General features: G+C 35.6%; 3 protein-coding genes across 15 annotated transcripts in view; 1 reads left to right on the plus strand and 2 right to left on the minus strand.

Moving 5' to 3' along the window:
* Nucleotides 1–3,572: 3,572 nt before the first annotated feature.
* TMEM67 (transmembrane protein 67) lies at nucleotides 3,573–47,306 on the minus strand. Its single transcript, XM_045560768.1, has 28 exons — nucleotides 47,027–47,306; nucleotides 45,301–45,389; nucleotides 42,898–42,991; nucleotides 42,248–42,347; nucleotides 40,752–40,821; nucleotides 40,581–40,655; nucleotides 34,981–35,043; nucleotides 33,350–33,504; nucleotides 33,127–33,235; nucleotides 32,473–32,559; nucleotides 32,080–32,145; nucleotides 29,775–29,931; nucleotides 28,769–28,892; nucleotides 27,383–27,488; nucleotides 23,884–23,940; nucleotides 22,703–22,801; nucleotides 20,675–20,773; nucleotides 19,913–19,999; nucleotides 18,634–18,733; nucleotides 18,401–18,540; nucleotides 16,224–16,364; nucleotides 13,840–13,920; nucleotides 13,226–13,342; nucleotides 9,473–9,589; nucleotides 9,258–9,362; nucleotides 8,541–8,643; nucleotides 5,070–5,212; nucleotides 3,573–4,109 (listed from the first exon to the last, which is right to left on the minus strand). The coding sequence occupies exons 1-28, from the start codon at nucleotides 47,247–47,249 to the stop codon at nucleotides 4,029–4,031; spliced, it is 2,988 nt and encodes a 995-aa protein (XP_045416724.1). The 5' UTR covers nucleotides 47,250–47,306; the 3' UTR covers nucleotides 3,573–4,028.
* A 6,207-nt stretch (nucleotides 47,307–53,513) lies between these two features.
* Nucleotides 53,514–61,491, plus strand: RBM12B (RNA binding motif protein 12B). 11 transcript variants are annotated; one of them, XM_045560773.1, is made up of 6 exons: nucleotides 53,524–53,652; nucleotides 53,836–53,903; nucleotides 54,128–54,875; nucleotides 55,651–55,718; nucleotides 57,214–57,262; nucleotides 57,862–61,491. In XM_045560773.1, the coding sequence occupies exon 6, from the start codon at nucleotides 57,890–57,892 to the stop codon at nucleotides 60,869–60,871; it is 2,982 nt and encodes a 993-aa protein (XP_045416729.1). In that variant the 5' UTR covers nucleotides 53,524–53,652; nucleotides 53,836–53,903; nucleotides 54,128–54,875; nucleotides 55,651–55,718; nucleotides 57,214–57,262; nucleotides 57,862–57,889; the 3' UTR covers nucleotides 60,872–61,491. The 11 variants fall into 11 exon arrangements, with proteins under 11 accessions (XP_045416733.1, XP_045416729.1, XP_045416727.1 ...); XM_045560771.1 differs by having other exon boundaries at nucleotides 53,524–53,903; XM_045560770.1 differs by having other exon boundaries at nucleotides 53,836–54,875.
* Nucleotides 61,492–64,780: 3,289 nt separating this feature from the next.
* CIBAR1 (CBY1 interacting BAR domain containing 1) overlaps nucleotides 64,781–72,089 on the minus strand; it is a 25,332-nt gene continuing 18,023 nt past the window's right edge. For all 3 annotated transcript variants that reach the window (XM_045560781.1, XM_045560782.1, XM_045560783.1), the window contains 2 exons: nucleotides 67,919–68,038; nucleotides 64,781–65,861 (listed from right to left, as the gene is read on the minus strand). In XM_045560781.1, coding sequence (XP_045416737.1) covers nucleotides 65,775–65,861; nucleotides 67,919–68,038 — 207 coding nt within the window. In that variant the 3' untranslated portion in view covers nucleotides 64,781–65,774. The remainder of the gene's footprint in view (nucleotides 65,862–67,918; nucleotides 68,039–72,089) is intronic.

The following is a 72,089-nucleotide window of genomic DNA, read 5'->3' on the forward strand; positions in this document are numbered from 1 at the left end:
AGCACCATTCATACAATAACTCACTTAATCTTCCTAATAACTCTATGAGGTAGGTACTATTAATCCCCTTCACAGATGAGTACAGTTAATTACGATGCACCCAAATCGCCCAGCTAGTTAAGTGTTCAACCAGGACGTGAACACAGGCCAGTCTGGCTCCACAGTCTGTACTCTCAACCACTACCATTGGTGCCTCTCTTACGGGCAGTGGGGCAGTGCATTTTCTTGCAGACGACATGCAGCCAGGCAACAGGGAGTGGGAGCACCAGTCTCCTGGCCTCGGGACTATCGATCATTCCAGAGCAACAGGACCCTGGAAGATCCCCTCTTGCTCCTCTGTCCATTCGCTCTCTCTTTGGGGTACTGAAATATTATTTGAGGGCAGGCTGGTAAACTTAGCATGGTTAAATGCTTCACACACATGATGGAGATACGGCTTGATGTAAAAACCTTTAATGATGTCACTCTGTTTTCCTTTTCAACCTCAACGCCCTCCCAAACCCTCAAATATACTGTTCTGTGTTCTTTTCTGTGATAATCGGGTGTGGCCACAAGGGCAAACACAAGAAAACAGTTAATTATACTCACAAGTCCTAGAAACAGGAGGCACAGCGCACCATGCACAGCCACACGGGAAAGCCCCAGTCAGGAGGCAGAAGGGGCAGGAGCAGGGGCAGGCCCTAGGCCTTCACTGGCATTTCGAGGAAAAGACAAGGCAGGGAAGGGTACACAGTTTGGGATTGGCTACTTTGAATAATTTCAGTGTGCTATAAACTATAGGGGTTGTCTCTAGCTGCCTGTTACTGGGCCCTGGGATGATTAAGGCAGAGGAATATTGCCTCCTGGCATGTAAGTGCCAGGGAGCAGAGGTATGGCTCAGGATTGCTTCATCTGCATATCAAAGGCATGCTCCTACCTTGTATGTCTGAGAACTGGCTATCCCCAGAAGGAGCAGTTGCTCACCAGCCAGGAAGGTTTTTTAAGATGCCAGAACACCATAATATACAGAAAATTTTAAAAATATAAACAGTACATGTACTCTTTATTCAAACTACCTGTAGTGCCCCAAACTGCTATGTGCTCCTTCGTCTCTGAGCATATACTATTCTTTGCTTTGTTTGCATGTCTTTTTGTTTATCTTTAAATCTTAGATCAAATACCATCTCTCTGAGGTCAAATCCCAAAAGACCCAGATGCAGAGTTAAGAGCTTTCCTTCTGTCAAACTCTGGTGACTGTAGCACTTTTCATATTGCTGTAATTATTGGTTAATATACCTGCCTGTTTCTTCCATTAATTTTAAGACCCTCCTGAGGGGTTGGGGCGTGGAAAGAGGTAGAAACATTGCTGGAATGAATGAATGAATGAATGAGCAACTGAAAGAAACCCTCCCTTCCAGAGACAACATTCCACTCTTCCTCTTTTTCTCCACACTGTATCATAAACTCTGTCTCCCACATGGGGTGACGAAAGCTCCTTCTTTTTCTCCCTGTACAACATATGTTTGTTACCTCTAGCTGGGCCCCTTCCTGGCTAGGCTAGGGTGGCTGAAGAAGGAAGGCTCAGAATTTTCGTTGGTCACTGACTGAGATCAGTAATCAGAGTTTTAATATAATGGAATTAATTTATTATCAAGATAGAAAATATATTTTGAGGCAGATATTTTAAACCAAAACTTACATAAATTCCAGTGTTCATAGTTCATTCAATGTTATAAGCATCTTTAAAAACTAATCCTTATGATACCTCAAGTGGTAAGCAAAGGGTATTATTTCCATTGTAGAGATTCAGAATGAAGCTCAAAGATGCCAAATGACTTCATTCAAGGTACCAAAGCTCATAAGTGAGATGGGCAAAATTCTCATTTGAATCCAAGGCATCTGTTACTAAATCTGAAGCATTTTCCATTAAGCCACACTGCTCCCTGTTCCTTGACTTAACATTTATTTCCCCTCAGCTTATATTGGTCAATATTTATAGACAACAAAAAGGATACATGCTTCATACCTGCAAGCACTGAGTTAATGATCATTTTGAAAGCTCCTCAATGTAGGTAACCAGCAGAGCCTTCTCAAAAGAAAGTTAGTTGGGACAGCGGTGCCAGAGAAGCAAGCATTTTATAAATCTCTCATAACAGAGGCACTGGTCTGCAGAGTATTTTAGGGATCTGTATATTTCTAAGGAGAATACAAAGTACACAACTGTTTATAAAGAACCTCTCTAGGTTTTGTTTCATTATGAAATGATAAAAAAAATCAAATGTTTCTAGGTAATCAGTAAAATTACAGATGTAAGATGCAAAGTACAGTGAGTTGGTACTACAGGAATAGAAAAAAGATAATGGATCCAGTGTAGAATTATGAACATGACCATAGAATTTAAATTGTGGCAATGTGAACAAAGGAGCCAACAGTGTATGAAAATCTGAACATATTTTTTATGTTTTATTATTAGATAACCAAAATAAAAATATTGTACAAAACTAATTTAGAATGAATTTTTAAATGCTTTCTCTGTTTTCATTTATCAGCAAGTGAGCCAGCTGATCTTGTATTTTGAAGTTTACCATTTAAAATCATTTGTACTAATATTAACTTCTTATATGTGGGGTGACGGTTGTCATTCTTTCATATACTTCTGAGTGGGTGATTTTAAAAATCCATGCCAGGACATTTATTTGTCTCTGCAGGTTGTATAGAGGTATTCCTGTACTGTGATCCTTCAGAAACTGGAGTTTCAAAGACTTGACTTATTAGCCTCCCTCTTTCTCCTCAGTAATCCTCCAGATTCAGGGGAATTATGAAAGACTCAACTTTGGCAATGGCTGGAATAGTACTATCTTCCCAAATCCTAGTTCATGAGACACATTAATCAAATAGAAAACAGAAATTTCAAATATTTTATTATATAGTTTCAATTGAGAAATATATATAGTATTTACATGGCATTGCATTTTAAGTATTTATGTATCATTAATATAGAAAGTAGTAAAAAATGTTGGTTTGCTTGAACTATGAGGGCCTTTCAAGCATATGGTATACAATGAAAAGGACTATTAAAGAATATGTTGATGAAAAAAATCATATCATGGAAAACTATTAGCAACATGGCTCAGAATTATATTTTAGATCCTAATTTTTTTCCATATTAAAAAAATACAAGCCTACTGACTTATGAAGCATAAGTTTGCTTTCAATAAATCACTTTGTCAACATAACACAATAAATTTACAGTTTATATTTTATTTAAAATCTTTAAATATAATTGAAGAGCAAAATTTTAGAGGAGTACTGTTAAAATAGTAATTAGGAATGTACAAAAAACTATATTGGGAAAAATGTCACATATAATACCTTAACAAATGTAAACCCCATTAGAGATGTAAACATATTTCATGAAAAGAGTATATTGACCTACTAATATAAGTATACAACAAAGGAATGAATAGGTACCATTCCATGAGTATTAATGAATTAATACTCTACCAGTGAATTAATACACTACCAAACAGGGTGAGCAATTATAATGAGGCAAACTGAGTGAGTACTAATAGAATATAAAATTTCTAAGTACATTTGAAAATATCTTTCAACATTTATTTAACCATAAATATGTAAAACATGAAAATACTGAACTGAAAACTAGTCTTGAACTTGGAATCAAATAATTTGTCAATATGAGAAAAGGCAGGCAGATCCCAGCTTATAAAATGATCCACAGAGACAAATTATGAGGACTGTTTTGATTATCATTTAAAGGTGTTATGTTGGAAACATTTAGATATTTTTTTGCTTCACTGTCAGTGCTAATTTATTATTTGGTGAATTAAATACCACACATAATGGGAAAATAACATTTTCTATTATGGAACATTATATATTTGCAAGTTATAAAAATAAATCTTTCTGCAGATAAAAAGAAAAAATAATAATTTGTATTACAAGTTTTTAAAAATATGGCAAACCCACCTGATACCATGACATTTTTTTTGCCATGATTATACTGAGTCTTTCAGAATCTATTCAATAAATTAAATCAGAAATCTTTGATCCACCAATGTCTTGGATGCCAAATTCTTTTGTCCTGCTGTATTACGGATAAATCGAAAAATCTGGAGAATTAAAACAATTCAGAATGAAAAGAAACATATATTTAAAAAATTAAATATGTATACCATTAAAATACCTAAATCAGCTAATTCTCTCAATTATTTATTTTCATATATCAGACATCTGAATTCCATGGTGATATAAAAAATTATTTCAAGACTATTATCATCTTCCATAATATCAAAGCTGTATAGGTTCCTATTCAGAGTTTATTTTTATGAATTAATAATACAAATACTTTCATGTTCACAGGAATACGCATTTAAATATTTACAAAGGCAACTTTCTTCTAATGCTAAAAGCTACGGAAACATCAAAAGAATCTACTTGTTAGGGACAGAATTTGTTCATAATTCTAGACCAATAAATCAAGGACTAATAAATTTCATCTTACTGACTCATATATACTTCCTTGACATAGTGGAGAATATTTAGGTGATATTAATAACACCAATTTAAGAAGAACAGATATGCCATTTCTTGAAATCTCCATTTCAGGTTCCACACTTATCCATGCAGTTGTTTTTTATCTACACAGGCAGGGGTGGTGTGAGTGTTTTAAGCTAAAGGAGCTTTTTGGTACTGAGCTCTGAGCTAGCTCTCCAGTGCTTGCTTTTCTGTTACATTAACATCTGGCGGTGAAGGTGAACAGGACTCTAATTACTGCTCACTTTTAGGATCTAGAAGATTGGCAGATAAGTGTCTTCCTACCAGATTCCCCTCATGTTTTCTCAAGCAACTTATGTCCTCCACTAGACCACAGTATTTCACTGACCCTAAAGGACAGAGTATAGAATGTGGTTGGTTGAAATGTTATTTTTTCTTTTGGTAGGGTTAGTTATATTCTAAACCTTTACAAATTCCTAGTGAAAGTAGATGTTGTTACTCTCTGCTGTGAAAATAAATATCTACTTTCTACATACTTATTTTAAAGGAAACCCAGAAAAATTTTAAAAATTTACCTCTTGCTGTAAGTATGTAAGGAAGGCTGCTAAAACAAAATTTTGGCAAGCCAAATCCACAACACAGAAGAATAGCAGATCAAAAATAAGAAGAGTGGCTTCATTTCCATAATACAGAACACTGCTGAAAGAATAACTTTCATCTATTAAAAAAATTATAACATATAAATTAGAAACTTAAAAATAGAACAAATCTATGATAAATTTCTGGTGATAAAATTTGTATATTTAAAAACAGCATATGAGAAACTATTACTCCTTATAATACTCCAGGGCTTACACAAAAATGAACAAAAAGTATTAAGATTTGCTAATCCAGAAGAGGTTAGTCAAAGAACTCATAAAATCTCAAAAAAAGCAGTTTTACCATTAGGATCAAGGGTTAGTAATTGGTAGTAGTATAAATTTATAGTTCATACCTTTTAAAGAACTATTAATCAATATCCTTTCTCTATTTCTTTACATAACTAAGGCTAAATTAATCTTAAAAAGACTCTCTAAGTTAAAAAAAACAAAAACAAAAACAACAAAAACCAGCAAGGCATAGAATAGTACATAGTGTTCTAGAATTTCTGTTTCAAATAGTCCTCTAAGGTTTTGCTCTAAAACCTCTGCTCACTTTACAAGTGGGTTTTATCCTTTTTTGGATGTGAATGCCCTTTTAAAAAGATTCTAATGAAAGCTATAGACCCTTTCACCAGGGGGAAAAAAAAGTACACACATACGAATCTTGCAAATAATTTCAGAGTGGTCCAGAAAGCCACTGAAGCCATCCATGGACCCTCAGTTAGGAACCTCTGTTTTATATAAGGGGGCATCTGGAGTGCTGGTAATAAGGTTCTCTCTTGACAAGGGGCATATTTAGTTTGTGAAAATCACTGACCTGTAAGTTATATCCTTACAAATTATGTACTTCTGTATGTATATACTTGTATATACAATTTAAAAAATAAACCTGTTTTACATGGTCTTCATGGGTGATCTTCCACTACCATTGCTCCAGCAATGACTTCATATGGTGACTCCCCAACTTATTGTGTGCCCTGACTTTCTCCTAAGATTTAGTCCTAGATGTCCCAAAGGTAACTCAAGATACAACATATTCAAAACTAAATTCATCCCCTCTCCCTCAAAACCTAGTCCTCCATCTGTATTCCGTGTCTCAGTAAAAGGTATTACCACCAACCACTTAGTCATACACACCAGAAGTCTGGATTATTTTTGACTACTCTTTCTCTCCTACTTCTTTTTTCCTTTAACATCTCTGGCAATCCTTTCTTATTTATCCCCATTGCTACTGCCTAAGCTTATAGTCTCATCATCTCCTGATGAAGATGAAGATAGATAAATGCAAGAACATAGAATTAGGAGGAAGATAGAAAAGGGAGGAAGATTGGAGTAGAAGGAAGAACAAAGGAAAAAAGAGGAAGAAGAAAGAGAGGATGATTGCATATTAGAAATAGTAACAATATCCCTTTACTGGGTGTCTATCCATAACAGGTACTGTACGAGGTTCTTTACACATGGTAATTCCACAAAACCTTTAGAGGGTGATACATAATTTTACAGAGAGGGCATTAAAGTTTAGAAAGGTTAAGCAACTTTCTCAACTTCACAAAACTAGTAAATGGTAGAGTGAAGTTTTTTAATCGAAGACCAGAAGACTTTGAAAGCTACAATCATGATGACTAAACTATATTGCTATAATCTTGCATCTCTTAAACTCAACCTGTACCCTACTATCACAGTAATTCTTCTAATTTACAAATCAGATCTGCTTAGCACTTTTCAATGATATCCAGTGGTTTCCAAATTGTTTTGATCATGTATCCCTATTAGAATAAAATGCTGAGCATGCAATGCCCGAATAGACACATTTTAGTAATTACTACTCTGTATAAATTTTTATTTATTTTTATTATTATTTATTTATTTATTTATTTATTTATTTATTTATTTATTTATTTATTTATTGAGACAGAGTCGCTCTGTTGCCTGGGCTAGAGTGCCATGGCATCAGCCTAGCTCACAGAAACCTCAAACTCCTGGGCTCAAGCAATCCTTCTGCCTCAGCCTCCTGAGTAGCTAGGACTACAGGCATGCACCACCATGCCCGGCTAATTTTTTCTATATATATTTTAAGCTGTCCAGATCATTTCTTTCTATTTTTAGTAGAGACGGGGTCTTGCTCTTGCTCAGGCTGGTCTCGAACTCCTGAGCTCAAGTGATCCTCCCGCCTCGGCCTCCCAGAGTGCTAGGATTACAGGTGTCAGCCACCGCGCCCGGCCTAAATTTTTAAAAATGTAGGTTAAGAATGATGATATAGCAAATATATAAATAGACACTTTATTATTTTCTTCTCACACCTTCATGGATCAACTTACATAATCTTGTGGGACAAAAATTAATTTTTAACTATTTTTTGGAAACAACTTGTCTATAGAATAAAGTAAAACTCCTTGGAGTGTAAGACAGGGCCCTTGAATTTTGTCTCTGCTCTCTTTATCTTTCAAGCACTCTCTCTCACTCTGTGTCCCACTTCATACTAGACTTCAATCATTAAGTTCATAAATGCATAGTACAATTTGTATACTGTTTTTTGAGTCCACTCATCCCTTTCTACATGGATATCTTGGCCTCTCTCTTTTCTCTTGAACTTCCTGTTTGACAAGTAGCTACTTATTTTTTAAAACCCAGTTCAAATTTCTTCATTTTCCTCTTCTAGCTTCACCCTGTGTCTGCCTAGATTACCTATCCTCCTTTCTGTCCTCAGCATAATCTGTAAGCCTGGCTTCCATTCTAGCACCACCTACTTACACATTCACATGTCTATCTATCTTCCACAGGCTACTAAACAAGATGCCTGAGGGAGGGACGACTGGTTTGTGTATCCTAGGATGGGCACAACATCTGGCATGCAAATGAATAAATCACATTTAGGCCAGGACATTGCTTATACCATTTCCATTCTTACCAACTCATACCAACTCATTCTTACCAACTCATATCAGTCAGACTACAAGTGATAATAATACTATCTTTTTATTGATAAGAAACCACTATTCCTGTCACAAATATCTGTAATTTTTAAGAACTAGGATAAAATAAAAAGTTAGATGTTAAATATTAACTGAAAATGTTATTCTTCTTTAAGTGTTTCATACGTTTGCCATAGAATGAACATTCCAATCCAATCTGAATTTTAGTATTTGTTTTACTATCTCTTCTACGTGTACTGTTGATTCTGAAATTTAGCTTTTTTTACTTTCTCGTAGAATCTTTTTTATATGCTTCCTGCTACATGAAATGCAACACAGAAAATTACCATAATTCCACGAGGTTAACTGCATTCAGTATGTTTCATTTGTTTTTATATAAAATTATTAAATCAAAGAAAAAATAACCACCAGCACTTTTTCCCCCCAAACTTGGAAACAGTAATCAAGTTTTGCAAAGGCATTTGAAATATACCATTGTAAAAGATGCTTTTTTCCATTGGTTCCATAAATTCCATTCCAAGAATTCTTTCAAGAAGCAACTTATCTTTTATAAAGTAGTCCATCTCTTTGTGAACCTAATATAAAAAGACAAAACTATTTCAAAAAATAGCAGTGAAACAAATGCTTTCCAATTAATGTAAAATTGGCAGGAGGGAAAATGAAAAATGAATAGAAGATAAAGAAAATATGTTCTACAAAAAGACTGAATTTACTATACTGGGATTTATAATAAAATTCTCTTTAGAAATGTTTTAAATTTTAAATAGTATTAAATAGTAGTATTTTGGGCTAGATATACTGAAAACCAATTTATAACAAGCTTTTCAGGAAGATAATCATAGCGTAACCTAAGGATTTCAATAATTAATAATACAGTATTATTTTGGTAACTGGCTAACAAAATTCCAGCATAGATATAGTTTAAGGGAATTATTATTACGTTAACACACATGTAAAATCTCATTTTACTTTTATATAACCTAACTCTATCCCTAAGCCATAGTTTGTTAATGGCTAAAAATATCTTTTTAAAACATACTATTCCTAAGTATTAAATTTGACAGACAAAAAAAGGGAGGGGGTCAAAGTCTACTGCCTTGATTGACTTAAAGAAATAATTGACATTTCCACTTAACTTTTTAAAAATTGCATTTGATTTTAGCTTAAATACAAATGTTGACATACATACATGATCGATGAAAGAGCCAAGAAATTTATTCATGGTATGATACGCTCTTATACTGTGCTCAAAAGTACTTGCTGATGAAGTCAATAGTCTAGCAGGGCCATTTTTCTAATGTGAAAGGGAGAAACAAATAAATGCAACGTATCTTATGTTCTTAGTATTTAAATAACATTAAATATTGGCAAAATATACCTGAACTACATGTATTTTATACAAACCCTCATCAGTGTCTCATGAATTCTGTCATAGTGTTGTCTCATTTGGCTAGAAATTGCAATCTGAAAAGTCTGACCATCCGTGTTGGGTACCAAACCTCTCTGGCTACACAAATTTTCCTGAAAAGTTAAAGAATTTAAATAAAGATCAAAATTATAAAAAATGTCCTATCTGAAAAAGAAAATACAGCATTTTTGTTTTAGTTGGTATCACACATTACAAGATTCAGAAACTAAGTGAAATTTACTGAAACTATATCTGAGACAGAGATTCTAATATTATCTATCCAATGTTCCCACTCCCCTTTAGATTTTACTAATTTCTTCATTTTAATTCATACTCCCTGTAGGTCATTATATCATCTCCTTTACTCTGCTCTACTTAAAAAAATAAAGTAAAAAAATATATATATCATACTAAGTTCATTACATATGGATATTCTTAGCTTTTTATTAACTTTATTGCTCTTTAATATATACCAGAAGGCCTTGTCTTGGAATTAACTAGTTTTATAATTGTAGGTAATCTTTTTTTGTCTTCTAAACATTTTTGAAATGTTTCCTTAATTAATTCCAATAAAAAGGTAGTGATACATGACTGAAGAGTTAACGTTATGGATCAAATACCTATTTTAGGTCTCCTTGACAAGACTTGATTCCTGACAACCACAACTATGTAAAAATTTTTGGATTTGATTGATGCCTCAAGGTTCAATTCAAGTTCTCCTGCCTCCATGAAGCCTGTTTGCCTACTCCAGAGCTTAATAAATATTCTCCTCCTTTGTCTAAACCAAGCCTGCAAACCCAATATGGCACTTGGCTCTCTACAGATTTAAAGGAGGATTACATGTAGTGAATGTCTCTATTTTTAAAAATTACTTTTTTCTTGATTAAAAAAGTCTACACACCTAGGCACAGTGGCTCATTCCTGTAATCCTAGCACTTTGGGAGCCTAGGGCAGGAGGACTGCTTGAAGTCAGGAGTTTGAGACCAACCTGAGCAAGAGCAAGACCTTGTCTCTACAAAAAAATAGAAAAAATTAGCTGGATGTGGTGGTGTGTGCCTATAGTCCCTGGTACTCATCAGGCTGAGGCAGGAGGATTGCTTGAGCCCAGGAGTCTGAGGTTGCTGTGAACTATGACACTACTGCACTCTAGTCAGGGTGACAGAGTGAGACTGTCTCAAAAATAAAAAAATTTAAAATTTAAAAAAGTACATGCCATTGCAGAGAATTTATAAAATACAGGGAAGTACTAAAAAGAAAAAGAATTGTCTATAATCTCAACATCCACAGATACAGATATTTTAAGGAATTTCATTTCTGGTCCTTTTCCCAAGGCATATACATATGGGTAGCATAAAATTGGGATCACATTGATTTCTTTTTCACTTAACATTATATTGTGAGCAATTCCTTACATCATTAAATATCCTATAAAACATGATTGTACATCTACTTAAGATTTCATTGGCAAATGTAAACCGATTTATATTTTCCAATTTTTATATATTTTTCCCTTACAAAAAACACCTGTGATGAAGATCCTGAATTTGATTAGCTGTTCTTATTGCTAATTTTTCCTGAACTTAAATTAATAAAATCAAATGAATCAAAGATCACGGACTCTTAGAAATCTCTTGGGGCCAAGTGTGGTGGCTCACACATGTAATCAATCCCAGCACTTTGGGAGGCTAGGGGTGGTGGTAAGGTGTTACTGCTTGAGCCCTGGAGTTCGAGACCAGCCTGGCAACATAGCAAGATCCTGTCTCTACAAAAAAACTATAAAAATTAGCCGGGCATGGTGGTGTGTGCCTTGGGAAGCTGAGGAAGGAGGATCACTTGGACTCTCTAGTTCAAGGCTGCAGTAAGCTATGACCGTGCCACCTCATTCCAGCCTGGGTAACACGGTGGGACCCTGTCTCAAAAAAAAAAAAAAAAAAAAAAATCTCTTGGTATATATTGCCCAAATGCTTTCCAGAAGGTTTGCAAAAGTTTATCTTGCCACCAATAGTTCTGTGGTTGCCCATTTCACTATGTCCTTGATGCTATTAAGTATCCACTTTTCTTTTAAAAAGATGGCTAATTTGAAGAGGAGAAAACCATTATTTTTATATTCAGTTTTTTGATTATGATTTAAAACATTTTTAGACATTTATTATCTCTTCTGTTTCATTGTTTATTTAAAAAAAAATCTACTGGTCATTTTTCCATGAGCTTTTAATTTAATGTTTTCTTATTGGTTTCTTATTAGTTTTCTTATGACTTTCAATATTGCTATCGATATCTTTGTCATATTTGTTATGAGCATTTTACCCTAATTTGCTAACTTTTATTTATGATCTTTTTAATGTACTAAATAAAAGTAAGATCAATTAATATTCCCTTTTTGATGCTTTCTATTCTTTATGCTTAGAATGTCATCCCCTAATCTGAAATATTCTTTTAGGTTCTCTTAGGGTTTCATTTTTTACATTTAATTTTTCGATCACAGGGTAATTTCTAATAGTTAACCAAGTAATACAGTTCAATGTATTAAATAGATTCTTCTCTGAGATGCCATCATCATGTATCAAATTCTTTCAAGTCACAAGTATAGCCCCTTAATCAGTAAATCTTCTTAGTTTTTCCTCTGAAGTGTATCTTGTTCTTTTTTAAATTTCATTATAAAAGTTTTCAAAGGTACATTGTAGAGAGAATAGTAAACTACTCATCACCTAGCTTCAACAATTACCAACATTTTACCAATTTTATTTCATTTATCCTCCCAACATTTTTTTCTTAGAGTATTTTAAAGCAAACCCCAGACTATGTCATTTCATCTGTAAATACTTTTATATGTATCTCTAATACTTTTAAAAAATAACTACCATGCCATTTTTATACCTAACAAAATTAATCATTCCTTAATGTAATTTAACATTTATTTAATAGTTTATTAAACCTCCCAGATTTTTCCCAAAGATCTTTTTTTATAGTTGGTTTGTCTGAATCAGGATCCAAAGTATTGAGTTTGTTTCTTAAATCTCCAAAAATGTAATAGTTCTTCCACCACCACCAACATCCCTCCTTTTCTTTTCATACCATGGATTTGTTTGGAGGCACTGAGTCATTTGTTCTGTGAGGCATCCTACATTCTAGATCTGGCTAATTACTTCTTATGGTACTATTTAATTTGTGCCTTTATCCTGTGTATTGCTTGTAAACTGGTGGTTAGGTCAAAAGGCTTGATTATATTCAGGTTCAATTTTCTTAGGCAATAATATTTCATGGGTGATGTTATATACCTCCTCCTGCATCATATCATGAAGTGCATGATGTCAGTTTTCCTCATTTCTACTTATAGAAAGATTGAGCCAGTATGTCAAGATGTCAGCCTGATCCTTTATTATAAAATTCTCCATCAACATTCACTTAATTGTTTTAGCATCCATTGATGATGGCAGCCTACATTCATTAATTCATTGGTCATTACAAAATGGTGATTTTCTAACTTAGAATTCCTTCTACTTTCTTTTATAAGGAAGAACTTTCCCTCATGAATTATTTGGTTACTTCGAAATACAGTTCATATTGGAACTGCAAGATAAAATTAGATTCTTTCCCTTTACTAATGTTTAGGGTACTACTGAGTTGGGACCTTGGAAACTTTCAAGAGCAATCAATGAGGATTTTTAAAAAATATTGCAAATCCTAGATTAAGAAAAGAGAACCCATCTCTCAACTTAAAAACAAAAAGGTTTAAAATATATTCATACCGCTTCTCTTTTAAGATTCATATTCATTTCTTCCATATTAGTATCTGAATGGCCATGTACTGATCTACCATGAATGTAATATCCAAAACATCTGTGGGATAACAGAAACACTGATATCTATAAAAAGAGAAAAAAAAAGAACAATGAGCAACTCATCTTCAAACAATTTAAAAAATTAAATTTTTCTTAAAATTGCTTCCTTTCTCTCAAAATGATAAAGATTGACTTCTTGAGAAAGATATGAAGAGGATAATAAAGTAATTAAGAATAATATGGGTATTTTTTTAAAAGTAAATGGAAAGGAGATTGAAGATATTTTCCAAGAAAAGAAGAAATAGGGTTGATAAACAAAAAATTTTCAGGGGCCCTGGGCTGAATTAACTTTTTAGCAGCATAAGAAATTCATAATTAAGAAACTGCAAATAAAGAAGAAAAACTAAGGGAGTAAGTATTAACTTGTAGCCCATTATAATTATCTCTGGAATTAACAACTGGTGGAAAATTAGACTAAAAATCCAATCATACCAAATCACTTTAAAAGCCTCTCTTAATGTACTCGTGACCTTTAAAAAGGGAAAAGTAACAGTTACAAGATAAAGTTGGGAAGTACTTACATTACTCATAGTGCATAAATCAACAAACTGTCGAATTTTATCTTCTATAAATCTCTCATAAAAGACAGCAAAGAACACGATCTGAAACATTAAGCCAAGTTTATGCTTATTAGCTTTTAGGATTTTAATTTTCTTTTATAGCCATAGTGTAGTATCTTAAGAAAAAAGAAGTTCCAACTGAGAACACAGTGGCCTCTAATGGTTCCTAAGGAATAAAATCCTACTTGTCATTCCTGATTCTTCTGTCAAAGGAAGGAGGATTTTTCAATTGTGGTAAGAGTCACTAAGGAAGCCTATTTTGAATTTTGAAAATTTTCATGTGTCATTAAAACAAGATAAGACAAAAATGTGGGAAGAAATAAAAAATATTTAAAAAATTTAGTAGTCAGAATGTATGTTTGGTTTTGCAATTTTGTTCATCTCCTAAATTCCAAGTCATTAGAAAACTTTCTGCTTTTCAAATTAATTTCTTCTGACAGAATAACACATAAAAGGAATATATCTAGTATTCTATTTCAACTATAGACAATGTGTTCAACATTCAAATGGAATGGTTTCAAGTGTTTTCTTAGACAGATTTAATAACAATACTAGAAAGGGAAATTTATAAATAAAAAAATTCACATTGTAGACCTTTTTAGGTATGTTTGAGAGAAAGATAACATTACCTAACCCCGCTGTCTAAAGATGTCCCTAGTGTCCTCCATTCCTAACCCCCACCCCCCTCACTTCCCTTCTCTCTCTCATGTCCCTGCTTCTTCATAGCACATTTCACAATCTGTAACTTGTTCTTGTTACATCATATCCAGTAGCTCAGCACAGTACCCAGTACATAAATTATACTAAAATGTGTGAATGAATAAAGAAATGAATCTACATCAGCTGATTATTAAAAACACTTTCCTACACTCTCTGTACACATACATTAAACCCCTTAAAAGGACATGAAAAACAGCAACATTCAAAGTTTAAAAGTTTAAAAAAATTCAAGGATATTACTGAAAAGCTGAAGAAGCTGGGTTTAGGGAAATAAAAGGAGCGAACAATAAAGACTGACTTATTAGAATTAAGAAGAGTTTAGACAAATTTATGAAACTATAACAGATTGTTAAAGGAACTCCCAAGGATATTTGAGGAATAGACACTAATAATCTTAGAATATCACCTTGCTTTCCTATCAGACTGATAGTACAGCGAGAAGCAAAGAATGAGGTTAGATGGTGGTGTCCAAGATTGCTAGGTGCTGTCCAAATGGTCCTTTCCCCTTTCTCCTTAGTAACAGATCCCTCCTTTGAGCAGGACACACTGTTGCCCAGCTGAAAGATTCCAGTGCAGCTAAGTGTGGCCATGTGACTAAGTTCCAGCCAAGGAGAGGCTGAATGGCACTTTGAAAAAGCTCTTACAGAGAAGGTGAGCTCATCTCCCCTGACTATCTCCTGCAACTCCATCAGCCATATGGACCATGAAGGGACCTTGGAGAGGGAAGTCCCATGTGGCAGAGCAGAAGGATAAGCTTCTAGGTCCTGATGGCAGCAGTGAGCCACCATTCCAGCTCTATACTGCTAACCTTTGCTCTTCTTTTTCATAGGAAAGAAAAGGAAAGTTCTTTTATTTCGGTCACTTCTTTTTTGTTATTGTTGTTGTTATTATATTCAACCAAATATGAAATAGCTTATCTGTCCCTGTACTTATAGATAAACTAAACATGGAGTATGTCCTATGACTATAAAGTTGCAGACTCTGAAAGACCCTTCCAAGTCTGCTATTGACAAGAACGTGAACTCTGAAATCAGGCTGCCTGGGTTCAAATTCCATTCTGTCAATTATGAGCTGCATGACTTCAGGCAATTATTTAACCTACCTGTGCCTCAGTTTCCTCATCTGTAAGATGAGGATACTAACAGAACCTATCTCTGAGGGCTATAGTAAAGATTAAGTAATTAATATGTACAAAGCAATCACAGTCACCCCTTGGTATGCAGTGGATTGGCTTCAGAACCCCTGAGTATACCAAAATCCATACACTCGAGTCCAGCAGTCAGCTCTATAGAACCCAAGTATATGAAAAATCAGTCCTCTGTATACTTGGGTTTTGCATCCAGCAAATACTGTATTTTTGATCCACGTTTGTTGAAAAAGATCTGCATATAAGTGGGGACTCTTGCAGTTCAAGCCCATGTTGTTCAAGGGTCAACTGCAGTTAATTAGCACAGTGCCTGAAGGGTAACATGATATATAAGAACTGGCTGTTAGTTATTATTATTGTTGTTCTTGTCACTTTCTTTCTGCTACAGGAATCAGGATATGGTCAATATCTGAGAGTAATCAGTACATAAGTAGAGTTCAAAGAGGCAATGCCACTTAAAAGTATAATCTCTTATTACCTGTATAATTCCAATGACTAGCCAAAGAGCAGCAGATACTGCATATCTCAAAATGCGGCTATCAGGCGCTATGTAGCTACGTGGGCTTCTAGAAAGACTAGAGGATAAGTCCATTAATGCTAAGTTCTTGAATCCCACAACCTGGAGTAAAAAAAAAATAATAATAATTTAAACACACAAGGATAAAGAAAATTCCTCTAAGGCAGATGTGGTGGCTCACACCTGCAATCCCAGCACTTTGGGAGGCTGTGGTGGGAGGATTGCTTGAGCCCAGGAGTTCAAGACCAGCCTGGGCAGCATAGCAAGACCTCATCTCTACAAAAAATTTAAAAATTAGCTATATGTGGTGGCACATGCCTATAGCCTCGGATACTTTGGAGACTGAGATAGGAGGATCACTTGAGCCCAGCAGTTCAAGACTGCAGTGAGCTACGATCATACCGCTACACTCCAGCTTGGGTGACAGAGTAAGGTTCTGTCTCTAAAAAAAAAAAAAAAGGGGTGGGAAAAGAAAACTCTAGACTGAAAATGGAGCCCTGCTCCCTACTCCTCACCTTGAAAAACTAAAATATCCAAGTTTGTACAAACAGTAGAAAATTCAGATAAAAATAATTATTATCCAGTATTTTAACTACAAAGTGTTGATTGATTGGTTGATTGATTGACAAGGTCTCACAGCTGACTACAACCTCAAACTCCTGGGCATGAGTGATCCTCCTCTCTCAGCCTCCTGAGAGAGGGAGTTGGGACTACAGGTGCAACTAATTGGTTTTCTTTTTTAATCTTTTTTTGTAGAGATGGGGTCTTGTCATGTTGCCCAGGCTGTCACAAAGTATTTATTACAAGCTATTTAGTTAGTGCATTTGGTATTCTTCTCAATATGATTAAGGGCCAAAGATAACCTTGTCATATACACTGACAAAGCTCAAAAAATTCTGTTAAAAAGAATAAAACTTTCTTCAGTAAACTACCAATAAGTTAGACTAACAACTAACATTTCATGAGCATTTAACATGTGCCAGGTACTATACTAAATATTTTTAATATACAGTATATTTCAAAATGTCTTCTGGAGGACACATTCTTTGATAATAGGAAGCCATGGTTAAATACATTTGGTCTGTCTGTTAAACTCACTTCCATCCTCCCACCCTTGTAGCATAAAGGCTCTGAGTTTTACGGTAAATGATTCTATATAATTTTATTGAATCCAGTGTTTCCAAACTTACTTGACTGCAAACTTTCTTTTCATGTAATACCTTTTAAAGCTTATGAAACTCGTAAAAAACACTTCCACAAAAAAATAAGTATGTGAGGTATGTTACTTAGCTTGATTTGGCCATTCCACAATGTATACATAATAAGAGTTAATAATTTATAGCCAACCTTAATTATACACATAATTCCTGGGAAAACCTATCACCCATATAAACAGTTTCCATGTTCAGTCTTATATTCAGTACTGAATACTTCCTGTCATAATTCCAACCAAATCCATGAAATAACTGTAAATGTCATAAGCGTGTTGTGTTTTGTTCAGTCCATAGTAGATGTTCAATAATAGTTTGTTGAAAAATATCAACCTTATAATGGTGGTTCTAATGCAGGGGAGAATATGGATCATGGGGGAATGGGCTTTTTCAAAATACAGATACCTAGGCTCACCTTCAATCTGCTAAATTAAACATAATCTCTAAGGGTGAGGCCAAGTATGGGTATTTTACAAAACCTCCAGGGGATTCTGGAGGGGATTCTAATACAAACCAGAGGTTTAAAAGCTACTCCTTACACCTAGAGTGGTCAAGTTCACAGAGACAGAAAGTAGAATGGTGGTTACCAGGGGTTGAGGGTAGGAGGTAATGGGTACAGAATTGTTTAATGGCTACAGAGTTTCAGTTTTGCAAGATGAAGAGTTCTGGAGATGGATGGTGGTCCATTACATGACAATGTGAATGTTCGTAACACTATTGAACTGTACATTTAAAAATAGTTAAGATGGTAAACTTTATGTATTTCATCATAATTTTTAAAAAGCCATCCCTTTTTAATGGCTTGAAAATATTTCAACCTTTAGAAAACTCTTCCACTTTCATGAAAACTTAGTTGGAATTACATTAATTTAACATTTATGAGGTACCCATAAATTGCATACAATTATATCAAAAAACAGTTTATACCTCCAAAAAGAAGAGGACAGTAAGTACTTGAAAGAGTGAATTAATTTTTCTCACAGTCTGAATTTCATTCCATTCATTTGCTACAAAATATGTTCTCCATATGCTTACAGGAACAGTGGCACTCCGTACACCACCCTCACCTGATCAAGGAGACAAAATGAGTAAAAGAGTTTCACCTTCTTTGCTCTTCTGCAAGGGTAGCAAAAGAATTTTGGTGCAAATGTTTATTTTACCTTCAACAGCTTTAAGAACCTTTCCTTTAGGTCGCTCCCAATCAATAAAGAATATATCTATGGTAGTCTGAGATACGAGTTTATGCAAAAATTGCAGTGCCTGAGAATGACATATAATAAAACACCTGAAAAGTATCAGCATAAAGCCTGCTTATGGAACCAATATTGATTCTTTAAGAAACATACTATAATCACAAGAACATATAATTTTTACAAGTGAATTCACATGAAGTTATAATATCTTTAAGAGATCATTAGAAGCACATCAAATAATGTAGAATCACCAAATTCACAGAATTTTCAGATACATATTAACTTATGTTCCCTTTCTCATTCTTACTTTCAAATAGTGATACAAAAAAAGGAAATAGCCTAGTTCCTCCTCATATAGGGGCCTTGCATAATTGACTCTCTTTCCCGAGGTTTCTAGAAGTATACTTAGCTTTGTAGATCATCTGACTTCTTTGTAAATAAAGATATTTTTCAGCTATGATTTGCTTGTCCTAATTAAAGTCTTAGAATGCTCTTACTGCCTTTTTTCCTATCTCTGGTATTGAGATTTCTGATTTTTAAAAAAATGTGTTGTTGAAACACAGCTTTCTCATTTATAGAAGCAAATGTTTAAACTGAGGCATTCTTTCTAGTAGATACATTATTGATCAAACAAAGGATAAAAATCTAAGTATGGGATGCTATCGCACCTCAAGGAGCTCCTAGTTCAGTGGGAAAAGCAGATACCTAATTAATCACAGTACAATGGGATGCAACTACCAAAGAGGCCTGTAAAGAGCTTCTGGTACATTGATGGAGGACACTGAAGGTAGGGAGGGGTGACCATGGGAAGAAAGGAGGAAAGGAATATGGAGACAGGGGAAAAAAACTAAGATTTCAGCACTTTATACAGAATGGTATTTTTCATCCTTGATTAACAGAGACAAAATTCATACCTAAAGGCATTTTGTCCCATTGTGAATATACCATCAGACTTTAAGGAACAAAATTATACACTGAAATATTTATTAAATTAGCCATAACTTACATTAATCCAAACATATTTATGGCTTCTTTGAAAAATTATTTAAGGTAGATTTTCAGAATAAGCTATCTGCTATAAATAAAGGTAGATTTCCTATGTAAAATAAAATAAAATAATTCATGTCTCCTTTCAAAACTAAGGTAATTTTTACACCAGAATGTTTTAGAAAATATTTTAATGTTAAGGACTTACTAATTTATTAGCAGGCCTTTTAAATTCGGTAACCTGTCTTTTGAAACTTACCTTCAGAGCAAAAGCACATCCCACATAAGTAACAAAACGTTCTTCTTGAACTGTCATTGGTAGCAAAACAGAGACAGATGTCTGTGCCTATAATAAAAATTATTTGGTTAAATATGATCACACAAGGGTTTTTTGGGATTTTTTGTTTCGTTTTTCTTTTTTAGAGATGGGGTCTCACCATGTTGCCCAGGCTGGACTCAAACCTGGGTTCAAGCAATCCTTTGGCCTCAGCCTCCCACGTAGAACAAGGTTTTCACTAAGCACAATTTAGAAAGCATAAAAGAGGAAGATAGTGATGCACTCAATAAGCTCAGTGTACTCAGGGAATGGTTGAGGTTAGCACCTGGCTCAATACTTCCTTTTTTTTTTTAAGAGATGGGGTCTCACTCTGTCACCCAGGCTGGAGTACAGTGGCACGATCATAGCTCATTGTCAACTTGAATGTCTGGGTTTAGGCAATCTTACTATCTCAGCCTCCCAAGAAGCTGGGACTACAGGCATGTGCCACCACATCCATCTAATCTTTTTATATTTTGTAGAGATGAGGTCTCGCTATGTAGCCCAGGCTGATATCAAACTCTTGGCCTCAAGCAGTCCTCCCACTTCAGCCTCCCAAAGTGCTGGGATTACAGGCATGGGTCACTGTGCCCAGCTCAATACTCTTGAACAGAAATGCTCCCAAATAAAAACAGTTCCTTTATAAAGAGAGATTACCAGTTATATAGGTATTGGTATTTAGGGTAAATTCAGAAACTCACTCACTTTGAAGAAAATAAGCCAATAAAGACCTGTTCCCACTGTGATGATAAAGAAAACATTGGCGAGATCACCAGCATAGTATACCAAGAATTTCATAACTGTCTGCAATTTAAAAAAAATAATTATTGCTGTTAAAGACTCAATGACCACTTTAGTAACACTATCACTTTTATATATCATCCACCCAGTTTCTCAAGCCTGAAGTCTTGTTTCATGTATCCATGTATCATCCAGTTATAAAGACCAACTGAGTCTCCCTCCCAGATACTTTTTGGATCCTTATCTTTCAGTCCATTTCCAGTAGCCCATGTCATTTTCAATCCTTCTCATCTTTCACTGCCTAAGAAAGTTGAATTTCGTAATTTTCTCTTAGTTGGAAACCCTTCACTCTAATCTCTCCTCCACACTACCATGAGAGTTGGTTTTCTAAAGTGTAAATTGGACTGTGTCACTCCACTTCTTAAAAATGTACAAATCCTCACTAACATATAAGTTCCTGACCCACAAGGTCCTTTACAACATAGACCAAAATTAACTTTTTAGCCTCATCTGCCAGTTCCAGCCACTTACTCAATGATTAACCACTCCACACTTCCATCTCAAATACTTCGTGGAATAAAATGGGCATTGTTTTTATCAAATATTCTTGCTTTTCTCTCTCTAGCAAACTCTCATGAGGCTCTGAGGGCACAGACCATGTCTATCTTTCCTCACTACCACACCCCCAGTGTCTGGTAGAGTGCCAGCCACTTAGACGGCAGGGCCTCAGTGACTACTGTGGAATGAACAGATAACCCAGCGTAAAGGACACTTCTCTGGGAAGCCTTTCTTGACTATCCCAAATAGTAAGTCAAGGCCCCCTGCTCTGATTCCTGAGCACATTGACTTTGGAATCAGGAAGATACCCTGTTTAAACAAGTTACTACGTAGCCTTTCTTATGTTCTTCATCAGCAAAATGAAATACTTATTACAGAGCTGTTGTAAAAATTAAATGAGTAGAAAATTTAACCCCTGTTTCAATTTCATCATGTGTAAAACGGGAATAATAATAATAAGACCTAACTTTATGGAGCTTTTGTAAGAATTAAATGAATCATATATGTGTAAAGCTTTAAAACGTGCCTGGCACACGGTAAGTATGCAACAAATGTTAGATAAAAAATAAAAACATTTTAGGTTGAAACTAAACTCTAAGCACAGATCTTTGTTTTTTGCTAATGCTGTATGTACCTGATATTGAACTACAGATGATCAATAAAAGACTCTGAAAGTAAAAAAAATAAGTAAAAATTAAAATTAAAAAAAATTTTTAAAGCTTAAATGAAAGACAAAATTATAAAGTTAATAGAATTAAAATGTGGAATAGCTTTGCAATCTTGAGATACAGAAAGTTTTCCCAAACAAGATCCTAAAGTTATATACCGTAACATGAAAAAAAAATTCCGGTGCTACCACATCAAAATTAAAAGTTCCGTTAAACAAAGGACCACATGGATAAAAATAACAGATGAGTCATATATTTGGGCATACATTTCAACAGCAGAAACCAAAAAGGGTTTAACATTTTAAAAATACAAAAAACTCCTTCAAATAAACAAGAAAAACTAGAAATCTAATAGAAAAATAGGCAAGGGATATAATAAACAGACAGTTCACAGAAGGGGAAATCCAAACAATAAAAAGTATATGAAGAGTAGTCAGAGAAATTAAAATGAAATCAACAATGACATATGTAACAATGACATGTACCATGAGATTGGCAAAAAATAGAAAGGTTGGAAAAATATCAAGTATTGGTGAAGACATACAGAAATAGGAATAGCACTGTTGGTGGGAGTGTAGACTGGCATACGGCACTGGGGGAAGAACATGAGGTGTGCATACATCCTATGATCCAACAATACCTATTCTATACATGCCCCATAAAAATTCAAGGCAACTTTCTTATTCATCTTATAGCTGTGTCTTATGAGAAAGATCCAGAATAGTCAAAAAACAAAAATATTCTTTAAAAAGTCCTGAGAACATACCTGTAAATCAATCATGGGACTCCCAATGCGCCTCTTCCAGGCTGCTGTCTTCAAAAGGGCTGCTAAAACAGCTAGCCCACCCAACACACCCAAAGCAATCTTAAAAAAAAAAAAGAATAATTTAGAATTTATGTAATTTTTCTCATTAATGTTCAAAAACACTATAAATAGAAAGTAAGGACATGCTCAAAAAATGGTGGGAAGCCATGTTGAAGGACACAGGACCAAGTTGGAAGAACTTCCAATGGCCAAATCTGGGATAATTTGAGCAAGAAAATAAACAGTAATGGATTATAATCACTAGAGTAAAATAAATATCCATGAGTTCATACTGATTTAAATAAATAATTGAATAAATAAATTACTGTGGGCAAAGAAAGAGTTCCTCTTTATAGTTGAGTTCTAATTAATAAATATAGAAAGAATGAGAGAAATAGAAAATCACCATAAGGCAAATATCTCAGTAATGCTTTCTGCAGGCAAGAATCATCAATGGATGCTAAAATTAGAGGGCAAAAAAATGATGAAAAGCAGGATGTCTGCATAATTTCAAAGTATCTCCCCATGAGATATTTATTAATTACAAATGGAAAAATACAGTAGAGAACTCTGTAGACACCATCTTAGCCATCCGATAAAAGTTAACATCAGTAGTAATAAGACATACTGACATTGTGTACCTCCTGATATGATGCACTAAGAAGGGCACAACATCAGTTCTGCGGTATCTTTGCCAAAACCACATGAACTCAATTTATTCATGGGAAAATACCAGACAAACCCAAATTGAGGGATAAAATAATTGACCAGTACTCTTCAAAAGTGTCAGGGTCATGAATGACAAAGAAAGACTGAGAAACTGTCATAGACTGGAAGATACTAAGGAGACATGACAGCTAAAAGCAATATAAAAGTCTGGATTGGGTCCTGAAACAGAAAAAGGATAGTGAAAAAAAAACTGTAAAATTGAAATATTATATAGATTAGTTAATAGGACTATAGCAATATTAATTTCCTGATTATGATCATTATAGTAAGGTTATGTAAGATGCTAACATTAAGAGAGGTTGAGGGAAAGGTATATGACAAATCTATTTTGACAACTTTCCTATACATCTGAAATTATTATTTTTTTCATTAAATATAACGTAAATATTTTTAACAGGTTAAAATAAACTCACATCTGTCTGAACATGTGCTTCTCCTTGATTCATTTCATATTTGACTGAGAAAGAAACCTGATATTTAAAAGAAAACAAATTAGCCACACTGAAATTGTACAACACAAACTTACTTTTATTATAAAAATAGATTTGTAGCTGGATTTTACCATAAATGCCATATTTTTTAACTATAAATATTATTAGACCTGACTCTTACACATAAAATAGATATGCTATTGAGAATTATTTGTGTGCTTTAAATATCTCTTTTGAACACATATTAAAAGAAGGGTTCATGAGGAGCTAAGATAGGTTCATTAATAGCAATTCAAGCCAAACTAACCATATTTAATTTTCTGATAGGTTTCTGTAATTGAAGAAAGTGACTAAACTTATGTATCAAGAATTTAGGCTTGGCATGGTGGCTCACGCCTGTGATCCCAGCACTTTGGGAGACTGAGGCAAGAGAATCGCTTGACACCAGGAGTTTAAGACCAGCCTGGGCAACACAGCAAGACCCTGTCTCTATAAAAAGTAAGAAAAACTAGCCAGGTGTCATCGTGCACACCTATTGTCCCAGCTACTTGGGAGTCTGAGGCAGGAGGATCACTTGAGCCCGTGAATTTGAGACTACAGTGAGCTATGATCATGTTACTGTCCCCCAGCCTGGGCAACATAGTGAGAAGCGTCTCAAAATAAATAAATTAATAAATGAAATAAAAAAAAAAGAATTTAGCAACTAGCTAAACAAACATACCCTAACTAGGTAGATTAATCAAAAGTATGAACAAAAACCTTAGGGATACCACTATTTTAAGAGACAAGAGAAAGAAGAACCAGTGAAGGGTCAGAGAAGAGGATTGGAGAGGAGAGGCAACATACCTAAGTCTTACCATGGTCATAGAACAGGGAGTTTCAAGAAGGAGAAGGTCAAGAGTACAGTGTCAAATATTATATAAATGCTAAGGTAAAGAAATAAAGCCACTATATGTGGAATTCATTGCTGACCTTCACAAAAGATGTTTTCAAAGAAGTAAAATGGCAAGAGCCAGATTGCAAATGATGAAAAAGTGGCAGGGAAATGAAGGAAAGAAATATGACAGCAAGCTGAGGAGCTGAAAGAATCGAGTAAAAAACTTGTTCAGTTGAATGTTTGCGTTCGTTTTTAAGATGAAGCTACCTGACAGTTTTTATAAACAAAGGAAAGTGACTAGCAGAGAGGTGGCTGAATAAGGGGTTGGGGGAAACAGGATATTGGAGAAAGTACTGCAGACAAGTTTTACTTTCTTAGAAACAGAAACAAGAAATGGGAAGGATAATGAAACACAGGACTTCTTTAGTATTAAAGAGGAGATCTGGCTGGATGTGGTAACTCATGCCTGTAATCCTAGCACTTTAGGAGGCTGAGGCAGGAGGATTGCTAGAGGCCAGGAGTTTGAGACTAGCCTGAGCAAGAGTAAGGCCCTGTCTCTACAAAAAATAGAAAAATTAGCTGGGCATGGAGGCAGGCGCCTGTGGTCCCAGTTACTCAGGAGGCTGAGGATTGCTTGAGCCCCAAAGTTGGAGGTTGCAGTGAGCTGTGATGACATCACAGGTGACAGAGTGAGACCCTGTCTCAAAAACAAAACAAAAAAAAAAAAAGGAGGAGGAAATATGAGGGAATTCCTATTAGATGGTCTTGATCTGCTCAGTAAAATCGGAAGTAAGGTTATTTGCTATTGGTGAGACAGCAGAGCCATAGCTGGATGCTTAAACTGATATACAATTTTTGTAACAGCTGCCATGAGAAATTAAGAATTAAGAATAACAATGATGAAATAACTGTATTTTTTATAATTAGGATGAAATGGACTTTATCGGTATAGTTTCATGACTCTCACAATCCTCTATTTGTTATTTTCCAATTTGTTAAGACTTAGTTTGGAATGTTTTAGACAAGAATAATACTTAGAGAAAGGACCCAGAAGTGTTTTATATTAAAATAAATATACTCTTAGTTACCTATGAATATCACTCCAGAAGGTTTTAAGCCAGGCAGCCTTTTGTTGTTACCAAGTATGCTTCTGGATTTTCTTCTCCTCTCATTATATACAAGCTCAGTCAATAGAAACTAATTTTTTTTTTTTTTTTTTTGGAGACAGAGTCTCACTCTGTCACCCTGGCTAGAGTGCCATGGCGTCAGCCTAGCTCACAGCAACCTCAAACTCCTGGGCTTAAGTGATCCTACTGCCTCAGCCTCCCGAGTAGCTGGGACTAGAGGCATGTGCCACCATGCCCAGCTAATTTTTTCTATATATATTTTTAGCCGTCCAGATAATTTTTATTTCTATTTTTAGTAGAGACGGGGTCTCGCTCAGGCTGGTCTTGAACTCCTGACCTCGAGCGATCCACCTGCCTCGGCCTCCCGGAGGGCTAGGATTATAGGCGTGAGCCACCGTGCCCGGCCCAGAAACTAATTTTAACGTTGGATTAGGTAATAAAAATGAAAATGGGAAATCTTTAAGAGAAGTTATACTAGGTGCTTAATTTTGCTTAATTAAAGTTTGAATCCCATAACAGGTGAGTACAAGTACAAACACAACAGAGAGGCCAAAAGCACTGGATGAAAGAACTAGAATATTAAAATTCAGAAAAGTAAAGTAATAAAAATTAAAAGCTATTGGTAAGCTTGAAGGTAAGAAATGCTTATGCCCTACTTCTCAAATTTTCAGCAAAGGAAGGGAATATCCACTTAACCTCTAGAAGGAAAAAGTATGAAAGGATTACCTTTGGTTTTTAATTTCTATCCTTCTCTCATTTACCCTTCCTCAAAGCAGGGATGCTTTATCTGACTTGGGAAGTTGAGAAGAGGAACTTAGCATGTACAGCTCGGTCGTTTCTAGGTTCATTCTCTTCAGTACAGCCCATTTTGGGGATGTACAAGGTTTCTTATTTCCATATATAGGCCCTCCCAGGTAGAAGAGGCCTTCAGTTCTATAGTTAAGTTTAACTGAGTTGGGGAAGAAGTGAGAAGCCTATTTGGCTTCAGGTCCAAACCACATTCTCTAGGTCATGTTAGCACTCCTAGTTATAAAGCTGGTAATTTTATTAATAGTCTTTCTGCCTGTTAACGTGTATCTCTGTCAAGTAGGCTATAGATTGGTAAGCACACATATGCCCACTGTAAAGTCTGAGTTCCCAGTTTAATTAGGCAAAGGGACAAAATCTTAATATAAGCAAGGTAGTCCAAAAGGACAGGAGCAGATGGTGCACATCTCCGCATTTCCCAGGATCCCTAATAAGGATGCTCAACTGCTGGTGATGCCTCTACTGAAAAATTTAATTCATTCTTGCTCAGGATCCACATGAACTCACCTCTTACCATTATTAGTAAAAACTAATTAAGACTTGACAATATAAAGAGAAAGATTTACTTAAAACTTAAAAAAAGGCAAATTGTCTTTTGATCATAATATAAACCGCATCAGTATTATGCTGTATTTAGATACATAAGGGCACTGATTAGTAAAGAACTCACCTCCACAGACTGGCTCTTGGGATCTTTGATATCAATGTCACGGTAGGCAATAGTGATTAAAGGAGGGTAGATGTTTCCATTTTTTGTGTTAGGTACAAGGTTGATGCTATTTCAAAGAAAATATATTTAGGGTGATAAGTATATCTAAGCCCTTAAACATACATTTAGTTTGCCATTTCTTTTGAATTTAATATGCATTACCTTGATGATCTCAGAACCAACCAGTTAAGAACTAGAGTAAGTTAAACATAATCTAATGATAACAACACAACCTATCTTAGGCAGTCAAAATAATATTAAAATACACCCTCTGAGATAAATTAGAAACTCTTTTGATCCAGGCCCCATGAAGTTTACAAGTGAAATCACTGAAGCACTCAAGCCATCTTTGAGCAACAATCAAAATTGCAGTGCTACATGAAGCTTAAAGAAACGCAGATAAAATCCTGATTTTCAAAAGAGAAAGATGGATTCTTAACAAAATGTATCAGATATAATATTGTTTATGGCACATAGTGAAGCACATTTTGCCAAAATCAATGCATTAGTACTATATAGTGTGTGGACTCAAAAAGGAAAGTGCCAATCACTAGGGGCCAATATGGTTTCATCAAGAATGTGTCAAGCCTGTGGAGGTTTGATTTCATTTTTACCAAGGATACCACACTAGAAGATTGAGGGAATACTAAAAAACACAGTACACGTGGATTTCTGTAAGATATATGACAAAGTTTCTGTACTGCCTACCTCATAAGATTATGAGAATCAAAATGAAATAACAGTGAAAAAATGCATATTTAAGTGCTTCAAAGTATAATATCAATCTAATACAATACAAGATGATGGTATTGATTTTCATCAGGTACACATGATAAAATATTACAGTGGGAAAGTTAGTTAAGATCTTAGAGATCCCACTCTGGAAAAGACAGCATGGTATTACCCTAAGGTATGCTCACAGTTAAGGTATCATAGGAAGAGGAAGGTGTTGATAATTAATCTGGGTAAACCTAGAACAAAAGCTATAAAAGAAACTGAGGACAGGGGAGGCCTTACTATTAACAATCATCTGGCAGGCTCTTCCTAAAACACCAATTTCAGCTCACCAATATTTACCTTTCCTACACCTCTCAACCCATTCTAATTCAGCAGCTCTAGAGAGAGGCCTAGAATGTGAATTTTGAGCAAATTCCTCACATTCTTCTGATATAAATCTCCCCTTGGCCCTTCACTTTTATTGGTCTATGCCAATCTACACAAATAACTAAAAAAACCTTATCAACTGTTCCAATTTAGTTGTCCTTATAGTTTTCGTTTGATAATTACTGGCAACACTTTCATTATAACATTTTCCCATATACTCCAAGTCATTGGACATTTGTTTACCTCAGTGATATTTGGGTAGCAATTCGAATTACTTTTGGCTGACTTCCTAAGTCATTTTCTCGTCCACTTACTGCATCCACTAAGAAGATGCGCCGAGTCAGAAGCCACATGCCAGAGCTACTGTCTTTTATTATAAAAAGAAAAAATAAGATGGCATTAAAAAATACTCACAAATTGTTCAAGACAGCTCCTAAGAAGTTTACTGGACATATTTAAAACACAAAATTAGTATTTTTTTTTTTTTTTTTTTAGGTAAGATATCTGCAAAGATTTACTGCAGAATTTTTTTTTTTTTTTTTGAGATAAGAGCTTCCCTCGGTTGCCCAGGCTAGAGTGCTGTGGTGTTAGCCTAGCTCACAGCAACCTCAAACTCCTGGGCTTGAGTGATCCTCCTGCCTCAGCCTCCTGAGTAGCTGGGACTACAGGCATATGCCACCCACCCAGCTAATTTTTCTACTTTTAGTTGTCTGGCTAGTTTTTCCTTTTCTTTTCTTTTTTTTTTTCTTTCTTTCTTCCTTTTTTTTTTTTTTTTAGTGGAGATGGGGTCTTGCTGTTGCTCAGACCTCCAACCCTTGACCTCAAGCAATCCTCCCATCTTGGCCTCCCAGAATGCTAGGATCACAGGCGTAAGCCATCGCACCTGGCCTGCTGTAAGAATTTGATAATGGTCTTCTCTACCTCATTTGAATGCCTTTTGGTTTTTGAACTTTTCATCAATTTGGCTGTTCTCAAACTCCTGGCCTCAAGCAATCCTCTTGCCTCGGCCTCCCAAATGCTGGGATTACAGGCCTAATTTCTTAACAATACGCCTGATAAAAAAATTAGTAAACATTTCTAAGTATATCAGCAATTTATTGTTTTACTTTTTTGGCATGCCATATAATAATCATATAATAAGAGATAATTCATGATCCTCCTTGTAATCAATGGTTTATTTAATTATCATGTGTTTGACTTGTTTATTGACTTCAGCTGAGAGAAAGAATGGTATGTATGGATGTCTTACCTTGGTTCACAAATCTTTTATTATGTTGAAGATTTAGGTTTAACACAGGCACAGCCCAAATATATTGGTGTTGGTTTTCATCAGTATATTCAAGGTACACATCATAAAATATGGGAGTGGGAAAGTCAGTTAAGATCTTAGAAATAGAAATCTCACACTGGAAAATAAAATTAAAAATAAAAACATCACAATTCAAAATTAGAAAGTATATTTATTATCTTTAAGAGTGTTTTTTTAATTGTGCAAAATAAAATATCTTTAAACTATCTAGTTTATATGCATTTCCACATGCCTTCCAAAATATGAATACTGCAAATATGATTCTTTTATAAGGGCCAAAAAAGCTAATAGTAAAGAACTGCTTTGTTCTTGACCTACAACCCAGATGGAGATGGTATGATTTCATTCTCAACATTAAGTGCACATATGTAACCTAAACTTTTGTACCCCCATAATATGCTGAAATAAAAAATAAATAAATAAATAAATAAATGACTTGCACTTCACACACAAAAAAAGTACACATCAGTGAAAATGTTTAAAAACTACTGTCCTATGGGATAAACTCCCAATTCTTTCTCCTGATATACAATGATGTCTATGATCTGGCTTTCTTTAACAGAGCCAGGCTTATCTCCCAGTGCTCCCTATCAGTCTATGGTGGTCCATTCATACTAATCTACTTATAGTTCCTAAATACACTATGCTATTCTATGTCACTCTGACATTGAAAATGAAAATGTGGTTTCTGCTTAATGTTCCCTTCCCAACTGTGTTCTCCTGGCAAAGTCATATTCATTATACAAGCCCAAGTGCCACTCTGTGAAGCTTTTCTGTACTTCCCCAGGAACTGGTACCTTGTACATACCTATAGAATAACACATCACATTCTTTGCAATTCTTTGTCTATGTAGCTTTGCCTAACAGGCTATGAACTACTTGAGAGGCAGCCATGTTCAATGGAATAACCATGGTTTTTAAACCTAAAAGAACATTGGCTCCACAATTTATCTGATGCATGACTTTGAGTAGATTACCTAATCTTACTGGACATAATTTCCTCACCTATGAAGCATAGATAGTATGTCTCTCACATAGTTATTTTATGGATCAAATGGGATAACAATGATAAAATGCTGAGCACACAGCAGCAGGTATTTAATAAGTGTCACTCCTCTTGGCTCATGTTAGATGCACAATATCATTTATTTATTTTTTTAAAAGTAACATATAAGTGATTTCTGATAAACTAAGTAAATTTATGTTCATGTTAGAAAATTTGGAAAATACAAAAAAGAAAACAAAAATCATCTCTAATCCCACCATTCAGAGATAACCACTGTTAAAAATGTTTGTTGTCTTCCAATCTGTTTTCCATAATGGTATTCTTTTTTTTTTTTTTTTTGAGACACAGTCTTACTCTGTTGCCCGGGCTACAGTGCTGTGGCGTCAGCCTTGCTCACAGCAACCTCAGACTCCTGGGCTCAGGCAATCCTCCTGCCTCAGCCTCCCGAGTAGCTGGGACTACAGGCATGCACCACCATGCCCGGCTAATTTTTCTAGATATATTTTTAGCTGTCTGTATAATTTCTTTCTATGTCTAGTAGAGACGGGGTCTCGCTCTTGCTCAGGCTGGTCTCAAACTCCTGAGCTCAAACGATCCTCCCGCCTCGGCCTCCCAGAGTGCTAGGATTACAAGCATGAGCCACTGCACCTGGCCCATAATGGTATTCTTTATTGTTGTTTTGTTCTATGGTGTGTGTATACATACATTTTTCTCAGGAAGCATTTTTATAGACTACTGAATGTCTTTCAAATATTTAATGTCTCATAACATTCCTTTGTACCATACTGTAATTTCAAAATGGGTTGCCAAAGTAAAGAAGGTCAGAGCAGGAAGGAGAGAAAAGGTATGAAGCGAGAAAAAGAGGAAACATTTTTATTTGTTACTGGGGGATAGAATGAGAAGGGAGTAATGTTATTATTCATCATGAAAATAAAGTAGTATTTTTACTTCATTCCAAAATGCTCAAAAGTGGGCATTATTTTTTAAGACTTATGAGCCTAGAAGCAGATAAACAATTGACTGAAAATTATGTTTAACATTCTAAGATGACGAGTTACTCTCTTCATGCTGATTAAATTAAGATTTCCTGTGCCCACATAAATTATATTAATTAATGAAATTATTCATTACTATTAAAACATTTCCAATTTCAAAATTTTCAAATAGTATTCCAATTATTGCTCATGTGATATTTTAAAAAATAAAGCTAAGACATAGACTAATATAGTCCAAACTTACATTTTGTTGATAGGTGGTTCCAAAAGAATAAGCAGCATTTAGCCTTGTCTCTGTGTCTGGACAAAGCTACAGCAAAAGAATATAACTGATAAATATCTCTCACAAATGTTTACTTTTAGTCAAGAGTTCTCAAGCTCCCACATGGATATATGCTCTACATAATACTTACTTCGTGTATCAAGGATATAAAAAGTTAAGGGAGCATCTTTGTTATAAATTAAAGTTATAACTTAAAAAGCAGTTTTAAGAAATTCCAATTTAAAGCACCAGAAAAAAATGAGCTGTAGTATGTAACTGATGCTCTATTCAATCAATAATTTAGTCTTTCCTCTTGTCTTTGCCTCAAGCAAAAATAAGGCTCATTACTAATTCCTTAAGTAGAATCACGCTTACCTGTAAAATACCTCCTTCTAAAGTTTGCCACTTGAGAAAATTGCCTCTTATATCATAGGAAGCAGCAACAAACTTCAGTTTTGTATTCTGATTAAAGAAAACAAGAATAAAATAATGTCAAATACTCTGAAAGTAATATAATAATCTATGAAGAAATTTTCACTGTTGACTAATCCTTTCTTTTTCATTGTTGACTCATCTTTTTTGTTGAAAAATTAAATTCAACTATCTTTATTTTGAAGCTCAATTAATCTAACTATTCCTATGATTAAATACACCTTAAAAAGCTGAATTGGTTTTCTGCATGAAAATTATTTTAGAATTGAGAGGCAGCATTAGTGACAGATAATCTCCTTTCAAACCCGTTAAATGGGGGCTAGAGGCAGAGGAATAATCTTACTTCTTCATTCTAGAAGGTCAGAAAGTTAGAGGTGGGAATTTGGACCTGTGAAGTGCTGAGCCAAAGTGCTGGCTGTGAAGTAAGACAGCCAAACTCTATACTGTTTAGTTCCTATAAGCAGCTGATATTTTATTTAGTTTGATAACTAAATTTATAAAAACCTAATAAAGCAAGAATTGTAACTAGTAACTTTATTACTTTTTAAAATTGTAAATCAAAATGTAGTTATCCTCTAATGATATAGAGACTTGTACCTGGTTTTCCCCTTTAAAACTGAAATTTGTAGGAAGAGGGGTAGTAGTGAGTATTTGAGGTGCTAATCCTAGCTGGTCTCCATAAAACAGCCATGGAAGATTCTGTCTCCTATAAACAATTACAATTGTTTTAATAATGGGAAAGAAATATTTATTAATATTTATTAACAAAACTGCACTAAATTCAGTCAAAATGACATTTCAACAATCAAAATATCCTTACCAAAATGAAATAGAATGAACAGGGCTCAGTGAAGCAGTATTTTCAAAGATAAACTGAAACAGTCGACATGCATCACATGTGGCAGAATCATAAGAATTCATGTTCATCACACACATATTTCCAAGAACTTGGCAAGATGTTAGATTAGCATACATCTACAAAAGAACAATGGCAAAGAAATGTAACATGGACCTGAACAGTCTAAACAAAAGTTGATGCAAAAATTATGCTTTGTTTTAATTTACCTATTCTACTAATTCTTTTTTATTCTTTTGCTTTTTAAAACATTTGTTTTTTTGCTAGAAAAAAGAAACATTTCCTCTAGCTTAAGTAGAAAAGAAACTTTCCATGTGGGAAGAAAAATGAGTACATTTTAATTATAAATTTTCTGCTAAAATATAAAGATAAGCAATCGAAAATAGAGCTAAGTAAAAATGTATAGCATGACATTTTAAAAAACTATTAAGTAGAATATTTATATTTGAAAGAATAATTTGTTTAAATATTAGATCTTACACATATACGTCTAATCTATTTTAAGTAATCTGCTTTATGAACAACAAAGTAAGATCATTTGTTGAGTTTGCCTCTCAATCTTCGTTTTCAATTTTCCCTCTCAGGCAATTCCATTTTTATAGTTATTCAGGTCAAAATTTTGGAATGAACTTTTTTTCCTCTCCTTCTCGTATCCAACTCATCAGTGAATCCTGTTGGTTCAATCTTCAAAGTACAGCCAGAAGCTAAACCCTTCTCTCATTTCCATGGTACCACCCTTGTCTATGGTTCTGCTATCTCTCACTCAGATTGCTCTAATACTCTCTAAATGGTTTCCCTTCTTATGTCCTTAGCCCAACAAATTCTATTCTCCATGCTACAGCAACCTTTTTAAAACCTGAAGTTTCATCATGTCTTCCTTGGCACAAAATCCTTCTACTTTCCTCAGGGTAAGTCCCAGGTCCTCACCGTAGCCACTCCCTACATCCCTGACCTCTCCTCCTCTGCACTGTCCCTGCTCACTCTGCTCTAGTCACTCCAGCCTCCCGCCTGTCTCCTGAGCATGAATAAGCCAGTGAACTTGTGCCCTGGGACCTCTGTTCCTGCGGTGGTCTCTGCTTAGAACACTCTTCCCCTAAATATTTACATGGCTCACTCTTACTTTTTTCAGGGTTTTGCTCAAATATCATCTTCTCAGAGATGTCTGTCCTGACCATTCTATATAAAATATTACAGGATCCTCTGCCCCTCTACGTTCTTTACTCCAAATTATTTGCCTTTCATAGCACTTAGTACAAACTGATATTTATTCAGACTATAACTCCATGATGGATTTTTTTTTCTGTTTTTTTCTAAAATATCTAATCTGATTTGAGAACTGGGCCTGGCACACAGCAGGTCATCAATAAACATTTACTAAATGACAGTTTTCCCTAACACTCAATTTCAGCTAAAAATGCCTGAAGACCTTCAGTCTATATATACTGAATACCATTCTCTTTATGTATTCTCTTTCAATCCACTGGAAAGAGCTAAGGAGATATATCTACTTAGAAAACTTTTTTATTATCTGGGTAAAAAATGATACCACAATTCTTCAAAATGAAATGAATTATTTTTTAAAAACTCAAATTTACCCGACATGCAACTGCTGATGATTGCAAATACTTTGCAAACCATTCTGAAGTTAAGGACATGCCCTGTAAACAAAAAGATGCATTTTAGTTTTAAGTTCAAATGAAGATTCCCTAACCTCACACTGTTAGGAAGACCTTAATATGCATATTGTTGAATGGGAAATGTCAAACGTTACTTTCTCAATGTTAGTAGAAAAATAGATTCTAACAGGAATATAAGAATTAATTCTAACCAATGTTAGTTATTACAAATAGGACTACATTATAAAATAATGACACTTGGGCAAAACATATAAGCAGACAAAACGTACCTATGATCCAAAAATACTATATGCCCATTTCATGAATACAAAAAATAAAGTGGCAAAAAAAGAAAAGAAAAATACTAATAATCCTGACAGTATGGTTAATATTTGCTGATTTAGGATTACAAATATTATACTAAATTGGCAAATAATAAAAAAATTTTGAGGAATGATTTCAAATTTCCAAAGTGGTGCTTCTCAATGGTGGGCATCACAATCACCCGTGGAACTTTGAAGAAACAGAAAACGCCTGGCTTTGTTCCAAACCAAAATGAATCAGAATCTCCAGATGAGACCAAGGCATACATGGGTTTTGAAAGCTGTAGATACAAACCTCTGGGTAAGAACCACTGCATTAAAGCTTATCTGTACATCTTACTAAAATATGAGGCACTGAGAAGCACCATTGAGTAAATCCCCTGGACACAGACAGAAAAGATATAACAAAGTTACATGGAATACGGTACCAGAATGATCAGAGAAATCTAAAATAAAATTATGAGGTACTATTTTCATCTCTTCAATAAGCAAAATGTATCATTTTGTAAGAAAAAATATATGTATAGAAGAAGGCTAAAGATAACATATGCAAAAACTGGTAGAAATAGAAAGCAATGATAATAGTATTGGCAAATCTATGTAAAATGGAGCCACATATAATGTTAGTGATAGTGTGAAAGTTGCACAATACTTTTATAAGGCAATATCCACACACTCTAACCCAGGAATTTAGACACACTTGGGAAATTTATCTTAAGGCAATAAGCCCTCCAAACGGGAAAACATTTATGTTTATAAAAAGGTTGACAGCAATATTATTAATAACTGAAAACCTCAATATTCACTGGTAGTACAATTATATAAATTTCAGTACATAAACTAGAGTGTTTTCTAAGCATTAAAAATTATAATTATACAAAAGTGAGCCTGGAACATGGTATAGAGAAACCAAGCAAGTGCCTAAAGCCTAATGAAGTCATGTCAAAAGAACACAGGAGTTACCTTGAAGGCAAGTGCAAATTTGATACAACTTAAGCTTCAAAAACAAGAATAACAGTAATAGATTATAATACAATGTATAAACAAAGATTCCATGAATTTACAATAAGGTTTTAAAAAAAAGAAAAGCACAGAGAAAAAAAGATGGCGTTCTTTACAGAAAAGTTCTGGCTAATAAACGTAGAGGGAATACAGAACTGTGAAATCATTAGAAATGATTAGTTCAATAATTGATTCAGGCAAGATTCATTATTGGATGCTGAAATGCATATTTACATACTCTCACAGTAAATCTGAGACTAATTATTAATCACAGTACCTTTATAAGAGAGAGAAGTGGCAGATACAACCATGACCACACAATCAAATTTTGCATCATCAATAACTGGACAACTTGACATTATGTGCTTCTTGTTGTGATGCAATGGGCTGTATACAACCCTACATAATATTCTTGTAAAAAGATGTTTCACTGACTCTAATCATGAAAAAAACAACCAGAAAAATCCAGGGGAGGAAAAAAAATCACAAAAGCAAAGTGAAGCAGGGATCTGTTCTAGATTAAAGGAGACTACTACTAAAAAGACTAATTGCAATGTGGGATCCTTAACTGGATCCTCAAAAGGGGGAGGAGAATTATAGAAACAATAGGAAAATTTGGATATGAACAGATATCAGATAATTCTATTATATGAATTTTAAATTTCTTGGGTGTGATTTGAGGAATATGCCCTTGTTCTTAGAGATGCACACTAAAGTATTTGGAGTGAAATGTCATCATGTCTACAATTTATTTTCAAATGGCTCAGGGGAAAAAAATTGTGTGTATGTAGTTATTTACATATATAGAGAGAAAGCAAATGTGACACAAAATTAATAGTTAATGGAAGAGTATGAAAAAAATTAGTCAACCTAGGTGAAAGACATATTCATAGTCACTGTCCTACTCTTTCAACTTTTCTGCAATTTTGAAATTTTTCAAAATAACAGTAGAGAAAACCAAAAAACCAAGATGCTAGTTCACTATTACTGTATTTGGGGAAAGGGAATGGGAAGACACTAACCTATATATATAAAAATTCTTTACTGATTGACAGGTATATTCCTAGAGTAGGATCGGATGCCTTTGTTATAAATTTATACAAAACTAATTATGTTCCAATTTTGTTCCCCAAGAAAACTTCTGACCTTAATGTTCAAAGTAGACTTTTCCAATTAGAAAGAGTGCATGTTATGGAGTCAATACAAGTATTTCGGTCTAACTGGCAATTACAGTCTCAACATAAACAAATAACATGCACTCTGGTTTATCAATTAATCTAATCTCTCCTGAGTTTAATTACTTTAAACAAGCTTTTTAAAACCTGACTGACCTAAAAGTACATGGATAAAATTGTCTTTTTACAACTGCCACATTGAGCACACTGAGGACCAGGCAAAGCTAGTCATATCATCTTAACTAGATGTTTTAAATGTTTTTAATTATTATGGATACATAATAGTTGTATATCTTTATAGAATACATGTGATGTTTTGATACAGGCATACAATGTGAATTAATAAAATCAGAGTAACTGGGGTACACATTACCCCAGGCATTTATCATTTCTTTGTGTTAGGAACATTCCAATTGCACTCTTTTAGTTATTTTAAAGTATACCCTAACTTACTGTTGATTATAGTCATGTTGTTGTGCTATCAAATATTGTTCATTCTATTTAATTGTCTAACTATATTTTTGCACCCATTAATCATCTCCCCTTTATTCCTTCCCCCAACCTGATGCCCGTTCCAGCCTCTGGTAACCATCATTCTACTCTCTGTCTCCATGAGATCAGTTGTTTTTAATATTTACCTTCCACATGTGAGTGAGAACATGTGAGATTTTGTCTTTTTGTGCTTGGCTTATTTCACTTAACATAATATTCTCCAGTTCCATTCATGTTGTTGCAAACGGCAGGATTTCATTCTTTTTGTGGCTATATAATATTCCATTGTGTGTATGTACGACAATTTCTTTATTCATCCATTGATGGAGACTTAGATTGATTCTATATCGTGGCTATTGTGAGTAGTGCTGCAGTAAACATGGGAGTGCAGATATCTTTCTGATATCCTGAATTCCCATTCTTTGGATATATATGCATCAGTGGGACTGCTGGATCTTGCAGTTCTAATTTTAGTTTTTCGAGAAACTTCCATACTGTTTTCCATAGCGGTTGCACTAATTTACATTCCCACTCACAGTGTACAACAAGGGTATCCCTTTCCCCACATCCTCACCAGCATTTGTTATTGCCTTTTTGATAAAAGCCATTTTAACTGGGGTGAGATATCTCATTGAAGTTTTGATCTGTATTTCTTTGAAGACTAATGATGTTGAGCATTTTTTCATTTACCTGTTGACCATTTGTATGTCTTTTTGTTTTTGTCATTCCTACATTCCTGCTGAATTGTATGTCCTCTTTGGAGAAATGTCTATTCAGATCATTTACCCATTTTTAATTGGATTATTTGATTTTTTCCTATTGAGTTGTTAGAGCTCCTTATATATTCTAGTTATTAATCCCTTGCCAGATGGGTAGTTTATAAATATTTTCTCCCATTTTGTGGGTAGTCTCTTCATTTTCTTGATTGTTTCCTTTGCTGTGCAGAAGCTTTTTAGTTTGATGTGATCCCATTTATCCAATGTTGCTTTGGTTGCCTGTGCTTTGCAGGTATTACTCAACAAGTCCTTATCCAGACCAATGTCCTGAGGGGTTTCTTCAATGTTTTCTTTTAGTAATTTCACAGTTTCAGGCCTTAGATTTAAGTCTTTAATCCATTTTGATTTGATTTTTGTATATGGTGAGAGATAAGGATCTAGTCTCATTCTTCTGCGTATGGATATCCAGTTTTCCCAGCACCATTATTGAAGAGACTGTTCTTTCCCTACTGCATGGTTCTTGGTGCCTTTGTTGCAGATAAGTTCAGTATAGATGTGTGGATTTATTTCTGGGTTCTCTATTCTGTTTCATTGGTCTATGTGTCTGTTTTTATGCCAGTACCATGCTGTTTTGGTTACTACAGCTCTGTAGTATAATTTGAAGTCAGGTAATGTGATTCCTCCAGTTTTGTTCTTTTTGTTCAGGATGGCTTTCGCTATGCTGAGTCTTTTGTGATTTCATATAAATTTTAGGATTATTTTTTCTATTTCTGTGAAGAATGTCATTGATATTTTGATAGGATTGCATTGAATCTGTAGATTGCTTTGGGTAGTATGGACATTTGAACAAAATTGATTCTTCCAATCCATGAGCATGGAATATCTTTCCACTTCTTAATATTTGTGTCTTCTTCAACTTCGTTCATCAATGGTTAATTAGACTTTGTTGACATGTTTCATACACTGGCTACACAGAACCAGTCTGAACAGCAGCTATAACATGACTTAAACCAGGGATTCTAAACTTGTTCTTCGGAAAGTATCAGTGTTCTGGACTGGTATATTTAAATGAAATACATTAATTGAATCAGATTAACTTTAAGAATGGAATAGCCCTTCCCTGTCCACCTTCCCTTCCTGTCAAAGAAGTTTACAATGGGTCTACTGCATAGTGGTGTGTCAGAGGAAGGAGGATGTGGAGGTGGAAGAGACAGTGACATGGTTAGAAGATTGGTCATATTGAGCAAATGAGTAAATTGAAGATAATGAGCCCTAGATTTCTCACTGCCAGAGAAAGTACTTAAAAGGGGAAAGGCTAGAAAGAACCTGGGTAACTGCTTTGCAATTGAACGCATCAGTATGAACTCATTTATTTTAGTATGTATACACAGACAGACATAGAAATAGTTATAGATGTATGTATGTACATAAGTATGTGAATATATTTCCTAGCTTTATCTGCTGAAGGGGCGTACTAAGTGTGGTAATCTTGGTTTATAAATGTTATCCTGCAAAGCTTCTTAGAGAAATGGCTGATTTCCACCCCACCCCTGAGGAAAACTGTCTTCCATGAAACTGGTCCCTGGTGCCAAAAAGGTTAGGGACTGCTACTTTATAAGTCCTATATGTGGCATTTCTAGCTTAAACATTCTGTAGTTCACTGAAAAAGGAATACGCTAAGGTATAGACTGAGTACTATACTTATAAATTACAATGTCAACTTGTTGGATTATTGTTTCTTAGAGTGATAATTTTTTCCATTTTAAAGTGATTTATACAAAAATGTTTCTCATGTTAGTCTGAAATTAATTACTAAAGGAAGAAATGTAGAAAGTTCCTTAACAATAGAACAAAAATGGAAACATACTCACAAGCTCTCCATAACGTGTAGTTGAAATTCTACATGGAGGAAAATTCCCTGTGTTGCTGAAACATAATCCCCCTGTCTTCATAAATAAATAAGGGAAAAAATACCTAGGTTATGAAAAGTTATAAGCAATTGAATTTATAAATATATACTTTATCAATTTGATTAGCCTTACTAAAATGTTAGGTTCTGAACATGCACAGGACTTGCTGGTATTAATGAATGTTGGTTCACATCGGATGCACCTGTTCAACATAGTAAAAATAATTTTTGAAACGTTAATAAATTATACTAAACCCAATAGAGAACTTGTCTTCATAAAATGATGGATTAGTATAGGTTCATTCAGCTAAACAATTACTTAACTATATTAAACAAATTTTAAATATTAAAATTGATTAGAATACTTTTATACCACTCTGTGTTACAAGGCAAAGTATAAGGAAATAAATCTAACCAATAATAAAAGAGTATCTTTTAACTACATGGAATATACAGAATGAATAATATTGAATAGCAAAGATGGTTAAGTCACTCAACTAGTGAAAGACCCCAACAAATTCATATAAATGAAGCCCTGTTTTTACAAGTAATTATATCAAATATACTTTATCTGCCACAATGCAAACAAGGCAGCATAAGCTTAAAAGATACTTACATCGCTCCTCATCAAATCTATAACCAACACTTTTAAATAAAATCTATTTATCATCTTAGGAAAGAAAATACTTTATACCTTTCATTAATGAATGAGATAGAGGGAGGGAGCACACTAGACTAATGGACACTGATGAATGAATAAAATTATATGGGTATTCATTACTTGCAAGATAGAGCAGGTAGGAGTGGAGCTAGGGCATGACGTAAAACTCAGAGTAGGCTTGGGGAAGTCTAGAGGGACAAACTTGGGACTCAGCCCAGTAGTCAGTATTACGATGCTATATCTCAGGTCAGCCTGAGAGAAAAGATGCTCCAACACTAAGTATCCCCAGGAGAAGCTGCTTGACTATTTTCTATATTAAACTTGGGAACTAAAGAGAAAACTGTGCTTAGAGGGAAGGCATCATGTAGGCCTCTAAGAAAATTGAAGAAGCTGAAATAGGTATAATATGTTTAAGTTGGAGGTGTATAGGGAGAGGTGTGTGTCTGTGAGCACGAACACATGCATAAATAGGAGGTAACAGAAAACAGGACTATAAATCAGGGTACCTGGGTTAGTATAATTATTATTTTATTTATTAATGTTTTTCTATATAACATTATATTTATAATATATAAAGGCTTTAACATAGTACTTGGCACATATTATAAAACAAAAACAGCTACCTTTTACTGAGTGGTTACCATGTAGCACTATGCTAAGAAGTTTACATATTTATTTCTGAGCCATTACAGCGTATGAAGTGGGTGGTATATTCCTATTCTACAGACAAGGGGCTGTGACTTATTGAGCTATCCAAAGTCAAACAACTAATAAACTGAGCCCACATCTGAACCCTATTCTGTCTCACACTCTAGGCTTCAACTTCTTTGTCTGTTAATGTCTACTTCTATCCTTCTTAGGGTTATTATAAGGTGCCAGTGATAGGATAGGAAAATACTTTTTAACAGTACAGATTATACACAAATATAAGATGATATAAATGAAGTCAGCCCGACCACATTGCTTACCTGTTTCCTAAAGCATTTGGTACTGTAAAAGAGTCTTCCTTTTCATCACAGAGCTCACAAGTTGCTTCAGACAACAACATCCCACTAACATTTCTTTCCACTAACCAATTTAGAAACAAAATCAAGATATAACTCATAGTGAACGTATATTTTCTATACGCTTAGAAAATATTTAATAAAACCCACTTATAACTATTACACTAATAATTATCAAAACACCTTTTTTTGCAGTAAAGGTATGTCAAGTATCTCCATAATAAAGCATAGAAAAGTGAAGCCTTCCCCATTCCCACATAATAAAATACAGGAACTAATTGTCCAAGTCATCATAATAATAAATCAACATTTTTTCCTCAAAAATTACCTTATATGTTCCTGTCACACTGGGATGGGGAAGTATTTTCATGGATTACTGATAATTTTTAGTAATTTAGAGGGCTTTTAGTAGTATTCACTAAAGTTTTAAATTCATATACCCCAAAACACTACAATTTCATTTTTAGATACCTAACCTACAGAAACACTTGTACATGTGCATAAGGACATGATTACTATTAAGTAATCACCAAATTATTTAAATTAATGTCCCTTTCAAAAACAATCACAATGAAGATTCATCACTACTATTTCATAAAGAATCTAATTCTTACCTAAAATATGGCCAGCAGGACAGTAGCATTTTCCTTCTGCAGTTAAGCCATGGGGGCAAGAAATGCAGTTCCAGCCATCTTTAGTAACACCTTTCTAAATTAAAAGAAAAAAGAATTTTTTTCTTTTCAATTAACTTTCTTCTTCTTAGTTGATCATGTAAGTTCAAAAAGTTGTAAGTGTATAAGTTGCAGTTAATATTCAAATAAATCAAACATATATGAGCCACATAAAAATTCCCTGGATAGCCAATTCATGCTTATATTCCAAAATTAAGCTATATATTATTACTATGTACTGACTACTATTAAAGGATTAACTCTTGGTAATAGTTCTTTCTTCTTCCTAATCTGTAGTTCAAATGGATTCTTACTTTCAGAATTAATTTTGTCCTTCAATATTTCCATTTATAAATATAAAACACAACACAACAGGATTGAATCAATAGAGAGCCAATTAATAGTTTATAGTCTTACCTGTGCTGAAATAATCAAATTTTTAAAAATTCAAATATATTAGCTTTTAAAAATTTATGATTGAAAATGAGTGAATTTTATGGTATGTAAATTATACATAAAGTTGTTCAAATGGATTTGTGAGAGTATGTCCTTCTATCCATTAATAATTTTTACTAGGTAAAGGTTTTTTATAGAGTATGACATCATTCAAAATAGGCCTTATTACATTATATAGTTTAGGAAAAGCCTGGGGCAAAAAATACAATAATTATAAACAGTTATAACCAAAATTAATAGAGAACAATGACAAAAACAAAATAATGCCTCAAATTATTTTAAATTTTGGTTAAAAAAGAGTGGATTTATCAAGAAATACTCCTATATTTGGCAATACATTTATATAGGACTATTTAAAAATTACAATAGTGACTGGACATAGGGTGGCTCGTGCCTATAATCCTAGCACTCTGGGGGGCCAAGGTGGGAGGATCACTTGAGGCCGGGAGTTCAAGACCAGCATGAGCAACATGGGAGACATCATCTCTACAAAAAAAAGAAAAATTGGCCAGGAGTGGTAGCCCATGCCTGTAGTTCCAGCTACATAGGAGTTTGAGGCAGAAGGATTGCTTGAGCCCAGGAGTTTGAGGTTGTAGTGAGCTATGATGATGCCACTACTCTCTAGCCAGGGCAACTAAGTGAGACCCTGTCTCAAAAATAAATAAATAAATAAAATAAAATAAATAAAAATTACAATTGCTCAAGCAATGTCACTGAAAAATAAATCTGCTCTGGTACAATTTTTATTAGCAGCTTTTTATCATCAGTATTTCAGCTAGGACCATTATTTGCAAAAATATAAAATAAATATCAAAATCTACAGATTTACAAGTAATAAAGTAGCTGTAAATCAGACAAACAGATAACTTTACATTAAAAACCCGGAATTTATTTTTATTAATAAGACAATGGGAAGAAACATTACTGTAAAAGTCAGAACTGTCACTCAGAGACTCCTAACTATCTAAAATGTTTGGAAAATGTATTTCTGTTAATTGAGAATTATCATATGTAGTAGCTATTAATTCAATAATTTTCCAAAAGGTATGATACAATGAAATGAGTAACAAAACAGCAACAGACATTACTTAACCTTTTTATTTATATAATTATCATATCTTATATATCATTATGAACATCAATCATCATACAAAACTGTTGCCACAGTAGGTATAAGACACTGAACTCAATTTGTACCAGTAAAAGGATATACACACCCCAAATTGCATTACAAAAGCATTATTCATCTAATTTTCTTTATAACTGAGTTACTCTATGAGGAAAAACAAAAACACAAATTTTCTTCTTCTTCTTTTTTTTTTGAGACAGAGTCTCACTCTGTTGCCCTGGCTAGAGTGAGTGCCGTGGCATCAGCCTAGCTCACAGCAACCTCAAACTCCTGGGCTTAAGTGATCCTACTGCCTCAGCCTCCCGAGTAGATGGGACTACAGGCATGTGCCACCATGCCCGGCTAACTTTTTCTGTATATATTTTTAGCTGTCCATATAATTTCTTTCTATTTTTAGTAGAGACGGGGTCTCGCTCATGCTCAGGCTGTTCTCGAACTCCTGAGCTCAAACAATCCGCCCGCCTCGGCCTCCCAGAGTGCTAGGTTTACAGGCATGAGCCACTGCGCCTGGCCAAAAACACAAATTTTCAGTGTTGTAGTTTTTCAGATTTCAGATTTAAAAAGAAATATATTTGTGTGTTTTCAAAGTTTTGCATACAATTTCATTGATCTCCCAAAATTTACTCTAGTAAAAATAAAGTTAGGTTAATAATTTTAAAGTCTGTGGGAATGTATTAGAGTAAACATTACATTGCAGTTTGAACAATAAAAACATTTATTATTTTTTATAGTAAAGTTAATTTTTAAAAAATTCTCCATACCCTGTCTTCTGGGCACTTTTTACAAATAATGGCAGGGCTTCCATTACTAGAGATCATCTGAAATCCTGGCAGACATACACATGAAGTTCCTAAAAAAAAAAAAAGAAAGGAAAGCCAATTTTATCCTTGGTAAATAAAAATAAAACTCCAAGATAGGAAAACTTTTTAAATAATTTTGGCGATTTTGAGAAGCAGTGTAGGGGTTAAGAGCAAGACTCTGGAGCCAGTACTGCCTGGGTTCAAATACCGCAACATACTCCTTGGGTTCCAATCTTGGTTCTCCTACTTGGCAGTGTGACCTTGAGCAAGTTACTAAACTTTGCTCCTTGACTTCCTCTATAGTAAAATGGAGAAAGTAACAGTACCTATTCTTACAGTGTTATTATGAGTATGAAATTAGTTATTATATGTAAAGGTCTTAAGGCAGTGTCTAGCACACAGCTGGCATTGTGTTGCTACCATTTTAAGAGCAAGCATAACTAAACTATTAAACTATTGAACTATTAAACTATTTAACTGCTATGGGAAATTTTACATTTCTATGTCACTAAACGATATACATATAATTCAATGAATTCACTTTGTCATAATCTTACTAGGAAAGTTACTGTCATTCAAATAAGTCACTGTTTCCCTCTGTTTGGACAGATAGTAAACACTGTAAGACAATCACTATTCAACTTGCTAGATAGGTAAGGACAGCATTCTCTAAACAGCTATTAAATGGAAATAGCACCCACAGGCGTCTACATGGTACAATGCCTGTAATATCTGGATTCATAATTATGGAACTAATACCTTACATTTTACAGTGTGAAATGCTTTCTCATTCATACTTCCTTACCTGCACAGGCTGACCTGTCCTGTTCTGATCACTTAAATGAGTATATATCAAATCTGATGATGGCAGAAAGTTAATAACATGGGTGATCAAACAGAGACAGAAAACATTTTAGACTTTAAATATGGGAAAACACTTATTCTGAGAAGTTTCAGTGAGAACTAGGACCACATGATGGACGTTTTGAGGGAAAAATTAAGCTTAATCTTAGGAGGCTTTAAGAGCAATTAGTAATATTCAATAATAAAGGGAATAAGTCCTAAGGAAACATATAATATTGGAAACATACTGTATAGAGAAGATAGATAGGTCAACACTGAGGGCAAAGAGACACGAATTCTTCCAAGTCCCCATTTTAGGTAGCACATAAGACATGCCAACCTCATCTGGGCTTCAATTTCCTTATTGTAAAATGAGAAGACTGAACCTGATCATGATTAAGGTTCTTTCCAGCTTTAAATTTCTGGCATTCGAAAAGCAATATAAAGGGCTAACAAAGTTTACAGATGCTAATTTGCATTTCCTCACTAATCTTTTCTGTCACTTGTTCCTCTTTACCTCAGATTACTTCTCTACTATTTCTTTTCTATCTTCCGTAGACGGCTTTACAAGTACCTCTCTAACCATCCCACGTCCCTCGGGGAGCGCAGAACTGGAGCTGAGAAATTAATTACTGGCGATGGCTCACAGGACAGCGAGCTCAGGGTCCCCAACTTCCTTAGTGTGCAAACTGCACTCCTCCAAGGAAACTCTTTTCTCAGGCGTCAGCGGTTAACTTTTCTGAAACATTCCTCCCGCAGACAGAAAGGTTTTTCAGCGATCCCAGGGACCGGGGGCAGACCAGGGCGGGAGTGTTACTTTTGCCAGGGCCCACCTCAGTCTCACCTCGGGCATCCTGCCTCTGGTTGGCTCCACACGGGACACAGGAGAGCACAGAGATATCGAAGTAGTGGTTGGGGTTGCACTTCTCCGGCTGCTGGAAAGGGAAGGAGAAAGTCTGGGCCTGTGAGACGCGAGAAAAGAACAACAGGAATAACGCAATCACAGCCCCACCGGATAAAATGGACCAAACCGCCATTGCCATCGGAGTCAGACCCCGCGTCGCCATGGTACCGACGCTGGCGGCCGCACGGATTGCAGTGCCCCATCAGCCTCTGCGGCGACTGCGCTGAGCTGATTGGGCAATCCAAGCCTCAGTTCCAGAAGTCACCGCCTGTGCTGCTTTGTTGCTAGGTTACCTAAACCCGCGGGAAGCTGGTGTGTCCAGGAAAGGATGGATTACCGGCAGGCCAACTCTGAAGCCTGGGGGCAATGTAAAACTTGTGCAGACGCTCCTGGATTTACAATAGGGCTACCTCCGGAAAAGCCCACCGTAAACTGAAAATACCGTTAAGTCGAAAACTCTGGGACTCGATCCTTTAGTGAGAAGTGAAATCAATTTACGGGGTCGGGAGATAGAATACCGCCGCAAAGAAATTATCTCATTGTATCACATAAATTAACAGTAAGTATTATTTTCCGAAACTGTTGAATGATATTTAAATCAGAATTTATCCAGACTAGGTAATTGTCACCTTAAAGGAGACATGGGGCAGGGCAGGGTGGCCCAGGCCTGTAATCCCAGCAGATTGGGAGGCTGAGCTGGGAGGATCGCTTGAGCCCAGGAGTTTGGGGTTGCAGTGAGATATCATGCCACTGCACTCTACCCTAAGCAACAGAGCAAGACCTTATCTCAAGAAAAAGAAAAAAGAGAGAAAGAGACATGTATTTTAAGAATTTAAACAATTTATAAAATACACACATTGATTTAAAATATGCAATGCTGGAGGTTTACTGTGGCTAAGGACCTTAAAAAAAAAAAAAAAAAAAAAAAAGATTTCCTGCCAGGCCTTGTTTTTCCTATTTTCCTTGTTTTGAGCCTAGGAAATCATGTATATAAAAAAAAGAGATTATCTTTATACCACCTGTAAATAAAGAAGGAACCTAGTTTTTTGTAATCAAATTTACACATACTCTAATGTTGTCTGTCAACATATGTACCCCTTATATATACATATATATATGTGTATATATATATATACATATATATATATGTACTATGAAATAGTAGCCACACAGATGGAACTGGAGGCCATTATCTTCTTAAGTGAACTAACTCAGAGATAGTCAAATACTGCATTTTCTCACTTATAAAGTGAGATATAAATAATGTATACACATGGACATAGAGAGTCCTCTCCTTTTCCCCTTCCAAAAAAAAAAAAAAAAACCCAGCATAGAATAATACATACTGGGAGGGTGAAAGGCTGGGAAAAGGGTGTGGGATGAAAAATTACTTAATGGATACAATGTGTACTATTTGGGGTGATGGTTACACTAAAAGCCCAGACTTCACCACTATGCACTACCTTCATATAACAAAACTACACTTGTACCCCCTAAATCTATACAAATTTTTTCAAAATAAAAAAGAAAAAATAAGTAGATACCATTGGAAACTGTTAGCCCTCAAAACATTTTGGAATTACTTTCACCACCAGTTTATGAGTCATAAAAGAAAAACTTATTTCTTAATATTTAAATCTTCTGGGGTTTTGCATCTTTTTTGATTGTTGTATTTTATCTCTCCCTTTCCCTCCAATAAAATCACCTGGCTAATTTTTAAGCCACCTTATTCATTAGTAGTAACTTGAGATGACTTTGGCTTTCTCAAAAAAAATTTTTTTTTAATAAAAATTGGTTTGTCACCATGGAGAAATATATAGATAGATATACATATATTATATATTCTCAATGCATGTGGAAAATACATTTAAGGAAGTTATATAACTTTAACTATTAGCCACCATTAGGCCTAGTTTTTCTCCTGTGACCTTCCCCAAAAGACCTGCATTCACTCTATCACTAGTATCTGTGACACAGAGGTATATGTTCTGAAAGCTGTTTCTTAAAGGTGAATTTTTAAAAATGTTTTTGATTAATTGCTGTGTTGTTGGAACACATAATTTGAAGTGGAAATCACTTATCTGAATACGTTTTTCAAAAAAATATGTGACCATATAAATGTTAATGGGGACACAAAAAGAGTATGGTTAGAATAGTTGGGATTAATCTGCAAAAGCTTCCTATGGATGAGGATTAGCTCTAGTCTTCCTTGATGAAGTGCATATTGTTATATGCTCTGTCGATGGGATTAGGGCAATAATATTTACTTATTGCATACTATTTAATTAAAGCAATAAAGGCTCCCATTCATGATGGTCTTCTTTGTGTCCCACACTCTGTACTGTGCTAGGCACTTGACAACAGTAATCTTAATGCTCCATGACAACCTTTTAGGGAGTACAATCCCCATTTTATAAAAATGGAAACTGAAGATTGAAAAAGTTAAGGTATAGAAGTGATGAAACTAGAATTTATCTTCATCTGGCCAACTCCAAAACTAGTTATGTTTTCACTGTATTAAATGGCTTCTTTGTGGAATAGATATAGAAAATTTTGGTATATTTTACATGTGGAACAAATCTATTATCTTTAGATAGAAAGGTAATACTGCCATTATAGACCACAGACAGTGGAATTATGATTGTCTAAGACCTTTGGACACTATACCTAACAAAACTGCCCCCAAGAGCTAGAGAAATTATCTGTAGCAGCATGCCTTGAAATAGACATTTAAATTTGAGATAACTGTAAATACTGTGGGTGCATCAGATACCTAGCCTCCTGGACTATTCCTTTCATTTTCTTTCTCTCTCTCTCTCTCTTTTGCCCCTTTCCTATCTAATTTTCTTATATTATCTTTTCATTTTTAATTCTATTTTATTTTTCTCTACTTTCTAGAAGATTTCATAAGCTTTATCTATCACATATTCCATTGAAGTTTTCATTTCTATTATAAATTTAGTTTCTAAGAGCCCTTGTTTTCTGACTGTATCTTAATTGTAGCATAATCATATTTTTTCATGTATGCAATATTTTATTTAAGGACATTACTGACAGTGTTTTAACGTTTTCTTCTCCTGCATAATCCCTTTCTTTATAGTTACGCTTTGTGTTAAGGACTTTCCTCCTAAATCTGATGACCCTTTCCTACTCACACACATACAAAAGTGGGGCAGGCTGACAAGCTAATTAGGAGCTCTCCAAAGATAGTCAGGGCTTGCTGACTGGGCTACAATATGTAGGGTCATCTGCCTGAGCTGTTTCATAGGAGAATCCCTCATTCTTCCCACCCCCACTCCCTGCCCCATCATGCTGATCAAATTCCCCAGAAAGATTCTTCTCCCTGGAGATTTTCTTCTCCCTGGCTGCAGATTTAGTGGGGAAAGAGGGTATGAATTTCATCATTTAGTTTCATCATTCACATCATGCCCTTCTTTTATATGTAGAACCCCTAATTGGAATTGTACCCATTGTCACCTAGTCATACTCTCTCCAGAGACTAAACCTTCAATCTTCTGTTGGAGTTGGGGAGAGAGAGGTTTCTAGGTACCAGAAGGAAAGAGGAGATGTACATCTTAAGTGCTTTATTAATTGATGTTCAACCAATTCTTCTTTAACCCTCCCTCCCCAACAGAATGTATCAATGCCTCCTAAGCCTTTGAGGACTTCTTTGTTGTGTTTATCATGTTGATTCTTAGCTTTTCCCACTGTCAATTTAGGATACAGCCCTCCTAGATTCACAGAAGAAATGATCACCTGTCCATCTGCTTCCTGCTTGCAAAGTTTTATTGCTGTTGCCTCCTACTCTATTCTCTTTATTCAGTTTTTACCTTAGTTTCTTTACTGTTATTTTGTTAGGCTTTCTGGAAGAAATAGAAACAAATACCTGTGCTTAAACAGTTACTTTCAACTGGAAGCCAAAATAACCTGTTAACCTGTCTTCAGGGACACACTCTTGCCATCCTCTAATCCATTCTCCATAACACAGCTGGAGTAATCTTTTGAAATACAAGTCTAATATGTCACCTCTCTGCTTAAAAGAGTTCATTGGTTTTTCAATGGAAAGTTCAAAGTCTTTAACATGAACCATAACCCTCAGCATGGTCTGACTTCTTCCTGCAGCCTAGCATTGTCCTGTGTACTGGTCTTCTCTCCTTTCTCTGAATGCTGCTAAGTCTTTGCACTTCTCTGCCTGGATCACTCCTTCCCCACCCTCCCCTTCCCAGCAATTTCCTTTTACCTTGTTAACTCCTCCTTTCTTTGCAACTCATTCATTACTTCCTTAGGGAACATCTCCTACCCTTCCTGACCAGCCCAGGCCCTCCTATGAAATACTTTCACAGCAACATATACTTCTTTTTTTATAGTGCTTCTCCCTGTGGTAAATGTACATTTAGTTGGGTAATTCTTTCATTAGTTTTTCTTCCCCCTCCTGGACTGCAAGCTTCCTGAGAGCAAGGACCATGTGTATTTTTGTTCACCACTGTATCCTCAGCAGTGACACTGGGTCTGGCACACTGTAAGCATTTAAGACATCTGTTGCAATGGAAAAAAATAAATCCAAATTTGCCTAATTCCTTTCATTCCCCTAGTTTATTGCCAACGTCCAAACTCTAAGGAAAGCTCAATGCTTTCTCTTCCCATTTCATCCTTGGGAAGAGGGCAAAGAGCCAATGTGGGTTAGGATCAGGACTGCGAGGCTTCTGGCTATAGCCTAAGGGACACAATTTTTTTGTGTCCATATGACATGGTCTGCGGACTCACATTTTTTGGTTTTCTCCTTAGATTGTCTCTCTTTAGAGTTTGTCTTTAGATTCTTAGGTACTTCTTCCTTTTGTTTTATATTAATATACCTGGGATTAGATGGAATCGCAGGGAAAGGAAGCCTAAGCAGAAAGAGACATCCAGTTTCACATGTGGTCTTGCCCCACTCACTAGAAATGAGTTCTACTGAGATGTGAGATCCAAAGCTTCTGCAGTAAAGCACAGTATCCTTTCTACATGCCTCCTTTGCTAACCTATAGCATTGACAGAGTGTTAAGATCCCAGTCTCTGTAATCTTTCCATCCTGGAGACAAGACTCACATTTACCTCAAGCAAGAAATTATTTAGGATGGAACTTGGGGGGTCCTGTTCAATTCTTATTTACCACACATCATCGGTTGACTCTGTTAAGTCTCTGGAACCTGACTTCCGTCACATACAACTGACCAACCTCCTTAATTTAATCAGCAGTGTCCAAATTGTGCTTCAGTGATCCCTAGGGGTTTTGTAGTGGTATCTCTGAGGACCACTGCAGAGGACAAGTTGGCAAGGAGCATGAGGTCCACCAGAGCAACATGTAAGATTTCATGTTATATGCCTTTCTTGGTGCTTTACAATGTGCCTCACTTAGTGATATGTATGTGTGTGTGTGTGTATATATATATATATATGGTCATTTTATCTATACAACAATCCTACTATTGTCATCTTCATTTGATAGATTAAGAAATTGAGGCATGGGCCCCAAGTGGTGGCTCACACCTGTAATCCTAACACTCTTAGAGGCTGAGGGGGAGGATTGCTTGAGGTCAGGAGTTCAAGACCAGCCTGAGCAAGAGCGAGACCCGCGTCTTTGCTAAAAAATAGAAAATAGTAGTTGGCTTTGGTGGCATGTATCTGTAGTCCAGCTACTCAGGAGGCTGAGGCAGGAGGATGGCGTGAGCCCAGGAGTTTGCGGCTGCAATGAGCTATGATGACACCACTGCACTCTAAGCCTGGTTGAGAGACCCTGTCTCCAAAAAAAAAAAAAAAAAATCGAGACACAGAAAGATTCAGCAACTAAAGTGACATAGCTAGTAAGTGCCAGAGTTAGGCTTGGAATTATGATACGAATATTATAATTCTGGGCCAGCCTTCTTGATTTCTAAATTATACCGGAATTTACTGTGTGCTAGGGACTGTGCTAAGTATTTTATAAGCATCATTTATTTTTCATAACTGCCCTATATGGTGGCTACCATTATTTTCACTCACATTTCTATGGCCTTTTATAGTTTACAAGAGCCTTTCAGAAGATGCTTTACCTCGCACACTACCTGAAACACTTAAGAGACAAATCGCCAACTTTTCTCCGCATCTGCATGTTTCCTTAACTCCCGGAAATCTCGAGCGTTTGCCGGTGTACATCGGCAAATATCTAGTGAAGCTTCTCCTTACAACAACCGGTTGAGCCCTGACTTTGCCTCCGGTTTTCACCTCTTCCAGGGCGAGGTTCTCGCGTCGGTGAGGGCCTGGGCATGCGCGGAGGCTCACCGAACGGGGGCCGCCGCCTCCCTGCCCCTAACAAGGGAAGCGAGGTGGCGGCAGGGCGCGTGCGCAAGCGCGGCCGAGGCGCCGGGGCGGTGGGTTACGCCTGGAGAGCGCATGGGCAGACAAACTGTACGTCCGTTTGTCCGGACAGGAGGGGCGAGTGGGCGCCATTTTCTTCTAGGCTCACTGAGGGCTGTGCCTGTTCTGGGGAGGCTGCTGCGACGAGGAGCGCCCCCAGCCCCCGGTCTTGTGTGTCCGACTCGGCAGCAGTGGTGTGTGTTTATTGCCAAGTGCGAAGCAGTTTCCCTTGGGGCGTCGGGGCTGGGGAGGGGTTTGCGACCAAGCCGGAAGGACAGGGAAAGGCGGGGCCGGCGGCCGCGCCGGGATCTAGCGTAGCTTCTGCCGTTAGGGCACCCTGTCTTCTCGCTCAGCACCGACTCTCCCTCTCCCGTCAGCTTCCATGTGGTGGTGTGTATGCGCTTCACAGCGGTCTCGAGAGTGAAGATCTCGAAGGATTTCATAGGTATTTTTTCTTTGCTGTGTCATCGTAGTCATTGGTGTTAGAAAAATGCTGAAGGCCCAGCTCGTTAGGTTTGAGAAGGGCAAGCGCTCCAGTTAGATTTGGGGGCAGTTCTCCCTCTGGCGAGTTAGGGTGGAACGTTTGCCCTGGGACGGCGTAACGGAAAGGCACGGAGGGCACGGAGGCTGGGCGGTCCAGGTTAATTTGAAGGCTGATTTTGGCTGAAGGTCTGGCGACAGCATCGGATCCCACGTAGCAATTTTGGCCTGGCGCGAAAGAAGGAAGCTCTGACCCCTGGGAGTGTGGACAAAGGCTTTGGGCCGTAGAATCGATGCCTTCGGATGATTCCGTTTGAGGATGATGGATGTTGTGGGAACCCCTGTGCCGCGTGGATTCATCTTCATTTACAGTTCCTCTTAAGCTCTGTGTGGTCTTACTTTTGGTTTTTATTTTAACCGTCTACATTATAAAAGGCAGATCATTGTGAAGAATAATTGTGGACAGCCTGGGGCAGACTATTTTCTGCAGGGGAAACTCACGTTCAGAATCTGAAATGCTACATCATAACTGGGTTTTAAGAAATTAGTCGCAAAAAGTAAAAGAGCCTTCCCTCACTATGTCTGTAAAATGACTTTTTATTCGCTAGTTAAAAATTAAATGGATCTTTGAGAATACCTGTTTAAATTCAGCCTCCCTTCTGTTTCCCATTCCTTGTCCCTCTCAGTCTTGATTAGAAGATGCAGTTTTCATATTTTTTAGTTATAATGGTAATTAAGTGGGATGAATCGCTGGATAAAATCAGCAAAGTTATTTAAAATGCACTTTTAATTTCAGTGACTTACTCTTAAATGATCTTTTAGGGATCCACTTTCCTTTCATTGAAGTCTAACAGAATCCTGTGTCTTTAAATGAACACAAAGTCACAGAAATACTTTTTGTATTTCTAGAAAAAATTTAAGTGCAAAGTACTTTAAGGTAATTTGTATATTTTGCTTTCTGCATAATTTAATGTGTTAAGAATATAATTTCTGGGGAATTTGCTTAATTAAATAGTATATTGGAACCACAGGACAAATGCTCATTTGGGGAGCTGGTCTCATATATAGGTAGTCTCCTCAGTGTGTTACTGTAGAAAGATAAATGGTACATTATCCTCCTATCTCAAGGGCAGAGAAATTTAAGTGTTAGTTATATCTAACTGTGGCATATTAGAACAAACTTTTAAAATAGTCTGCTTGGATTGGAATTCATGAGATTTGTGTTTATGAAACTACTTAGTTGAAAGATTGTTTTTAAGTCAGGGAGGATAAATTACTAGAGATTTTTTTTTGAATTTGACATATAATTATTCCTTGAAATGTTTCTTCTTATAAATGAATCTGTGTTCTTAGCGTAAATCCCTTTTAAATTTTTAAAAAAGTTTAGGTGAGACAAGATGATGTGTATCTTCATGCTGTTGTCTAAAATATCTTAAAAATAGCTAAGCCAGTTTGCATAGGAGGGAGTCTTGGAACTTTAATGTGGATTTACTGTTCCAGAAACCATATTTACAGTTTTTGTTGCAGTGTTAGTGTGGATATTGGTTTGTGGAAGAAACTAGGCTTATACTCTTTTTTTTTTTTTGTATTGTGCAGATATTTTAATCGTAAACATCATTAATATTTTTCAGATGCAGAATGTAATTTTCTTGATATCTTTGTTAGTTTAGCTTGTAGTTTAAAAAGTTTAATTTATGGACCCTTTTTTAAAGGAAAACAAACCTTGCAGACCTCAGTGAATGTCTTCGGACCCCACTTTGTGGAACAGTAGTACTTAAGTGTAAGTACTGGATTAAAGCAACATATATTTGCACATTAAAAACGTGTAAATTATAATTATTAATTTGGCAGGTCTTAAAAACTTATTTGGTAAGACTTCATTAAATCCTGTTAGTTTGGGTATCCCTGAAAGTATCAGATGTGAGTTTCCTTATAAAAATACTACATTGAGATTTTTCAGTAGTTAAACTGGTAATCCCAATATTCTAGATTAAAGAATTTTTATTATATTTTTACTTTTCTACATTGTCATTTAGGGTTCCTTAATAGAGTGCAGGATAGTTGTTTGAAATGGAATAAGGCTGTCGGCATAATAAAATTCTATATCTAAGCATTTTCTGTTTGAGATGGATTTTAATAGTTACTGTTTTAGGAGAATGAGATGAGTAGTACTGAGATTTGTGGTTTTAGGGATATTGTAGTAGTTGCCTTAATTATATTGGAGTCATGAAATTTGTTTCCATGTTTGGAAGTGTGAGCTGTATATGTAGAACTTTAAATTGTATCCAGTTGGTAGCCAAAGGTTTGGATTTATTGCTTTAAAAATTGATTTTTGAATTTTAAGCTTTGCAGTTTTCTTCATTTTTTGTATCATTTTGAATGGTTGTCTTATTTACTTGATTTGATCTTATGTTTTGAAAGGTAGAATAGCAAGAGAATTGGATGGCAAAGTGATTGAAGGTCTTTTTTTTTTGAAATTTTGTTATTAAATTGACATTTTACTTGTAGAACAGTTTTTTTTTTAAAGTGGATGTAAAAATTCCAGACAGCAAAGTGCATAGACCTTAAGGACAGAATTCAGTGAACCTTGACAAATTTATATATCCACGTATCCAGCACTATGTTCAATATATATAACGTTTTCTTCACTGATTCTACTTCTAATCAAGGAGTAGTTTAATTTTTAGCAAGTGTTTTATTTTGTAATCATTTGCAGATGTTTACTTGGATATCACACCGCGTTTTTGCAGAGGGATGATTAGTTTCCCCTTAGAGCAAAGAAGACCATCTTGTAATGGCCTAATTGTGGTTCCTTATATTGCTTCACTTTTGATAGGTAATTCTGAAATGGATATCCTAATCTGGCATTAAGATAAATTATAGGGGCCCGGGCGCGGTGGCTCACGCCTGTAATCCTAGCACTCTGGGAGGCCGAAGCAGGTGGATCGCTCGAGGTCAGGAGTTCGAGACCAGCCTGAGCAAGAGCGAGACCCCGTCTCTACTAAAAATAGAAAGAAATTATCTGGCCAACTAAAAAATATATATATAGAAAAAAATTAGCCGGGCATGGTGGCGCATGCCTGTAATCCCAGCTACTCGGGAGGCTGAGGCAGTAGGATCGCTTAAGCCCGGGAGTTTGAGGTTGCTGTGAGCGAGGCTGACGCCACGGCACTCACTCTAGCCCAGGCAACAAAGCAAGACTCTGTCTCAAAAAAAAAAAAAAAAGATAAATTATAGGGTTCAAGGATTAATTATATTTCATTTTCTTTCCACAGTTAAGTTGCTTTTACAGAATTAACAGGTCTCCAAGAAATTTAAAAAAAGGTAAGATACCTAGAGTTTAAGGTTTTTCACAGAGGCTTAACAAAAAAACCCTGTACAATAGAATAGTACTTTTAGGTACCCATGGCTTCTTTTCTTTGTGTCTGGCCAGTGATACACTAGTGGTAGGCATTTTATCATCATGAGCAGCAATTGTATACTAACCATAGATGGCTTTTCTAAATACGTAAAATTCATTGTAGTTGGTAAAATATTTTATTTCACAAAGCTCTCTCACGTTTCAGTAGAAGATAATGTTTTGAAATTAGTCTGAAAGTAGTTTGGTCTTGTTGTGAAGCAGCATTTGGCATACTTACAAAGGAAGATTTGATATTTTTGATGTTCTTCATGTATAGGATAGGTGATATTTCATATGAAATATGAAATATCAAGGTAGTTGGTTTATTTGTATGTTTAGATGGGAGAAAGTTTATTCTTTGTTTTCTTTAATAATTAGATATGATCAATATTTTTGTGAACTTGTATCTTTTTTTCATTTATAAATGCTGAAGGAAGCAGGAACCAGGTAATTGTTAAGTTTAGTTTGGGCTAAGGTACTTAAAAAATAAGACTTGCTATTATGTGTACCTTTTTGTCTGCAGGTCATTATTGCTGTGGTTTGAGCTCAGCATGGCTGTAGTCATCCGTTTACTTGGGCTTCCTTTTATTGCGGGGCCTGTGGATATTCGTCACTTCTTCACGGGATTGACTATTCCTGATGGAGGAGTGCATATAATTGGAGGGGAAATTGGGGAGGCTTTTATTATTTTTGCAACAGATGAAGATGCAAGACGTGCCATAAGCCGTTCAGGAGGGTTTATCAAGGATTCATCTGTAGAGCTCTTTCTTAGTAGCAAGGCAGAAATGCAGAAGATTATAGAAATGAAAAGAACTGATCGTGTGGGAAGAGGGCGACCAGGATCTGGGGCATCAGGGGTTGGCAGCCTATCTAATTTTACTGAGGCAATTAAGGAAGAAGCAAGTAATTCTGGATATGGCTCTTCGATTAATCAAGATGCTGGGTTTCATACTAATGGTACAGGACATGGTGATTTAAGGCCAAGAAAGACAAGGCCATTGAAGGCCGAGAATCCTTACTTGTTTCTACGAGGTTTGCCTTACTTAGTAAATGAAGATGACGTACGTGTCTTTTTCTCTGGTTTATGTGTGGATGGAGTAATTTTCCTAAAACATCATGATGGCCGAAATAATGGTGACGCCATAGTAAAATTTGCTTCATGTATTGATGCTTCAGGAGGTCTTAAATGTCATAGAAGTTTTATGGGTTCACGATTTATAGAAGTAATGCAAGGATCAGAACAACAGTGGATTGAGTTTGGTGGTAATGCAGTTAAGGAGGACGATGTTCCTGTGAGATCTGAAGAACGTTCTCCACCAAGAGGAATTAATGATAGACATTTTCAAAAATGGTCTCATTCAAAATCTCCAAGAAGAACACGTTCTCGTTCCCCTCTTGGATTTTATGTTCACTTAAAAAATCTGTCCCTAAGTATTAATAAAAGAGATTTAAGAAATTTCTTTAGAGATACTGATCTGACTAATGAACAGATTAGATTTTTGTATAAAGATGAAAGAAGAACAAGATATGCCTTTGTAATGTTCAAGACTCTGAAAGACTATAATACTGCTCTGGGTTTACATAAGACTGTTTTACAATATCGTCCAGTTCATATTGATCCAGTTTCTAGAAAACAGATGCTGAAGTTCATTGAATGTTATGAAAAGAAGAGACCAGGGTCAGTAGAGAAAGAGAGGCCTGGACATGTTTCACAAAAATACTCTCAAGAAGGCTACTGTGGCCAGAAGCTGTGCATATATATAAGAAATTTTCCATTTGATGTTACAAAAGTTGAAGTGCAGAAGTTCTTTGCAGACTTTTCTCTTGCTGAGAATGACATTTACTTGCTTTATGATGACAAAGGAGTTGGTCTGGGAGAAGCTTTGGTGAAATTTAAATCAGAAGAACAGGCTGTGAAAGCTGAACGTTTAAACCGACGAAGATTCTTAGGGACAGAGGTATTATTAAGACTTATATCTGAGGCACAAATGCAGGAGTTTGATGTAAATTTTTCTTTGATGTCCAGTGAGAAAATGCAAGTCCATTCACAGTCATGTGATAGAGATGACCATTCTCATTTATTTGACTCAAAAGATGCACCAGTATACTCAGTTGGCCCTTCTGAAAACTTCAGACATCAGCTAGAGGACTTAAGGCAACTGGATAACTTCAAGCATCCCCAGGGAGATTTCCGACAGCCAGATAGGCGCCCTCCAGAAGACTTCAGGCACTCTTCAGAAGATTTCAGGTTCCCCCCAGAGGACTTCAGGCGCTCCCCAGAGGACTTCAGGCGGCCTCGGAAGGAGCATTTCAGGCGGCCTTCTGAGGAGGACTTCCGCCGCCCTTGGGAAGAGGACTTCAGGCACCCCCCGGAGGATGACTTCAGGCACTCTAGGGAGGAGGACTGGAGGTGGCCTCTTGAGGAGGATTGGAGGCGGCCACTGAAGGAGGATTTCAGGCGGTCCCCCAAGGGGGACTTCAGGCAGCTTCCTGAAGAGGACTTCAGGCAACTCCCCGAGGAAGACTTCAGGTGGCCTCCAGAGGGAGATTTCAGGCGGCCACCCGAGGAAGAGTGGAGACGGCTACCGGAGGTGGAGTTGAGGCGGCCACCTGAGGTGGACTTGAGGCGGCCACCCGAGGAAGACTTCCGGAGGCCCTCAGAAGAGGATTTCAGGCATTCCCCTGAGGAAGACTACAGGCATTTGCCCCAGGAGCATTTCAGACGGCCATCCCAGGAGCACTTCCGGCGGCGGCCCGCGGAGTATTTCAGGCGACCACCTCCGGAGCACTTTAGACGGCCGCCCCCAGAGCATTTCAGACGGCCACCCCCGGAGCATTTCAGGCGTCCGCCCCAGGAGCATTTCAGGCGCCCGCCCCAGGAGCATTTCAGGCGTCCACTGCAGGAGCATTTCAGGCGCTCCCGTGAGGAAGAGTTCAGGCACCCGCCAGATGAAGACTTCAGGGGCCCTCCTGATGAAGACTTTAGGCACCCTCCTGATAAGGACTTCAGAAGCCCCCAGGAGGAAGATTTGAGATGCCCTTCTGATGAGGACTTCAGGCAGCTCCCCGAGGAAGACCTTAGGGAAGCTCCAGAGGAGGACCCTAGACTTCCTGACAATTTTAGACCTCCTGGTGAGGATTTTAGGAGCCCGCCTGATGATTTTAGAAGTCATCGCCCTTTTGTGAATTTTGGTCGCCCAGAGAGTGGCAAGTTTGATTTTGGAAAGCATAATATGGGAGGTTTTCCTGAGGGGAGATTTATTCCTGATCCAAAGTTAAATTGTGGTTCAGGTAGAGTAACTCCTATTAAGATAATGAATCTTCCATTTAAAGCTAATGTTAATGAAATTTTAGACTTTTTCCATGGTTATAGAGTCATACCTGATTCAGTTTCGATACAGTATAATGAGCAAGGATTACCTACAGGAGAAGCCATTGTTGCTATGATAAACTATAATGAAGCTATGGCTGCCATTAAAGATCTGAATGACAGGCCAGTTGGCCCCAGAAAGGTTAAGTTAATTTTGCTCTAGAGAGCGTTTCTAAATTCAGAGTTAATCTTCCTCCCACAGTATTGATACAGTAAAATGCATTTGTTTTTTTTTTAAGTGTTTATTTTTAATTATCTAAAGAAAAGAAATACTTTAATTTTGACCTGTGAATAGAACAAATGTAAATAGTAGAATGTGAATCTGGTTTTCTTTTGCTTGCAAATTGCCATTCATTTTTTCTGATTTAAAATTATATATGCTTTTTTTTTATTACCTGACAAGAGAGAACTAATTCCCTGAGTTCATTAATTTTTGTTGATGTCATGGTTAAACCTCAAGACTTACATAGAGTTGTATTATTTGGGGAAGATAAATTTTATATTTACTTTTATTTCATTCTGTAGTCTATATCTTTTACTCAAACTGTATAAGGAAAAATAGTCAGTGACTGTTCAGGTTTGGCATTTTCATTGCTACCTGCCTGCAGAATTAATGCCTTTTTCCTTGTCTGAGATATTACTGTGTTAAGCCTCCTGTTTTTAAGTAGTTCAAAATGGACAGATTGTCATCTTGAAGTTTACTTATGTAAAAAGCTTAGGTGATTCTTAAGGCTTCCATGTTCATAGCTTTGCAAAGTTTTATAAAAATAAAAAATTTCAACTGAATAGAGCAACTAATTAACTTGTATTTGTATAAAAAGAAAAAAGAATTGCAGGTTGGTATTGTTAAGTTTTTTAACAACTACATTAAACTATAATTATGATGGGAGGGACCAAACATTCTATAATAATAATGTGTAGTACTGTGTATATTCTATGGTTTCTTCAACATCTTATCAACAAAATCGATAAGATTAATACAAAATACTGGAAAGACAAAATAGGAATATAATTATAGGTGCCAGAGGAGTTTCAGGCTTTTGCTGGCAAGAATCTGACAGTTGGGTATAGTATTGTTTTTCTAGGAAGAATTTACTGATGATTCATATAACATGCATGAAATATTAGGTTCTCATTTTTTAGCTTCAAAAACGTATCCATTCAAAGACTCTGTAAGTAAGACTTGTGAGATTGAATTTTGACTTCCTTGATAGTGAACATTTAGTGTATACAGTTTGCAAATAGTGAATTTGATTTTTCTGTACCCATAATAATATTAATGGCTAACATTTACTGGGCACTTACTATGTGCTAGGCACTATAAGCGCTTTACATGTATAATCTAGGTATACCCCTAAAAAATACAGGGTTTACTATTTACCTCTATTTCACAAATGAGATAATGAAGTTGAAGGTTAAGTAGCTTGCCTAAAGTCACAGATAGTAATCATGGAGCCAATTTCAACCCAGACCGACCACCGACTCCAGTTCATGCTCTTCATACTTTTCTGCCTCGCTTTGTTAAATGGTATTTTTAATTTTAGTAAAACTATGCTAAAGCTATTTTCAAGGGTAAATGATATTTTACCTCCATTGTTGGCTTAAAAATAGCATTAGAAGATAAAAGTATGGTGCTCAAACACCGTTAAGAAAAAACAAAGTGACTTTAAAAGTTTTCATATAACCAGGGTTTCTTTTGGGGTACATTATATGTTGGCTTCTATTTCAAAATTGTTCATTTTATCCAATATGATTTGACTTTGTTGGCCTTTTATAGTTTACAGAAAACATAATTTTCTTTTTCTGTGATTGAGAGATTTTCCACACTGAGTAAATAAGAATAAAATTGAATTTATATATGGTAGTTTAGTCATTTAATAATAGGATATGGCAGAGGTAGAATACTTTGTCAATACCTAGTCAATTAGTACCTATAAGTATTTTGCATTAATTTTCAGTGATTTAAAGAAATCTAAGAAGTCTACATAAATTTCTGTCTGTTTTTAATAGTGAATATCCTACTTACTAATAGAATGAATAAACAGGTAAATTTGGTTCAAAAAAGCACTTCAATATGGCTCTTTAAACTAGTAAGCTTTTAAATAGCTAGGAGAATGATAAACTGATTGGAATATCCAAATCTAGCATAATGAACAAAATAGGAAGAAATGATATTTTTAATTGCTCAGAGATTATTGATCAGCCTTTTTGAGTAATATGTGGAAGATTTAAAAACACTGTTCAAATACAAAGCAGTATAGCCAAGATGAAGCTTAAAGTGAAAGATCCCTTAATGTGGAATTGCTTCTCAAACTGTGCTGGGGTGATGGTAGTGGTGGATAAGAGGCCAGCTGTAGTAAACACAAGCTGTGTATTGTGATTTTAAAATTAATTGATGTGAATATTTCATTTTATTCCATAACATGTTATGGTTTAATATTTTTAACTTCATTATAAAAAATGTATTATAGAAAGCTGGTATCTACTGGTTGGGAGATATTTTTGCATATCTCTTTCCAACTCTGCCTTTAGTGATATGTCAGTAACTTAAATTGGCCATGCTAGGAGTATTCGCACCGTAGAAATTGGTAAATGCAGCAGATCAGGGATTCTCTTCCTTTTATCCCTCCCCCTTCTCCAACCAGTTTACCAGCACATTACCAATTTCAAACTTAAAAGGGAGTAGTGTACTAAATTCTCGTCTACTCATCATCTAGCTTCAGTAATTATCATCTCATAGCCAGTTTTTCTTCTCTCCCATCACCAGATATACCAGGTACATCCAGGCACATATTGGTGTTCTAGTGTGAAACGCACTAGATGTCTTGATGCCAAACATTTTTGTCTAGAAAGTATGTGAAAAATGTAGATCATATTTAGAAAGTTAATCCCATAATGAAGAGATAGGTAAATATTGTATTAGGAGTGTACTTCTGTCGGTTTACTGAAAACATTGTCTACAGCCCTGGCTCCTGATCCATGTATCACCTATTGAGTAGCTATTGACCCTGTTGCCTCTTATCTTTGCATTAAATACTAGCTATATCGTTTATTGAGATGCATTAGATACTACATTTATGAAATATTTATGACCTTATATATATGTATTAACTATTTTTTAATCCTGATAATCCTATAGGTTGAGTATCCCTAATCTGAAGATCTGAAGTGCTCCAAAATCTGAAATTTTTGAGTGCCAACATGATGCTCAAAGGAAATGCTCACTGGAGCATTTTGGATTTCAGATTTTTGGATTAGGGATGCTGAACTGGTAAAATGAAAATACTCCAAAATCCAAAAAAATTCAAAATCTGAAATATGTCTGCTCCCATTTTGGATAAGGAATACTCAACCTGTATTCCTGTTTTGGAGGTAAGAGGTGGAGACTTACAGGCTAAGTAAGGCTGTAAGTCTCCATCTCCATCTTATTAATACAACCTGAGTTGGTTAGGTTGGTTGCCTGTTTTTTTTTTTTAAACTGGGAAGCTAAGAATAGTTTATATATTTTTAAATGTGGTATGTCATAAATGGCTATGTAAGTACACATATAATAGCCTTGATTTTTGCCTCTTGGCCCACAAAGGGTAAAAATCTTTACCATCTGGCCCTTTAAGAAGAAACTTGCCAACCTAGGACTAGTCTTAATAATGAAACTTACTTTTACATTGATGAAAGTATTTCATTGATAGTATTCCTTTTGTTCTTAGGGTATTTCTTTGTGGTAGGCAGAGCATACTTTTTATTCCAGAATTATTTGTTGATTGCTTTATGTATTAACTTTACAGATAAGGCAGATGATGCTCAAGAGAAGTTGCTGTTTAGTAAGCGGCAAGTAGTAGTATAACAACCCTGTTTTTTTTTCCTGAACTATACCACCAAATTAAATACTAATTGAGGAAGTAACAAAAATCCAATGATATCCTCAGTTTCTTAAGAATATCAATTTATTTAGGATTTTAAAATGTTTTGAATATTTTATAAAAAAAAAGTACTGAAGTAATTTTATTACTTTGGACTATTCTCAAGAAGCAGTGCTTTGTTAAGAACAGAACCATGAATGACAAAGTCAAAAAAGCTTTTTAGAAAGTCTTTATTTTTCTGTTATGAATAATTGCTTTTTCTGGTTATTCCAAATGATTTTATAAATTCCATAATTTTTATATTCCTGACTGGGATCCATGAAATAAAAGTATAATTCCTCACCAAAAGTAACAAAAGCATCAGATACACTGGAAGGCTCTGATTGTTTTATATTTTCAGGAATAAGAGTAACTACATACCCTTTTATTAATGAGATGGTAGTTTGGTAAAATTTTTATAGAGTTTTTAATAATTTATGGTGTTCCATGATGAGGCAGCATTCTACCAAATTAGTAGCCTTCCAAAAGTTGTAGTACCATGTATAATACTTAAGTATTTAACAGCAGTTTTGTTTTAAATCCATAATCAGGTTGAATGTGGCTTTTTTTAAAGCCAATATTTATGCTTTATGTATATTTGTAAAACACTGATATCTTAGTACTAGTCCCATTACCTATACTAATTCCACTTGTTGAAAAGTAAATTTACATATCAAATGATGAAACAGATTTTAGTAAAGTAAAGAAAAAAAAAGCCAACTTTTTACTTAAGGCTTCATGGAATAGAATTTTTATGTAACCAGAATGACTACATAGGACTCTTCTCTGGTGATGAAAGCATGGAGTCTTAACCTAAAAGAAACTAAGTGGAATTATTAGATCTTTGAGTTTTTGTCATCTACCTGCTATTGCAGCTTCAGCTAGGTACAGTGCATTAATATCTTTGAAATACATAATGTTTTTTTTAAAAACGGAACTTACACAAAAAGATCATATACCAGGATGTTGAAAAGACTGATGTGTAACATCTTTTAAAAACCTTCATTTTTGGTCAGTGTAAATTGCCTTTAATTATTTTTCCATTTCTACTAGGATTTCGTTTTGAGATTTTAATGTATTAAGTGAGTATAAAGTTTTACAATTTATTAATCCTGGATTTCAAGTTACTTAAGATGAAAATGGAAATGTGACATTTACTTAAGAAAATTAATTTTCTTCTTCTGTAATATCTAAGTCTTCATCTTCATCATCATCTTCTGTTTGTTGATCCTTTCTTAGTCGACAGCTAGATACCTGTTAAAAGTTAACACACTTTTTAAAAATAAAAAATATTACCTTAATATTTTACATGCTTGGTATCTTTCTATATGCCCTTAAAGGAAAGGGTACACAACAGTTATTTTAGAAAATATCCACATTTTTTTTTTTATTTCAGCATATTTTGGGGGTACAAAAGTTTAGGTTACGTATATTGCCCTTGCCCCCGCACCCTGCAACGTATTATTTTTAGTAATGAAAATTAAGTTGAAAAAGTCAAAGTTTTTTTCATTTACTTATATTTTTTGAATAAAAATGTAAAATTAGGCTGGGCACAGTGGCTCATGCCTGCAATCTTAGTACTCTAGGAGGCTCTTAGTACTCTGAGGTGGGGGGTCATTTGAGGCCAGGAGTTGGAGGCCACCCTGAACAAAAGCAAGACCTGTCTCTACAAAAAATAGAAAAATTAGCCGGGCTTGGTGGCATGCACCTGTAGTCCCAGCTACTCCAGAGGTTGAGGCAGGAGAATCGCTTCAGCCCAGGAGTTTGAGGTTGCAATGAGCTATGATGACACCACTGCACTCTAGCCCAGGCAACAGAGCTAGACTATCTCAAAAACAAAAACAAAAACAACATAAAAAAACAAAAACAAAAAAAAAGAAATTAACCATTTGATTCCAGTTGGATAGCCACCAGTACTTCAATAACATAAAATACTTCAGTATACGATGAATGTTAAAAATAAGACAATTCTTGGGTCACAAAAACAATATTTAAATGAGTTATCAAATGCATGGCAAAAACACAAGGATATTTCAGGTAGGCAGTGGACAGAAATAAATAAAAATAGTGGATTTAAATGGAATGAGTTAACAATCTGAATTCACCAGCTTTAAGTCCTGACTGGTGCCACTTGAGGCATTTTGCTTAAAACTTACGAGGGTGATTATCCTTAACCCAGGGGACATGTGGCAATGTCTGGAGACACTGTTGGTTGTTGTATCTGAAGGTGTGTGTTTGTATGTGCTTCTAGCATCTTATAGATAGAGGCTAGGGATGCTGCTCAGTATCTTTACAATGTGTAGGACAGTATTCCTTCTCCCTTCTTCACCGTTGCAGTTACCTGGCCCAAAGTCAATAGTGCTGAGGTTGAGAAACTCTGGGCTACATGATACCTTTAAAGTGCTTTATAAATGTTAGCAAACTTAGGTAACATTTCTAAATAGTCAAAATTTTATATGTAATAAAGTAAATTTATGGAATTTATGTACAAAGTACTTAATGCTAGAATAATAAAAATATAATTTGGTGAAGGGGAAGATACATAAATATAAAAATAAATGCTTAGGGGAGAATTACGAAAACAAAAGGGATCAAATTTATTAATAAAAATTGTATTTTGAAAGTATTTTGTCCAATTTTAAATTTTGAAGGTTAGGTAAGAAAAGGGTTCTCTAGATCAGGTTTTGGTAAGTTATGGCCAAGCCTGCCTTCTGTTTTTGTAAATAAATATTTTATTAGAACACAGTCTTACTGATTTGTTTATGTGTTGTTTATAGCTGCTCTTGGTTGGGACAGACCATATGGCACCCAAAATCTAAGATGCTTACTCTCTCCCCCTTACAGAAAAAGGTTTTCAACCCCTGTTCTAGATACTGGGTAACTCAGGCTTTCTGGATATAGACGAAATGAGATAATTTCTATGATATGTTCAGCAAAAGACCTTTTAAGGTATAATTTCTGGATCCACTAAGTCTTGATAGTGAGATTTAAACCTAAGCTATTTGACTTCAGAATTTATGTTCATGTTTTAACAGATGGAAAATCTACATTAGCATTCTTTTCCACCTCTGCTCTCAAGTGTTCTGCTTTAGAGAGTAATAAGTGATTGTAGTATAAAAGGTAATTAATATAAGAATAATAGAGCCACACCTAGTGCTGTCTTAACATCATTTTACAGAAGAGGAAACAGGCCCAGGAAGAGTAAGGTACATGAGGTAATATAACTGAAGGGAAACATTTTTAGTACTGCATAATTCCAAAGCAGCTGCTCAAATTCTTTTAAATTATGGTTTCTATAATTTCTAGCTCACCTGTCCTGTTCCAGATATACACTTAGCTGACAGCGATCTCTGAAGAGGCGACTTTGAATTTGCTCTTACAATATCTAAACGAGATGAATAATCTGGTGGATACAGAGAATTTCGGAAAACCTATTGCAATAATAAAACAACATTATAAAGTAGATACTAAACAATGAAAATCTAGAGAGTCTAATTCCTCTTAAGATTCTTAAAAAGCAACTCCCCCCAAATTAGACAATATTCTAGTTATTAAAAAAGAAAAAACAAAAATAGTTGTAAGCTAGAAAGGTGACAGCTAAAAAACTCTATTTGAATCATGTAAGTCAAGGGATGTAAGCACTAATTAGTCATGAAACAATCACTTAAATGCTTTTATCAGGGGAACTGCAAAAATTCAACCCTCCAAGAGTATGCAGGAAGTTAGTAGGGAGGCTGCAACTGCTACCTTTGATTCTTCCTGTTTTGCCTGTCCTCAACTCTTATCAATTTAACTTCATTGTGGTACTGCTATGGAAAATCACATAAGAGTAAATTGGAGTATCTATAATTTATTGATTCTAACCTCATTGGGATCTGGAATGCCATAAATTGTCAGTTCTCTTAAGACACTACTTCCAAATCTTACCACCCTTAAGCCTTCCTGTCTTTCCCCCCATTTCTCTAATAGTCTAACAGGTAAGGTTATCAGGTGTGAATCTTTTCAACTTCCCTTTCTTTCCCCTCAAATTCTTCATCCCATCCTTTATTTTTTTTAAGTAAATATTCTGATTGTTTCCAACGTGCATTTTTCCTTTATCCAAAACTTTAAACCAAACTAACAAAAGCTTTTGTTTTCCACAGGTTCCCTCTCCTAGAAAACAAGCTCAAGATCAATCTTTTTTTTAATACTTCAAGGCCTACCTTTACTTCCTAAAAAAACTTTTCAAATATTCTATTTCATCTTCATTTTTCAACAAACTACAATTGTGGGCTTTCACCTTCCACTCAAATTGCTCTAGCCAAAATCACCAAAGTCATCTTTTTGTCTTCATCCTCACTAACTCTCTCCCAAAACTTCTTTTCCTTGCCATCACCAAGCTCTTTAGTTGTGCTAGCTGCTCTATTTCTTCACATCGCCTTTTCTGTTACTTATACCGTAAATATTTTTAAAGTGTTTCCCTTAGGCCATTTAAAAAAAAATGTTTCTCTGAAAGATCTTATCTACTCAGTGTTTAATGGCTACCCTTCAACTAATCCTCTGTATACTCCATGTACTGTCATCTGACAACCATATTCATGCTCCCAACTGCCTTCTGTTTTAGACCAGCACTGTCCAATAGAACTTTGTGAGATGATGGAAATGCTTGCTGTTCTGCGCTGTCAAAAAAGGTAGCCACTGGCCATATGTGGCTACTAAGTACTTGAAATGTGGTTCATATGGCTGAGGAACTGAATTTAACTTTAATTTCAATTAAGTAGCCACAGATGTGTAGTGGCTACTATTAAATATATTGGACAGTGTAGCTCTAGATTTTATAATAACAGACATTATCTTTTACCTGTAGGTCAAGCTATAAACCTGGGCATTCTCCCTAAATTTCTCATATGAGGTTCTTCTAATGTATTGACTCTACATACCTTTCTTTATAGCTTACTTATTTTACTAAAAACCAAAATATGTTGTTTCTCTATTCAAAAACTTTTTGTGGCTCTTGACTATACATGCAGAACATAACGTTATTCTGTGCCTGTGCAATGCTGGTTCCTCAGCCTGGAATCACAACAAACTCACTCTTCCTTCTTGAGCTACATCAAATGCCATATTCTGCTTTCCCCTGTTCTCTTAGTAGCTCCTATTGTTCCTATGCTCAAGTATAGCTTTTATCTCACTATTTTGTAATCGATTACATAGTTTCCACAACTAGTCTTAAGTTTCTCTAAGGCAAGAAGCTCTGTTTTATCTATGCAACTCCTCTGAGCTTAAGATACTAACCTGGCAAATAGGAAATGTTAATTAAATTCACTTCTGCCAAATGAATATTGTTAATATGAACTTAATCCCCATGTTGTGGGGAAAAAAGAAGACCCAAATTACGGGATGTCTACACATTCCTTTGAATCTTAGAGAACTGCAGGACATAAAAAGGATCAAGGGATAAAACTTAGGAGGTAAGACTTGTGTTTTAAGGCAATTCAGGGATGTTAACTAGGTTAACAGGTTGCCAAGGACCAAATTCTATTTGGGTGCCAGACATGAACACTGACATCCTGGTATGGTATCAAAACTTGATGACTCATTAATCAACTAGAATTTGGAAGAGATATTTTTGTTAGAACATTCCTTAAACTTTTCTAGCAAAGTTGAAATTTAAAGTGGAAAATGGAAGACAATATGCAACCCTTGGGATAAAAGTCTAAACCAGTTAAATATCTATTAAAATTAAACTTTTGCTGCAAAATAACAGATTTACAGGAACATTAATTGGCAATAATGCATTTTCCAACATGGTCCAAGATCTCTTCTGGGAGTTAATCTCAAGATCTGAATATGCTCTGAAGTGAAAGTGCAGAGGTGATGATTTGAAGGGGAAAATGGGCTTGACAATACTTTTAAAGTGAAGAACAAATAAGGTAAGAGGGTTTGTGATGTAATTAGAGTACCTAACTGCAAAAAACTGGCTGCAGCTGGAATAAATCTCAGTGGTTCTCAGAAAGCAGGGGACTACCTGGAAGTATAGCAAGTTATTTCTCTGACCCTCTCTGCATATTTTTTCTACTTTCCAAGAAACCTTGTATTTACAGGATCCTTCCTCCTCATGGTACCTGTATGATACAGTTTTACTTCTCTTGATCACACAAGGCTCCCCAGACTGCTCAGCTCTCTCCACAATTGCTGTATGGCATAATAATAATAGTTTATGCCTATGGCTCACTGAACTCATGTTTGTACTGTGTACTGTGCTGTTTTAAATACAATTTTCTTTATTCCTGCTTTAGGATCTATGTATATTCTGTCTATGCCCTCTGCCTGAAAGTTTTTGCCAGGTATCCTCCTAATCCTTCAACCTTCTAATTAAGAAATCACTCTGATTCTCTGGACTATTTGAAACCTCCATCACACAATACACTCTATTTTTTTCTTTATGGAACTAGTTATATTATAAAACTTAATTACACAGTATTTTTTAAATGTCTGAACTCTCAGGTAGATTTTAAATTCCTGCTTTGACAACTTGGATCATTTCTAACTTATAATGCTAAATCCTTAGCACTAAGAATGGTGCCTGGCACGTAACAGATGCTCAATAAATAGTTGTTGCACAAATATATGAAGTCAGTACCATATATAAGTATCTCTATCTTAAGAGAGGAGGAAGTTGAAGGATGACCATGTTAACTTGCTCAGTATTACTCCACTAGAAAGTGGGAAAGTTGATATTCAAAAACATATCCACCACATTGCCCTGAGACCTTGAGTTTTACATGGATGTCTCCTCCCACAAAATACCTAGCTACTCAATTAAGAGTAGTGGTAAGAGAAGTTATAAAGTGGCGTGGCAAAAATGTTATCTAGAGATGGGTGTTGTGGCTCATGCCATTAATACTAGCACTGTGGGAGGCCAAGGCAGGAGGATTGCTTGAGGCCAGTTCAAGACCAGCCGGAGCAACATAGTGAGACCCCTTCTCTACAAAATATTTAAAAATTAGCTAGGCATGGTGGCGTGTACCTGTAGTCCCAGCTACTTGGGAGGGTGAGGCAGGAGGATCGCTTGAGCCCAGGAGTTTGAGGTTGCAGTGAGCTATGATGATGCCAGTGCACTCCAGCCTGGGTGACAGAGAGAGCCCCTCCCCCCCCAAAGATACTAGGACCTCTGGAATGAGAAGGAAACTTGTGGGGATCATCAGGTGTGAAGAAACTTTAACATCAACTGTAATGAATGGTATGGCAAAGGTATTAGAAAAAGGATAATGAAACTTAGAAAGGAGACTCCAGTCTTGCAGGAAAAGTAGGGGATCACTTTTCAATCTGCCACTCAATACAATGTTATTTCTTGTAAGAAATGGTTCATGTCACTCATCAAGAACCACACTTCTGGTAGTCTAGTGTGGAGAGGATAAAAATACAGCAGGCCTGGTAGTCAGACTTCTGGTTTTGATTCTCAGCTCTGCTACATTTCCTAGCTATGGGTCCTCTGGGAAG

Source organism: Lemur catta, chromosome 9, assembly GCF_020740605.2.
Source record: "Lemur catta isolate mLemCat1 chromosome 9, mLemCat1.pri, whole genome shotgun sequence".
NCBI lineage: Eukaryota > Metazoa > Chordata > Mammalia > Primates > Lemuridae > Lemur > Lemur catta.

Excerpts from the sequence above, each read along its gene's own strand:
- TMEM67 (XM_045560768.1), bottom strand. The coding sequence starts at position 47,249 with ATGGCGACGCGGGGTCTGACTCCGATGGCAATGGCGGTTTGGTCCATT. Across the intron at positions 28,893-29,774 it reads TAAAAGATTTGTGAACCAAG|ACAGTAGCTCTGGCATGTGG; the intron begins GTAAGACATCCA and ends TTATAATAAAAG. Across the intron at positions 20,774-22,702 it reads GTCCCATGATTGATTTACAG|ACAGTTATGAAATTCTTGGT; the intron begins GTATGTTCTCAG and ends TTTAAATTGCAG.
- RBM12B (XM_045560777.1), top strand. The coding sequence starts at position 57,890 with ATGGCTGTAGTCATCCGTTTACTTGGGCTTCCTTTTATTGCGGGGCCT.